We start from the raw sequence: 72089 nt of genomic DNA, 5'->3' as shown, positions 1-72089 counted from the left end.
GATGTATGGTACTTATATGCCAAAGTGTTTGTCATATAGTTAAAACCCACCTTAGGTTGTGCAATTATTCATGCATTATGTATTGTAAATGTTATAATATTGCATGAAGAAATTACTTGAAGGAATGTGCATGCATCATGAAAAATAAGATTTATATTTTGCATGCAGTGAGCATTTCGAGACATACAAAAGCCTATTGTGAAGCTTTGATCCCAACAGTAGATCTTCATTTGAGAAACCTATGGTTGTACAATATGAGGCATACGCGCACGTCGTAGAGGCTGGTACACTAGATGCGTTGGATTCTAACAATGCGTTGATGAGTGCTCTTTGTTTCCTGAGGGAGTGACAACAAGTCATCTATGTTGAACGATGGTAAATCTTTTGATTCTTCCATCATTTTCGATGAACTTAGAGGAGTATCCACTTCTTTTATCATGCTGACAGTGTGACAGGCAACAACCTTTGGTGTTTTTCTCGAACAACGGCCATAGAAGTCCTCTAGAAGGAAATCTACTAACGTCACCTGTCGCCTGGGTTAAGGGAAGTTCTTATCTTCCTCCTCGGCAAGCTTGGGCTTCCAAGCCTTCTTTTTTCCCTTTCTTTTATGAGTCTTGTTCTCTCTTCTGTAGCTCTGATAGGAGTGCGACTCTTTTTTGGGTAGGACTCGACTTTCTCTTCTTTTGACGAGTTACAAGAATTTATCCTTCGTAATCGTCACTATCAACATGTTCTTTGTTTTGAAAATCTATCATTTAGGTCACTTATTGATACCAAACGACCACAGGTTCGAGAGTCCCAAACTGGACCAAACTCTCTCTTTCACCATAACATATAGTCGATATTGGAGCATTCAGGGTTACTGCCACTGCGACATGAATTGTTTGAGAAACCTCGTCTAAATCTAGCTCAATCTTCCTCTCACGAGCCAACCTTAGGATCAGCTTCTTCAACAAAAAACATTTTTCCACTGGGTGGCTAACGACCCTGTGATAATTGCAATAGTTAGAATCGTCCACTTTTCTTGCTTGTTCCAATTATTTGCATTCTGGTAGCTGAATGAGCTACTTTTCTAGTAGTTTCTCAAGCATATCTGCAACATTGGAGTCAGGAAACGAATAAACTTTTTCCTACCTCTCCTTTAAAGTTAGACGGGGTCGTATTAACGACCACTGATTCCTTCATGGTGTTTTTCATAATCTTCTCAACACCATTTATCTCTTTCTTGTCCTTCTTCATCTCAAGGATCAGGAAATCTTTCATCCTTCTATTGGCGATGCTCAACTTCATATCATGGGTGCAAGTTGCCAATTCATCAAATGTACAAGGTTTTATTCCCTACAAAATATAAAGAAGTCACTAATGATACCTATGGTGCACATTTCTACCACAAACAGCCCGATGAGTCGGTCTTCATAGTCCAAGCTCAGAGCTCTCCATCGGTTGATATAATCGATGACCAACTCTCTTTTTTGTTGTTTGGAATTTGTCAACTCCATCATACTAATAGCGCGTCCGGTGACTGGTGATGTAGAAGTAATTCAGTAACTCTTTTTCCACTGTTCCCAACTATGCCCTTATGGAAGTCATGATCAAATCATGCAACTATTGGACTGATAGAGAGGAAATGAAGTTTGATTATTGTAGTTGAGCCTTATGCAACACGATCTTCCTTTTGTCATTTGCCCTGACGTTGAAGCTTGACTTGACTCAGCGGTTTCACGAGCCTGCACCTACTCTCTTAAGGTAGTGATCTCATGATCCCATTCCTCGACAGCTTTGATTAGAAAATTTATCTTTTTTTCCATTTTCGCCATAGATGCCTCGACCATCATGTTTTCCATTACGACAGATATCACATCCGAGTGTGATTCCCTCTTCGACTTGCTAGAGGTAGAAGTAGAGTTGTAAAACAAAGGATTTTTCTTGATGACAACCCCGCCTTTATGAGACTTTGTCATTTGCTTCAGAATGCTATGCACGATGACCGATCTCTGCTCTTGTCCCTGTAGAATCTCCTTTGAGTGACTACTGGTGATGTCCCATGTAGGAGTCTCTTGTAGCAGTTACTTTGAATGCAACTTTATTTAATGCCATTGATTTGTATGAATGTTAAGAGAGAGATGAGAGGTAGAGATGTCCCACTATACATGCCAATTTTTTCACACGAGGTTTCCGGAGAAACTTGTTTTGTGGAGTTGAACTTCAGTTGCTATTGATGTTGATTTGATGCGATGTGGTTCGATCTCTAGTACTTGATCCTCGGATTCTTTCTTAGTTGAATGCGTATGCTTGACTTGAAGAAGCGGAGCACGGATGTTCTTGAAGTCGAAGTTTTGGAAGAGTCTTTGTGATGGGAAACAAGTGACGGTTTCTGTGCAGAAATAGGGATCAATCTCATTTTTAATTTTCACAGAATTTAGAAATTACAAAATAACAAGAAGAAGATTATGCATTAATAAATCTAAATTTACAGCATGCAATTGTATAAGAAATAGGGAATAAATCTCTTACCTTTGAAGCAAATTTCTTCAAATTTCCCTCGATTAAGATCACAGTATTTTCTCCGATCAGGACACCACCACAAACAAACTTTATGTATTCTCTAAGGTTGAGAATTGACAGGAGTTGTGGGCTCTGCCCAGGATTTGAAAGAGGAAAGAGAGATTGAGAGAGTGAAGAAGAACCTTTCTTCTCTATCAAGTTTTGGGAGAGAAACCGAGAGAGTTTTATTGGAGGAAGAAGATGACTGAACTCCCAATCCACACACTGCATGTTTTTCCTACAAGAATTAAGGGGAGAGAGTTGAACTCCTTCCCATTGTGTGAGTGTGTGCGTGTGTGTATGTATGTGTGCGTGTGTGTGTGTGTGTGTGTGTGTGTGTGTGTGTGTGTGTGTGTGTGTGTGTGTGTGTGCATATGCATATGCGTGTGCGTATGCGTGTGCGTGTGTGCATGTATGTGCATGTGCGTGCATGTGTGTGTGCGTGTGCGTGTGTGTGTGTCTGTGTGTGCATGAGTGCGTGGGTGCCTGTAGGTATGTGCGTGTGTGCGCGTATGTGTATTTGTTTGTGCATGTGCGTGTGTGTGCGCGTGTGCATGTGTGTGTGCGTTTGCGTCTGCGTATGCGTACGTGCACGTGTGTGTGTGTGGGCGCGCGTGTGTGTGTTCATGTGTGTATGTGCGTGTGTGTGCACGTGCGTGTATGTGTGTGTGTGCACGCATTCGCATCTGCGTATGCGTGCGTGTGTGTGTGTGTGTGTGTGTGTGTATGCATGTGTGTGCGTGTACGTGCACGCATGTATGCGTGTACATGTGCGCCTGTGTTTGCATGTACGTGTGTGCGTATGTGCATTTGTGCATGCGTGTGTGTGTGTGTGTGTTTGCGTACACGCGTGTGTACGTGTGTGCATGTATGCGCGTGTGTATGTACGTGTGTGTGCATGTGTGCGTGTGTGTGTGTACGTGTATGTGTGTGTGTGCTTGTACACGTGTATGCGCATGTGTGCGTGTGTGCATATGTGTGTAGGGGGAGTGCGTCTGTGCGTGTGTGTGTGTGTGTGCATGTGTGTGTGTGCGTACGTACGTGCGTGTATGTGTGTGTGTGTGTGTGTGTGTGCGCACGCGCGTATATGCGTGTGTGCTTGTGTGTGCATGTGTGCATGTGTGTGCGTATGTATGCGCATGTGTTTGTGTGTGCATGTGTGTGGGTGCGTGTGTGGGTGCGTGCGTGTGTGCATGTGTGAGTGTGTATGTGTGTGTGTGCGCGTACGTGCGTGTGTGTGTGCATGTGTGTGCATGTGGGTGTGGGTGTGTGTGTAGTACGCGTGTGGGTGTTGTGTGCGTGCGTGCATACGTCCGTTCGTTCATGCGTGCGTGCGTGCGTGCGTACGTCCGTGCATCTGTACGTGCGTCCGTGCGTGCATACATCCATCCGTGCATCCGTGCGTGCATGCATGCATGCATGCGTCCGTGTGCATGCGTGCGTGCGTCTGTGCGTGTGGGTGTGTGTGTCTGGGTGCGTGCATGCGTGTGTGTGTGGGTGTGGGTGTGTGTGTGCATGCACGTGCGCGTGTGTGTGTGCGTGCACATGCGCGTGTGTGTGTGCATGCGTGCTTACGTGCGTGTGTCCGTCCGTGTGTCCGTGCGTGCGTCCGTCCATGCGTCCGCGCGTCCATGAGTGCATGCGTGCATCCATGCGTCCGTGCGTGCGTGCATGCGTGTGTGCGTGCGTCCGTGCGTGTGTGCTCTCAAAATCAAATATATTATATTAATTATATCGCATAAATTAATTTGAACAATTCAAATTAACCAAAAATTAATTCTCAATTAAATCACTGCTGAGTTATAGAAGGGACCTTATGGACCTGTAGATTGAAGCTTCAATGGTACTTGGATAATTAATTAAACTCTAACTAGATTATCCATCTTTAATTAAACAACCCAACTTCCATTAACTATTAGTCACTTCACTAAAAATCGGCAGCTGCACTCTTTACATTACAGATATATTTCTATGTCTATTGGATATAACCAATCAATAGTGTGATAACCCTTCACAAATTGCTCGTAAGTACAGTTGGGCCAAATTATCGTTTTTCCCCTGTAGTTACATCTAACTCCTTAAGTACCACTGATTTCTCTAATGAACAATAAGTCATAGTTCAACTATGACCAAGTCCCTCTTGGGCCAAGAGAGAGTGTAGTCACATTATTCAAGCCCTAGAATCAGCCCTTAAGGGAGAAATTTATCTACTTACCCTGACATTAGAGAATGAGTGAATTCCGTCTTGTATAGCTGTGTTTCTAGCTCCCCAATAAGATGAATCCAAAAAATGATAGGCTTATTGAGTTGTCAATACGGCCACTCTCACCCATACAACTCAAAGAACCGCCTTCATGAGCAGGAGTTCGCAACTCACTCAGGATTCAGGTCATGTCACCTATGGTCATCCTGGTGAAATGTAAGTCTCTATTATTAACGGTGTTATATAATGATACAACCATTTCGTGGTCCGATCTTATACAAACTTCTTGTATAAGATACCTCCACTTACGTGTCTCCACATGAATGATTGGGATCAGATCATTTGTAGCACTTTACAACATTTGTAACATCTACAAAGCGAGTTGTATCCGTAGTATTACCATAATAAGGTACCCAGCCTTATCCATCTACTATAGACCGTTTAGGTTATTATTTAAACTAGATCCACCTGTATATCTCTACATACTTGTTTAAATTACATAAAATAGTTTAGGATTGAGTGTATACTCATAAAATAATAATTATTGGATTGAGTGTATGCTCATAAAATAACAATTATTTTATTAATAACAATATGTTTATACAATGTTTAAACACTACGAAAATACAAGAGATTTAAGATACCAATCTCAACAATCTTGCATCTCATGTAAAATACAAATAAAGTACAAAATACAATAAACTAAGGCATACACTATACTCAGTAACATCTCCCACTTGCCCTAGACGATATGCTGCATATCCCATAGACCCAGACTTTCTAGATAACCCTCGAACACTTTAGTCGTGAGAGCCTTTGTAAATAGATCAGCAACTTTGTGCTCCAAAGCAATCTTCGTGACAGTCACATCAACTTGATGCACAATCTCCCGAATCAAGAGATATTTCCATTCAATGTGTTTTCCTCTTCGATGACTCCTAGATTTCTTAGAATTTTCCACAACACCACTGTTACTACAATAAAGTGTGATGGGCAAAGACATATTTAGAATAACTTCCAAATCAGTAAGGATCTTCTTAAGCCAAACAGCTTCTTTAACAACTACGTAATCGACTTCCATAGTGAACTCTATGATGCATCCTTGCTTGATGCTTCGCCAAACCATAGCTCCTTCATTCAGAGTAAACACTGATCCTGATATGGATTTCCAAGAATTCTGATCAGTCTGAAAGTCAGAATCCACGTATTCTGTAAGGATCAAATCCTTATCTCCATACAAAAGCATATAGTCTTTCATTCTCCGAAGATACTTGAGGATTGTTTTGATCGCTGACCAGTGATCTAATCTTATATTGGATTGATATCGACTGACAATCCCTATTGCATAGCAAATGTTAGGTCTGGTACATAACATTACATACATAAGGCAACCAACAGTCAATTCATAGGGAATTCGTCTCATTGCCTCAACTTTCTGAGGAGTCTTAGGACATTGTTCCTTAGACAATGCAATTCCATGCCTAAAAGGTAATAAACCCTTCTTAAAATTGTGTATCGAATATCTGACATACATCTTGTCAATATACGATGTCCGAGACAAGGTGAACTTTTTGTTCTTATGATCCTTGATAATCTAGTTCCCTAGAAAAAATTGAGCGTCTCCTAAATCTTTCATTTGGAATTGGGCGGCCAACCATTTCTTTACATCAGTAAGGAAACCTACATCATTTCCAATAAGTAGGATATCATCCACATGCAACACGAGGAAAGCTGCTGAGTTGTTTATGATTTTCTTGTAAACACAAGGCTCATTAACATTCTGATCAAATCCATCAGATCAAATCTTATATTCCAAGATTGAGATGTTTGTTTCAGTCCATAAATGGACCGATTAAGTTTGCAAACCTTTTGTTCTTGATCTTGTTCAATGAATCCTTTTGGTTGATTCATATAGATGGCCTCTTCATGATTACCATTTAAAAAGGCAGTCTTGAAGTCAATTTGTCATATTTCATAGTCATAATATGTGGCTATGGACAAGAGAATTCTGATAGACATTAACATGATAATAGGTGAGAAAGTTTCTTCATAGTCCACTCCTTTAACCTGGGTATAACCTTTTTCCATAAGTCTAGCTTTAAAAGTTTGTGCCTTTCCATCTACACCTATAGGTTTAAAACACTAGCTTTAAAAGTTTTCGCTTGTAGATCCATTTACAACCTATAGGTTTTACCCAATCAAGCTGATCTACAAGCTCCCAAACAGATTAAAGTATATGGACTCCATTTCTTGATTCATGGCTTTAATCCATTCATCCTTGTCAACATATTCCATTGCTTATTTATAAGACAATGAATCCTCAACACCATCATCAACTATGATGTCTTGGACTTCAGTTAAACCCATGTAACGTATAAGTGGGTTCACAACTTTCCCACTACATCGAGGCAATCTCAACTCTTGAGATGGATTTGTAGGACTAGATGAATCCTCATCAACAACTCTTGTTGATGTATCATCCTCTTCAACAACCCTTGTTGAAGTCTCAATAGATTCATTAGAAATTTCACTTAACATAATTTTGCTCCGTGGCTTATGATCCTCCATGTGGTCTTCTTCCAAGAAGGTAGTGTTTTTCGACACAAACACTTTATTCTCACTTGGATCAAAGAAGTATTCATTTCTCGTTTCCTTAGGGTAGCCTACAGATAGGCATACTTTTGAACGAGGTTTCAACTTTTTGGGGTTTTCCCATGGGTTGGACATTCCAAAATTCTAAAGTGATGTAGACTATCTTTACGACCTCTCCACAACTAAAACGAGTCAGGAAGTTGAGCATAGCTCATCATCGATCGAACCATGTCTAACAGGGTTCTGTTTCTCCTTTCTGATTCATCATTCTGTTGAGGTGTACCAGAGGCTGAGATTTGGGACGTAATTCCATTTTTCTATCATATATTTTTGAAATATTAAGACCATATACTCTCCACCGCGATTAGATCGTAGTGTTTTTATCTTTTTATCTAACAAGTTTTCAACTTCAATCTTGTACTACTTGAACTTTTCAAGAGCTTCAGATTTATGTTGCATTAGGTATAGATACCCAAATTTAGAATAAACATCTATGAAAGAGATGAAATATTCATACCCTGCTCGTGCTCATACATTCATCGGACCACAGAGAATTGAATGTACAAGTTCCAAGGTTTCTTTACTCTATAACCTTTTCCAGTAAAAGTTCGTCTTATCATTTTGCCTTCAAGACATGACTTACATACAGGTAAAGAGTTTTCTTCTAAACCATTTAGAAGTCCACTTTTTACCAATCTCTTAATCCTATTGAGATTGATGTGACCTAACCTTAGATGCCAAAGATGGGCATTTTCTTTAGAAGAAACCCTCGGTCTTTTAACAGTTGTTGTTTTGAACATTTCAGTATTTAGCACGGTTTTTGTAACTAACAGCCTTAGTACATATATGTTATTTTCCATTAAACCAAAGTCTAGTTCCATTCCATTCTTGAAAATAAATACTTTATTCTTAGGGAAGGATAAGGAACAATTGTGTTCAATTAAACAAGAAATTGATATTAAGTTCCTCCTAATTTGAGATACTACATATACGTCATCCAATAACATATATCGTTTCTTGTCCAAAAATAACTTAAGCCTGCCTATGGCAACAGCTGAAATGGCCTCAACAGTACCGACTGTAAGAGTCATCTCTCCAGCTACCATCTGTCTCCAGGAATTAAATCCTTGATAAGAAGAACATACATGATTAGTAGCTCCTGAATCAACTATCCAGACAGAATCATCATTCTCTACTAAGCACGTCTCCAAGACAAATAAATCAAATTTATTTTCTTTGGAGTTCTTCCTTTTCTGAAGAGTAGTGGGATCAGCTCCATAACCCATATCATAAACTCCAAGTTTCATCTTGGAGGATGATCCTCGTTGATAAACTTCATTAGATTTAGCAACAATCGCTTTCTCTTTTTGTTCCTTAACATTTAATATGGACTAGAGTTTATCTAAGGAGCTAACATTATTGGTTTCATTGTCATCAACCCCTTCTTACTTGAGTTGTGAGAACTTTTGCTAAAATAATTCTTGCATTGATTGCATGATCTCATGTGCAGTAACCATGCTCTCAAATCTTTTGGCTAATGCATCAGGTATGCTTGCCAAAATGTGAACTCCGGCTTTAGAATTAGTCATGACAATCCTCAGTCATGACAATGTTGGGGTCGTTAACCACGAAATAGTTTTGAAGTGATTCTTTCCACATCGTATAATTAAAGTCAACCAAACTAGAAAAGGCAACTAACAAAAAAGTACTATTTGATATTGTTGCTGAAAAATAAAAAAATTGATCTACATTAGATTTTAGCATAACTCTATAATATCCAATCAGTTTAACAAAATCTAAATGACCCCATTTTAACATCTAATTTTGCAATGATGCTTCAGTGATTTAGGACAAAATCCACTGAAGGGTAGTCAGTTGTCCATTCACTGAATTGACACACTCTCAATTAATCATGACACCAGAATAACTCTTATTCCTATAACAATCAGTTATCATTTATTTAGTCAAGAAATCATTAACTAACTTAACAATTTCTCATAAGTGTGTTCATTTTAGACCCTAGAGTTCCCTCCCAATGAGCCAACCGAAGGAAAAACCGATTGGGGCAAAAACTAAAGCGATCCTATCCATTTTTGGAGCTCGCCTTGATATTAACCTATTGCACAAACCATCCGAAGGGGGACGCTCCTAGGACACCTCGAGGCCGTGCAAGAAGATCTCACAATGCAAACCAATGAAGGAGACCACAGGACATATTGACATACATCCCTCTGACTATAAATACTCTCTCCATTCACCTTGATATTGACCCGTGTAAACACCATCCGAAGGGGGACGCTTCTAGGGTGCCTCAAGGCCAAGCATGAGTCTCACGGTGTGAACATTAAGGGATAAACATGAGTGGAAATATTGATGCATCATATACATCTTTTTCTTCCCACTGAGTATTTTAATAACTTTTACTTAGGAAAAATATGGATAATTATTTTTACTAAGTGATTTTTTAAGTTTGCCCAAAAGTATACTTGGAGCAAATCTATCTAATTTACCTTTCTAGGTCAGTTTCCAGGTAGAGGTGTTCCGTTTCCATCAACTTAAATACCCCCGTCTAAACAAAATTAGCCTTAAACAAAAGGTCCCTTATAGATATGTTTGTTACAAATTTAATCTTTTATTAAAACCAATTTAATCCTATTAAACTGATTAAAAAAATTAAACTAATTTCTAATCTCATTAGACATTTATGATCTTAGGTCTATGTGAATCAAATTTTAAAATTATTTTAAAAAATGATTTTACCTAAGTTTGCATGCAAATTCGAATTATTGATTTTAATTTCTAATTTCATTATGTTATAATGATTATAAACAAAAAATGAAACAAATTAAAACCAAACATTGCATCGAATGACATACTTTGTGAAATTATGACATTTATAAAATTATCTAAAGTAATGTCATGCATCATGCAATTCCCATTTCATTACTATATATATAATACTTATATACTAAAGTAATGAAATAAATAACATACATTGCATCTGTACATCCAAACTATATATTATAACTATTGTAATATAAATGATGCATGGCTATATTATTTATGCATGCAAGCATATAGTATAACACTTATATTATATGATGCATGAACATACTATAAAATTAAATCATGTAAACATATATTATAACATTTATAATATAAATGATGCATGAATAATGCATAACCTATGATGGGATTTTACTATATGACATACTTTATGACATATGTAAAACAATTAAACCATACATCATATGCATAATTTAAACAATAATTATGGACCGAGAGTGGACTCCTAAAACCATTAATTAAATCAATATAATATTTATATTAATTTAATTAATAAAAAACTACCTATTACATTAATAAATAGTTCAACCGGTTCGAAACAAGTGAACCGGGTCTTGAACTGCTCGATTCGAACCACTTAACAACAAACTCTCAGGAGCAAACGACCAAAGCTAACACCTAGCGTAGTTCCATCGATGCTATCACATAGCATCAATTGCCTAGTGCTATCATATAGCTACAATTGCCTAGTGCTATCACATAGCAACGATCTCTTAGTGCTATCGCTAGCAGCTATCGCCTTGTGATATTACATAGTAACGATCTCTTAGTGCTATTGCATAGCAACGATCGCCCAGCGCCACACCCAGCAACTATTGCCAGTGTCATGCCTAACTATCACCCAGCAATTGTTCAATGATCGCCCAACAATCGCCAAATGATCTTCCATCAAGCACCCAACGATCACCCATCAAGCACCCAACGATCACCTAGTAAACATCTGGTGATCGCCCAACAACAAGATCTTCCTCCTCGTAGTGTTGCTTTGTTTTTCTTCCGAAAGACATTGGGAAGAGCACAAGCGACTCAAAACTTCAAATTTACAGACTCGCTAACATTTAACGCCTAAAACAATGGCCCTTACAAATCAAAATTTGTAAATCAAAGCTGTAAAACTAAGAATCCAATCTGGAAACCATCCAAATTGCAAACCACATTCCATAAAACATTCATCATAAGAAATAAAATATAGAATGCACCCACCATTATTCTGCAATTAAATTTTGGAATAATAAAAAATATGGGATTGGAACTTGGCTCTGATACCAATTGATGGGAAACCAGTGACGGTTTTTGTGCGGAAACAGGGATCGATCCCATAATTTTCACATAATTCAGAAATTACAGAATATCAAGAAGAAAATTATGCATTTATAAACTAAATTTACAACATGTAATTGTATAAGAAATAGGGAAGGAATCATTTACCCTTGAAGTCAATTTCTTCACATTTCCCTTGATCTAGATCACGGTCTTTTCTCCGATTAGGACACCACCGCAAACGAACCTTCTGTACTCTCTAGGGTTGAGAATTAGCAGGAGTTGTAGGCTCTGCCCTAGATTTGGAAAAGGGAGGAGAGATTGAGAGGGAGGAGAAGAACATTTCTTCACTATTAAGTTTTAGGAGAGAAACTGAGAGAGTTTTCCAGTTCCTCAATTGGAGGAAAAAGACGATTGAACTCCCAACCCACACACTACACGTTTTTCCGGAGAGAATTAAGGGGAGGAAGTTGTAACTCCTTCTCTTTAATTAAATTAAATATAGAATTAATTTAATTAAAATAATATATATATATATATATATATATATAAAATAACCACCTTATTATATATATATACTATATGTTATATCAAATACAACATATAACTTATAGTTTTATATTGTATCAAATACAATATAACCTATAGTTTTATTATCTCTCAACAATGCAGGGTATTTAATATAAATCATATTTATATTAAATTTTTTATATGGATCTAATTCATATAATTAATATTTTAATCATATTCAAATTCCTCTCAAAATACTTTATATTAAAATGTATCAAATACATTATATTAATTATATCGCATATAATTAATTTAATTAATTATATCATATATAATTAATTTTTCTCAATTAATTTGAACAATTCAAATTAACCAAAAATTAATTTTTAATTAAATCTCTGTTGAGCTATAGAGGGGGACCTTATGGATCTGTAAATTGAAGCTTCAATGGTGCTTGGATAATGAATTAAACTCTTTAATTAAATTACCCAACTTCCATTAACTATCAGTCACTCCACTAAATACCGACAACTACACTCTTCGCACCATAGATATATTTCTGTGTCCATTGGATAAGTCAATAGTGAGATAACCCTTCACAAATTACTCGTAAGTACAGTTGGGTCAAATTACTGTTTTGCCCCTGTGGTTACATCTAACTCCTTAAGTAGCACTGATTCCTCTAATGAACAATAAGTCATAGTCCAACTATGACCAAGTTGCTCTCGGGCCAAGAGAAGGTGTGGCCATATTGTTCAAGCCTCGGAATCAACCCTTAAGGGAGTAATTTATCTACTTACTCGACATTAGAGAATAAGTGAATTCCGTCTTGTGTGGCTATGCTCCCAGCTCCCCAATTAGATGAATCCCTAAAATGGTAGGCTTATTGAGTTGGAAATATGACCACTCTCACCCATATAAATCAAAGGACCGCCTTTATTGAGTAGGAGTTCAACACTCACTCAGGATTCAGGTTAGGTCACCTATAATCTTCTTAGTGAAATGTAAGTCTCTATTATTAACGGCGTTATATAATGAGACTAACCATTTTGTGGTCCGATCTTATACAAACTCTTTGTATAGGATACCCCCGCTCACATGTTTCTATATGAATGATCAGAATCAGATCATTTGTAGTACTTTACAACACTTGTAATATCTACCAAACAGGTCGTATCCGTAGTGTCACTAGAATAAGGTACACAGCCTTATCCATCTACTACAGACCGTTTAGGTTATTATTTAAACAAGATCCACCTGTATGTCTCTACATACTTTTTAAAATTACATAAAATAACCTAGGATCCTAGTTTATTGGATTGAATGTATGCTCATAAAATAAAAATTATTTTATTAATAATAATTTGTTTACACAATGTTTACTAATTACGAGAATACAAGAGATTTAGGACACCAATCCCAACACTTTGTATCTTCAGGAGACTTGTGTTTTTAAGGAGTATGCAGGTTCAGGAGTCTAGGAGTCTTCTGATTGTTAGGAGAATTCTCTCTGGGCTCTCTGAAATGTAGAATTTATGACCCCCACAAATGAAGAGAACTTCTCTATTTATGGAGTTCTCAAGTGGATTTCGTGTGTTTTACTTGGTTGGTCCATGGACTTGGCTCTTAGGCCCAACTAATTGGATTTTGGCCTTATTTGACATTTAGGTCAAATAAAGTCTATTTTTTGGCGCAATTTGACTTTTAGCCCAAATAATAATATCAAATTGGGCTAAATTAATTTCACCTAATCCAACGTTTGTGATGTAAACACGTGCATCATCGGAATTCATTAATTTATGTCTTCAACTTTAATTTAAGGTCACATGTCAACTTCTAATTGGTCCTAAATTCAATTTTATGGAATTTCTTCATTAATTTAGTGAATGTCGTGGCAATTTGTGATTGGTCCAAACTTTCTTCTTCAACAAATGCCTCCTTTTCGAGGTTTATGCACATATATAGGTGGATGAATCTTGAAAAATATTAAGTTGGAATCAAAATTCAAATATATTTGTTCTTGAATTTGACTTCAACTGATGTGTCAGTCAAACTATGAATTTAGTACATAAGTTTAACTCGAATTTAGGATAAAATTTGGAATATGGCCAAATTTTAATTTGAAAATTTACCCCCAATTTGAATTAGATTGAGTATACAAGCTAACTTGATTTGAATTTGAGATAAAATTTGGAATATGCCCAAGTTTTTTGTGGTTTTGCATGTCACAAATGAAACTTTACATTTGTCTCAGACATTATTATTTCCTGTAGAGTATTTTTCTTTCCTAATCTAGAATTTATATGCAGAATATCTTTATTTCCTAATATGAAAATCTTAGCAGAAGTATTTTGATTGATATTTTTCTTATTTATGGTGCATCTTATTTTGACAAAAAAGAAAATATTTTCTGGATATTTTTTCCTTATTTGACCATGATTTTTAAAGGTGGATTTTGATCTTCTTTGGGGCATGCCACATTTGTTTAATGTGAGGAGTGTATTTGTTCTTGGTGGCCGATTTGTTCAACAATATGTTTCTGATCCTTTCTCACTATTTTTCGCTGTGCAACATCGTTGTGTGAATCGTTCAAAAACGTGAAGATCATTTTGTCTTAGGGAGAGCCTAAGGCATCATCAAAGAGAAGGGATTCTTGGTCTTAGGAGGAGCCTAAGACTTACAATGTCATGTGAAGGGAGTTCACTGAGTTTCGAGGAAGATAATCAAGTAGAGAGGAGTCTCTTGCACTGTCAAAAGTCGAAGTGTTCATCACTATGATTATCACACTTAGGGGTAGCTTAAATACAATTGAGAGGGAGTATCACATCACCTAGGGGAGCCTAGGTGATGTGAGAGTTGGGTTCTACGTGAGTCAATGTAGTAGTCGACATATTACAAACAAGTACTACGTTGTAATTGCTTGTCTCTTTAATATTAATGGATTATCTTTCCTGGGCACACTGCCCCTTAGACGTAGATGGTTTATCGCCGAACTGGATTACCAACTTCTTTGTACCTTTACTTGTTTTCTTCCTATTAGTATTTTTGTTATTATAGTATTGTCAACACTTTCCGTTTAATATCTTATTTCGAGTGACGTATCATCTTATCGCTTCTTAAATCAACATTCACTTGAGTTTATACATAAAGATCTATTTATGCATCTAACTTATAAAAATAAGGTAACCACCTCTCAGTGTTTAAGCCACATTAATCTTATCTCTAAGACACATACTTAAGTTAAATGAGTAAAATGTTGTCTTTAGTTCTAAAGGCACTTCTTTTCTTGTTTAATGAGTTCCATAGCCACTTACTCTCTCGAGCAGATAGCTATTTCTACTTAAATCGATTGATCAGATGGATTCAAGCAACAAATCACGCACAAACTAAACAAGATGTACTTCAACCTATGCAAAACCCATTATAATGTTAATTTAATCTTCCCACCACATTAAGAACTTAGCTACTCATTGTAGAGAAAAGAGAAGACACATATGAATAAGAGATTATGAAAGTCATGATTTATATTAAGAATAAAAGTTTGATCACAACGTCAATATCTTAATACAAATTCAACTAGAGAATGTATAAATGGATGAAAGAAGTTTGATTAAAGTATTGGGGATGTCAAACCACTAGTCACAGTCTTCTGCGTCTTTTGGCTCTCGTGGTTGGTTGCTACATTGTGTTGATGAAAAATGGATGATGGGACTCTCCCTCTAATGAAGAAGAAGACTGAGCTCTCACTCATAAACCTTCAAGAAGAATGAAGCTCAAGAGCTTGAAGATGATAGAGTCGTACAAAGGTTGGAGAATGATCAGAGTGTTGAGAGGAAGGGGAGAAGAAGAATTTAGTGTGTGAAACTTGAGCTATTTATAAGCTTTACTTGGTTTTTTTTCAGTTCTCTTTCTAATGATTGTTTGACATGCTTACATTTAATTCTATGCCCTATTCTATCATTTTCATCGCGTCGTCAGTTCATTGGCTCTACTGCATCTCCTTCAAATCAGCTCCCAACTTGCGCTTTGATTAAACATATTATTGCCCATGCGTCTGTCATGTACTTGCTTCATGGTTCTTTTCAACACAAGGTTTTGCTTTCAGCGCATGGTTGAGTTGGTCTGATCTTCTTATGCATTCAACAGTTGCAACATCAACTTCCTTTGATAATTTCTTATTCTTTTGTATTCAAATCTTGTGTTTATATAGGTTAGAATTGTAATATTTCAGCATAAATAGTTTTGCAAGTGCTAAATACAAGGAGGATCTTTTTCCATTGGTTTCTTCCTCAAGTTAATGCATTTTCAACTGAATTTTCATGATTATTCTAACTTGTATTTCTACCAGTTATCACTTATAATACAAGAAATGTTTTGAACAATTTTATAACTCATTTAGAGTACTTAAAAACCTTATAAAAAAAATACCTTTTTAGGTAAATTTATTTGATGGCTTAGCTATTTAAAGAAAAATATTTATTAATTGAGTAATTGCATTAGGTAGCACATTTAAGGATAATAATTAAATGTGTAGCAATATTTTTTTAGAGGTGTACATGCAATTAATTGAGTAATTGCATTAGGTAGCAAATTCGGGTTGGTCGGGTTGGTCAGGTTGGCTACCCAAATGATTCGAGTAGGGTCTCCAACACAACCCAACCATTAAAATTCGAGTTGGGTTGAGTGGGTTGTCAGATTATTTATTTATTTTCTTTTTTTATTAACTTAAAATACTTAAATTTGTGTACAAAACATACTAATATCTAAAATTTTATAAAATTCAAATGTTAAATATCAAAATCCAAAATATCTATTACAAACTTTATACAAAACATCATAAAATTATATATGAGTTTATAATATTTATAAGTAATATATATATATATATATATTAATAATCTTAGAAATTCGGGTTAGGTTGGGTCAATTCGAATTTTTAAAAGTGTAACTCGAACTCAACCTAACCCGAAAAAGGCATAAAAATTTCAACCAAATCCAACATGAAATCAAAACTAACCCAATCCAACTCTTACAATTTGGGATGGGTAGTCTGAGTTGTTCAGGTTGACGGGTCATATGAACACCCTAATATTTTTAAAGAATTGTAAATATAGCAAGATCTATTAGTGATAGACTCTATCAATGATAAACTCCTACCAGTGATATAGCTTATTAATGATATGGTCTATCATTGATATACTTCGAAATAAAGTCTAAATTTTGCATATCTATAAATTATTTTGTATTGTACTTAATTTTTTTTTTTTTACATTGTGATATCTACAAATATTTTTTATCTGATTGGCGTATTTGCAATTGCACCTTATTAATTGATCTTTTTCTTTTTTAAATGATCTCTTCTTTCTCTTTCTCTTTTTTCAATCTAGAAATGAAGCTGTTTCTTAAACGACCACTTCATCTAACCTTTAAACTTAATCTTATAATACTGGATATGTTTTGAACAACTTTAACTTAGTTAGAGTATTTAAAAGACTAATAGAAAAATATTTCTTTTGAATGTGTTAGCTATTTAAAAATAAAATTGGTTTATTAATTTGTCAATCATCATCTTAAAATACTCTAAAATGGCATTACTTTAAAAAGATAAAACATTTGTCAAAATTATGACAAATCTTTAATATTTCTCAGTATTTTTATCTATTTTTAATTTTAATATATATTTATTGGAATGATATATATATATATTACTAAATTTTTCTTTGTGGTGGGATTAAATTTTAGGGTACATCAATATCTCTATCAATATCTCCATTAGATTGTGATTAACAAAAAAATAATAATAATAATAAATTAACGTGAATATATGAACAACATTTTTTTTATTGTTAAGTCTTAGATTTAAATCTTTCTATATAATCGAATTGTGGTTAAAATAATAAAATAATCAAAATATTCATTTATTAAATTTGTTGAAGGTTAACCAAGGTAAAGCCATAAACCCACAGGCAAGTCTAAGCTCAAATGGCACCGAGAGGAGGCATAGGAGAACAGGCACTCCAAAAGAGAAGAAAGAGCCTCAAGGGTTTGCTGACTAGTCGAGCCCATAAATGTAAACCAATTGAGAGATATTTGAGTTGAACTTGATCTTGTTCGATTTTATGCCCTAAGCTCGTGGTTTGTAAATAAATAAAAAAAAATTATTGATTATTAATAAAATAATTTATTATTTAATTTTGTATTTTGAATTTGCATAACTAAATCCAATAAAGCAAAATCCAAGGTTACTTACATGACACATGAATAATATGTAGTTGAAATACAGACATAGAAGAACAAGCATCCCAAAAGAGAAAAGAAAGAGCCTCGAGGTGACCAGCCGAGCCGATAAATATAAATCAATTGAGAAATAACTGATTTGAACTCGATCTTATTCAGTTTTATGCCCTAAGCCCGTGGCTTTAAATAAATAAAAAATTTATTGATTATTAATAAATAATTTGTTATTTTATTTTGTGTTTTAAATTTGCCTAACTAAATCCAATAACGCAAAATCCAATGTTACTTACATGACACTTGAACAGTATATAGTTGAAATATAGGTAGGTCATGTTCAAATAATAACCTAAACGGGTCTATAGTACATAGATAAGGTCGGGTGTCTTATCCTTGTGACACTATGGATATGACTCACTTCATAATTGTTACAAATGATGTAACTCAAATTGTTCATGTGGAGACATGTGAGTGAAAATATTCTATACAATGAGTTTGTATAAGACTGAACTGTGAAATAATTAATCTCTCTTTGTCACTTCATTGACTGAAAATATTAATATTTCACAGTCATATATAACTCGATCTTAATTATAAGTGAGTTATAAACTATGCCTATGAGGGCTCATCATTTGATTTGTATGGATGAGAGTGACACGAATCGCCAACTCAATAAGCCTACTATTTTGGACTCTTGATCTCGAACGGGGAGTTGTAAACATAATTTCACAAGATGAAATTTACTCGTTCCTATAGGGTAAGTACATGAGTAGTTCCTTTAAGTAGGGACTTCGGGACTTAAACAATAGGGTCTCACTCTCTCATTAGCTAAAGAGAGACTTAGTTTATGGTTAGATCATAAATAAATTGTTCATTAGAGGATCAATGCTACTTAAGGATAGAGAGGTAATTGTAGGGATAAAACGAACATTTGACCCAACTGTAATTACAAACAACTTATGAAGGATCAACTTACATGTAATGATTATATCCATGGACGCAACATCGATCTATAGTGGTTTGCCTTATAATTAGTGAATGTTGATTAATTAATTAAAGAGTTTAATTAATTAATTAATTTCGGATCATTGAAGCTTATAATTTGTAAGTCCATTAATTTTCATTACTAGCTCACAACGGATTAACAAGAACCAAAAGTTTTGAAAGAATAATTTGAAATGTTCAAATTAATTTAGGAAAACCTATGTTAATTGTATATGATATAATTAATATAAGGAAAATTGTATTAAATAGTTAATTAAGTTTAGGAATTTGCAGGCTGATCTTTTAGGTTTCTAGAGTTTGCAAATATAGCAAAATAGACCTCACTTCTTCAGCGGAGGTTATGTACGTTGCTTGCTAGCCAGCTTCATCGTCAGTGATGTACCAGATGAAGGAGAGGCCAAAGCCACAAACAAGAAGAACACCGTGTTGCCTACGACTCCGTGCGCCATTTCCTCATTTTGAAGATTTTTTATACCACCCAATCAGGTGCTACTTTTATGGCATCTGAAATCTTATTCTCTCTTTCATATTATTATTGTTACTATTATTATTATTATTGAAAAGTAACTTATTATTAAGATAAACTTATTTACAAAAGTGCCATTGATCCTAATTTACTTAAATACTTTATGTTTAAAAACTCTTAAATATTTCATCATTTTCAGCGGTTCTTTAAATATTTTTTAAGGGTTAGTTGCAAAATGAGAAAAAAAAAGTTTATTAAAATGGAAGTTGTTGCAAATGTAGAGAGGATTCCGTCGTGGGAGATGGAGAAGAAGGTATTAAGTGTATCAAAGGATATCAAGTGTACCAAGTATATCAAACGGTAGGGATGTATGTATATGGGTTGGATTGGGTTAGGTTGAGGGCGTTTTTGGACCAACTTGAAAATTCAGGTTGGTTGGGTTGGCAACCCAAAAGACCCAAATAAAGTCTCAAACCCAACCCAACCTAACTTTTATAATTCGGGTTTCATTGGGTTGAGGGATGAGTAGTCCGAGTTGTTCAGGTTATCAGGCCATTTGAGTTGTTCAGGTTGTCGGATCATTTGAACACCCTAGCAACCAATATCAAGTGTATCAAGTGTTCAGGTGTATCAAATGTATCAGGTAGATCAAGTCTTTATCAAATGTATCGGGTGTATCCGAATATTTCTTACATTTGTTGTTTAAAATCATGGGCTAGGCTTGTTCTTTTGCTATTTTTGCAAAACTAAAAGATCTGGGCTATGGGCCTAATATTTGTAACTTGTTTTGCCGATTTTGCAACTACCCCTAAATATAATGTATGTAGATACATTATAATATTATAGTTAATTTTGAATAAGATTCAAAATTAAACTATATAATATAGGAGATTTAATGTTGAATACAATTCAAATAATAAGACTACAGGTTAAAAAGTTAATTAAATTATTTATTTATATTAATTAAATAAATATCATTCCTTTTAATAAAAGGGAATGGGAGAGTGAGGAATGGGAGTGGGGAGTTACACTCTCTTTCACTCTTTAAATGTTGCCTCTCTAGCATTTTGAAGTTGTTGCATAATTACTGAAGAATTTTCCTCTCCATTATTTTCTCTCAAATTTACACAGAGAAAGATTTTCTCACAAAAAAAAGTTTTCTCACTCTCATTTCCTTACCCTTTCAAAAGAGACTCCTACAAGTTAGTACTTACCAGAGTCATATAGAGGAAGCCCTTTTGGAGGCGGACAGAGTTCAATTCGTTGGATAAAAGAGTTTCTAAAAAGGTAATCTCTACTCCTTTCTTTTTTCATGGTTAATCATTGAAATTACAATATGTTTATTATTATGTAATTTACTGTTTTATGCTTTCCTAAATTTTATTCCTAAACAAAACTCAAAGCAAAAGGTGATCAAACAATTCTATTGGAAATTCGACATATCTATCACCCTACAAGCTTGAGTGCTGCAAATAACCCTGATTTTGTCGGCATTACACATAACTAAAGGTGAGTGTTAGATGAAAGGACTATAAATAGTGTCATTCGATAACCTTAAAGGGGAAGAGAAAGTAATCTCCAAAAGGGAGTTCTGACCTTACTTTTTGTATGTTTAGCTGAATTGTACACTCCATGTACCAACTTAGACATCAGAGTATAGTAGACTCAATACCACATACAATGCAAGCATCTCTTATGATCAGCTCATCTCAGAAAGCGAGATCAGAACGAGAAAGCTGGTCGAAGGCCAAACCCAAGTGGCACCTGTAACTACAACACCGCAGGCAAAATTTGAGTGCCAGCATTTAGTGTCTTCTGTGTGGAATGACTGTAGTCAACAATTGTTGGGTTGTTTTTTTTTAGAATAGATGATATTATTATACAACAACAAGGAGGATCCCATAGCCCGGGATCAAGGCATCAACGCAACAAAGCACAAGCAAAGACAAAGCAACAAAAAACAAACAAAGCCAAGAAGATAAAACTTGAACATAACCAAACATAAACATAACATGCTAAAAAAATGACCCCAAACACCAGGGAGAAAGCTAGAGAAGAGAGACCAAAACCTCACAACTAGGGATAACAGCAAAACAGAGAGCAACAACAAGTTCAAAAAGAAGAAAATCAACCGTAACATGCTAAATAAAACTAAGAAGATCAACCCGCCAGGAAGCAGCATGAGCACGAACCGTAGAGATCATAAAGTGAAACAAAGTAGACACCGAACTTGGACCACCTCCATGCAGCTGCCGATTATGTTCCTGCCAGATGTAGTAGATGGAAGCACACTAGAACACACGGAACAACTTACTACGCACCTCTTGACTCGACCCCACTCGGCTCAACCAACTCAACTCGACATCCCAACCAGCCACTCGATGTGATGAACCCAACTGTCGTAACACACCAAACCACACCTCTCTCCCATACCCACACTCGAAAAAAAAATGATCCCGAGACTCTATACCTCCCACACAGACAAGACACCCCCCCTCTGACAACACACCCCAACTTCTTAACCAATCTCTTATACCAAACCTGTCCCTCACAACTAACCAAGCACAAAAGGAGTGGCACGAAATACCACCCCTCGCCCACAAAATACTAGCCCAAGACACCCTAGGACGACGAAGACGCAAACTCTCCTAAGCACTACCGATAGAGAACTGACCACTAGCACCCGACTCCCAAACCTAATAATCCTCTCCCCTCATCCTAGGCCCCATTGCCTGAATAAAACCTCATATCTCAAGAAACTTCCAAGACACTATAGGCCACTTCCAACCTCTCTCACTATCTAAGAACTTCGATAACCAGGCATCCAAATTACTCCCTGCATCATAAACCACCGTAGACCCATATGAATCCAAAATTGCACCCCCTGGCAACCAAGAATCCCACCAAACAAAACAAAAACATCCATCACCGGCCATCAAACGAACCAGAGGTTTGAATCTATCTCTATAGCGCAAGATAGCACTTAAGCACCAAGACCTCCCAACCTCACTCTGAGCAGCCCACAAAGACCGCCCTCGCAAAACATACGCCTCCACCCATGCTACCCATAATGAACCCGATTTAATTAAGAGAAGCCAGAGTAACTTCATAATAGCAGCTTGATTCCATGAAGCCACATGTTTCACACCCAAACCCCCCTCTCTCAACGGCAAGCACACCTTATCCTACGCCACTTGTGCACCACCACGACTCACCACACTTCATTTCCATAAATAAATACGTAACAGACGAACAACCTCACGAGTTATACACGCAGGCAACACGAAGATGCTACACCAAAACACCTGAAAGAACTGTAAAACAGACCTAACCAGCTGCAACCTCCCAGCAAAAGAGAGGGACCGCTTCTCCCAGCTTCTAATACGAGCTGTAATCCTCTGTATTAAAGGCACACAATCTACATCCCTCAATCGACCAGCCAATAATGGTAACCCTAGATACCTAACATGCAGCAAACCAAGAGAGAACCCCATAAAGACAGATAACTCCTCCGCCTCACCAGCTTCCACACCGGCAACAAACATGGAGCTCTTCTCAACATTTGCAACTAACCCAGACAACCCTGTAAAATCCTCCAGGACCTGCCTCACAAACTCCAAAGATTCTCTCTTCGCTGCACAGAAAATCATCAAATTGCCTGCAAAAACCAAACGAGTCAGGCCGACACGCTCACACCGATCATGGAACTTAAACCACACCAGAGGTTTATTCAACAACCTAGACAAGACCTCCATCACCATCACAAATAAAAAGGGAGACAACAGATCCTTCTACCTTAACCCCTTCCTACCAGGAAAAAACCCCTCCAAGGAACCATTAATCATCACAGAGAACGTAAGTGTAACACAAGCTCTCACCCAACTAACAAACTGAAGGGGCGTACCTATAACCAGCAACACACCAAACAGAAAGTCCCAGTTAACTGAATCCTACGCCTTCTGAAGGTCTACCTTCAACACACAATGCAGATTCCTTCTGCCCACCTTGGCCCCTTACAAGCTCCTGACACAATAAAATGTTATCGAAAATAGACCTACTAGAAACAAATGCAGACTGGTTACTACTGATGAAAGAAGGCAACCACAACCTCAATCTTTCAACTAATATCCTCGAGATACATTTGTACACAATATTGCAACAAGAGATAAGACGAAACTTCTCCATACGTTCAGCTCTCCGTCTCTTTGGGATAAGAGTAATAGCAGTAGAGTTCACTCCACCAGGCAGGTAGCAAGACTAAAAAAAGTTCAGCACAACATCACAGAAATCATCCCCAACCACACTCCAAGCAGCTCGGTAAAAATCCACCGAAACCCCATCGGGCCCAGGAGCCTTCCCAAACTTCATCGAGAATAAGACCTTCTGTATCTCATCTCGACTCATTGGATGACCAAGCGCCTTCACCCCCTCCTCAGACTAGCTGAACTGCACAATATCCCTAATCTGGCCAGTAAGATCCCTATACCCCACCGGCTACGACCCCAAACTACCTAGAAAGAAATCAACCGCCACCCTTGCCACTCTATCATGCACCATCTGGCAAGTCCCCCCAACATCCACAACTGTAAATAAACTACTGCAACTGTAACGAGAATGAACACAGTGATGGAAGAAACCCGAGTTCATATCACCTAACTCTAGCCACCTCACTCTGGCCTTCTACTGTAGTGACGCCTCCTCCAATCTAGCCACTAACCAGAACACCTCAGTTGCCCGAGCCGCCTCCACACATACTAACTTTGAGTGAGGATCCCTCTCCACCTCAGCCTGAGAAGCCTCTATAATCTGCCTCGCCACCCGCACCTCCTCAGATAACACAGAGATATGCCTACCAAACGATGCACGTAACACCCTCTTCACTACTTTCAAATTTTGCACAAAGCTAACCATGGGAGATACATCCTCAAACCTTTTCCACACTGACCTGATAGTATCAATAAAACTATCAGCTTCCGCCCAATGAGAAAAATAGCGAAACGTAGGAGGCGGCCTACGTCTCGTATCCCCTATAGAAACTAGAAGAGGACTATGATCAGAAATCCCCCACTGATAGTTTATTGGATTGTTGGGTTTTATGCGCTAAAACTCGTAGATAGTAAATGTTATTAATTGACCGTCATTAATAAAGGATTATAGATGTTAATTCAATAAATGTTATTATTTGTGTTGTTTGTCTACTTTTGTTTTAATAACCCTAAATCCAATAAACTAAAATCCAAGGCTACCTTATGATTCTTGAATTGTATGTGGAGACATATAGGGATCACTGTTCAAAATACAGTATGAAGGGTCTATAGTATAGAGATAAGGCAGGATACCTTATCCTGGTAAAACTATGGATACAACTCACTTTGTATTTGATACAAATGCAATAGTCCAACGCGCTCATGTTGTTGACATGCGAATGGGGGTATCCTATGCAATGAGTTTGCATAAGACCAGACCATGAAATAGTAACAATTAGATGTAACACCATTAACTAGTTAGGTTCCTATTTAAATAGGATGACCTAGGCAACTTCGTCTTAATCCTGAGTATATTATGAACTTCTATTCACGAGAGATTGTCCTTTGATTTGTATGGATGAGGGTGGCCAGTTCGTTGACCCAATATGACTACCATTTTGGGGACAAAACCAAGTGGAGAGCAGGGAACATAATAATACAAGATGGAATTCGCTCATTTCCGCCTCAAGGGTAAGTAGATGAGTGTTCCCTTAAATGGTATCTCTAGGACTTGAACAAAGGGCCCTATCCTCTCATTGGCTCGAGAAAGGTTTTTGTTTATTGGTTGGATCATAAATAGTTTTTCTTGGAGGAGCACCGGTACTTAAAGAGTCAAAGGTAACCGAAGGATAAAATGGTATTTTGACCCAGTTGAAGTTACAAACACTCGTGAAGGACTAACTTGTTGTTATTGGTCTAATTCTGTGGACATCGAAATATATCTATGGTGAGAAGAGTGTAATTGTGGGTCTTTTGTATAATGTACCCACAGTTAATGAATATTGATTAACTTGGTTAATGAGTTTAGCCAATTAATCTCATATCGTTGGAACTTCTGATTTACAGCTCACTCGATGATATTTAAGAGAGATTATTTGAATTGTTCAAATTAATTTGAGGAAACCATATATTAGTGTGATTCATATATAATTAATTATGGATATGATCTATAATTCAAATTAAATTGGAAAGTAATATTTGAATAAGATTCAATTAATTAATTCAAGTGAATTAGATTCACGAATAATTAATTAATAGAGAAGTATTGCACACATATATATATGATGTTTATGATATATATATATACACACACACATTAAATTGGATTTAATGTATAAACAGTTATTTAATTAATGTGTAAATTAAATTAAATAAGTGTTAATTAATTAATTAATTGTGAAAAAAGAAAAATAAGAAAATGATTATAAAAATGGTTTGACCCTTCTCTATATAAAGACCTCTCTATGGCCCCTTTGGGAGACACAGAGACTAACAGTACACAACAAACAAGTATTATTGTGCAAAATTTTTCCTAAGCCACAAAGAGAATCATCCCTACTCTTCAAAACCCTTTCTCCTCCCCTCTCCTTGTAGTTGGATACCACATATCTCTTTGTTGGAATCATAGAGAATAATGAGGTTTCTCTTGTGGTAGTGTTCGAGATTGTTTAAGAAATTATTCGTAACCAAGATCGTTGGAGGAGTCGTTTGTTGGAACTTAAAGAGGATTGTTCATGAAACTTGGGAATCTACAAAGGTAAGAATGGTTCCAATCCTATATGTTTATATTATGTTTTAGTATACTGAATTTGTTTAGATAAAAATCCAATTGCGGGATGCAAGATATTCACAACGCTTCCGCTACAAGATTCGATCCCTTCCAACAATAGTCAACTCGACACTACTTAGGTCGGTCCAGTCGACCAAGCTCGAAGTATGCACTACTAGGGCAAATTAAGCACTACCAATGGCTTGACGACCAACGCTAGAACTAGAAGACATAGATGGGGAAAGAGTGACCACATGCGGTCCTGAGCCCGATGCAAAATATGTCATGTTGGGCAATGGGGAGTGAAATACTATGAGGGAAGGCGCCATGGCGGGACAGTATCACCCATCCATAACACTATTGTGAGAGGCGCGAAAGTCGTGCAAGAACCAGACAAGGGCCCACCGTGCCAATCCTTTAACATCTTCTCCAGCTTCTAGGTAGCGATTACTCAATTCGTTGCTTGAGTTGAAGCTATGACGAAGGCCGCTTCCTGACACCATGGTGAAAGGAGAGCTACTGACCCGACCCACGTATGTGATCCTAGGAAGGGAAAGACTAAGTATCAGATCACTGAGCTCACCCTTTCTCGGAGTTCATGCGAGACAATATCTCAATAGTTGCAGTTTAACCCCTCCTCTATTGTCACGAGTCAACTGGAGAGGACTGATCTTTGTGTGTTGCTGAGCAGCAAGATTGTTGCCCGCATGGTTAGAAGAAGACCACACTATTCAAATCACCAACTGGATTGGTTAACGATCAACTGACCAGACGAAGAAAGGAGTCCCCAACTATGATAGACTCATAAAAAAATTCTAAGAGAAATAGTGGCTCGAACGATAAAAAAAAATGTAATGTACAAATGGGGCACATCAAGATCGCCAAAGTGCTAATGCAAAAAGAAAACACCCACTTCACCATCGACATCATGAAGGAAAAGCTTCCCGAGCGCTTCAAGCTCTTTTCATTAAAGAGTATGACAAGAGTGCTCACTCGATTGAGCACAAGGAGACATATGACTCAACCATGAGCTTCATGGGGTGCCAGAAGCTATCTACTGCCATGCCTTCCACGTATACCTCACTGGCCCAACTTGGACTTGGTTGTTTTCTTTTTGGCCCTAAATTTTAATAGTTCATTAATTAATATTTTTAATAATAAAAAATATGATTTTATTCACTAACAATTTTTAGTGCTTTGAAGAGTCTATTATGTAAAGTTTGGAATAGCGAATCCGATGCAATTTGAATAATCAAATCAGAGCTTGAACAAAGAAGATATAATGGAGATAAGCTTAACGAAAAAATATCTATGACGATTACGTAACGACCAAATCATCAAAACGACAATTGAAAGGTGATATAGGAGTAATAGAGGAGTGATAAATGGTGCACTTTTGATTTTTGAATGTGTGGAGCAATGTTAAAGTTAAAAAAGGCAACAATAGTGGGTATGTGACGGTTGGTAGGGGTATAATTACTATTATTAAATTTCCACATTTGATTTGAGTTTACCAAGATCCAATGATCTATAGCAAATTTGGTGTTCACCACATTCTCTCTTCTTTTAAACTCATCTTCTCCAAATTTTAACAACAATTTCACATTTTTACAATCCTTCATAATTCATCTAATTCTTGAGAGAGATATTGTATGGTGAGAATTTATTTGTTGAGTGATTAGATTTACAAATCTAATATTTGAGAGATTTTTTCTCATTATGTTATTCATTTCCAAACCTATTCTAAAGGATTACTCTTGAACCCAGAACAAGAGTATTGTATTGGTTTGATCCTAATTCGTGGAAAGGACTAAGTTTGCTCTTGAATTCGCAAGAAGAGCAGTGTAATGGTTAGGCTCTAACTTGTGGAAAGAATCAGTAGAACTTCTATACATATACCTAAGAGGAGCTTGGGGAGTGGAGTAGGCTAGTTGCGATGATTCACTATAAGATTTTCGTTGTCAATTTTTTTTTTATCTCTCTCCTATTTAGTTTTGTAATTAATTTGTTATTATATTTTAGTACGTTAAATTAATTGCAATATTTATTCATGAAATTAATTGCTTACATTTGTCTATTTAGATTTATTGAATTTATCTTTGCATATTTATGTTACCAAGTTTTTATGAAAATTAAATTAGATGCTTGAATTTGTTTATGTTAGTTAATTTACTTAATTGCGATTGACACAAATACTTATTAACACTCAGGAAGCGTAACCAATGTGAAGAGAATTGATTACGACATTGCCATGGGTAAACACTTGCGTCACCATTTAAGAAGCCAACTACCCAACTCTCAGTCTTAGGACAGCTTGCCGGAGGGGCAATATCGAAGGTTGCCCAAAGCAAAATACAAAGCCCATGGGTAGACCCAAGCCCAGAGAATTTTGGGAGGAGGTATAGGGGAACATATGTTCTAAAAGGGAAAAGTCAAAGCCTCGAAGTTTGGGCCAACCAACTGAGTCGATAGATATATACTAATTGAGAAATAATCGAGTTGAACTTGTTCTGACACTAGGCAATCCCGAGAGTTAAAAACAACCCTGACATCGCTGATGTTACACATAACTAGAGGTAAGTGTCAGATGAAGAGCCTATAAATAGCTCAGTTTGACAAAATAGAAGATTAAGTAATTTCCAAATGAGAACTTTAACCTTGGGGAAGAGTAAGTAATCTCTAAAGAAGAGCTATGACCTTACTTCTTGTGTGATTAACTGAACTATACACTCCCTATTCTAACTTAAGGATCAAAGATAGGCTTGACACCACATTGGTGCGAAAATCTCTTATGTAAATCAGCTCAAAAAATTGAGATCAGACCGGAAGAAATTGGCTGAAAGTCAAGCCCATGAAGGACGCACAGTGACAACAAACGTGGATGAGATCCGATCGCCAACAAAATTAAATAATATTTGTTGCTAAAATTTATGAATAATTTTGTTAATATAGCGATCTTTCAATCCCAAATTAACAAAATAATCAAATAATGCATATTTGAACAAATATATTAACAGGATAATAAATTCTAAAATATTGTAACTAATATCATAAATCAAAGGTACATCAACAATGTATATATAGTGTCCCCCATAACAATTTAAGTATGATTGATGCATGTGTATATATGATATTCAAATATAAAAAATTATAACATCCAAAAATAGTAAATAAAAAGAAAAAAATTAGAAAATTAAAGAAAAGTGAAAATAGCAAATTATGGAAAAATAAAACTAGATGAGAAATTAAATATTTTCTTTGAAATTTCTCCTCCAAGATTCTTTGATTTCTCCAAAATTCACAAAATGACCACTATTTATAGAAATTCCGACAACTAAGATGTAACATGTTTAGACACTAAACATAGGTAAATATGGCACATGGTCAACACATGGGATAATGGAAGAAAAGACACTTAACCTTTGAAAACTAAGTATGGGCATCTATATTACACCTATTATATATATATTATAATGAAGAAGAATTTGTACTTTCAATTTTACCCTAATATATTTTTTTAATTCATATTTTTGCCCTTCAAAATGGAATCAAAGATAGATTGGCTCGTTTGGTAGGGGTGTTCAAAAAACTCAATGATCTGAAAAAATCGACCAACCAACCCAACCTGTGTAGTTTGAGTTGGATTATCAACTCATTTAGGTAGGTTGAGTTCAAATAAATGAAAATTTTATGGGTTAAGTTGGTCTATGAATTCACCTAAAATAACCAGAACTAACTCGAACTTATTGATAATGTTAAAAAAAATATCTATTTTTTAACTAAAGATACAATTAGATATGTATTCAAATAACTATTCAAGTTTTTTTTGAATAACTTATTCTCGATTAACTCCTAAAAATAGTTTTTTAACACTTTGGAAATAAATAATTCATTATATAAATTGAAGTTATGTTTAAATCTTATTCAATATATAAAAATAATTAAATCAAATTTTTTCGTATTAACATCCTACTTCTTTTTTTAACATAAATTTAAATAAATAACTCGATTAATCCAAACTAAATGTTTCATGGTTAGATTGGGTTGGGTTCATTTTTTAATCAAACTTATTTACATTGAAGAAATTAATAAGCCTAACAATTGGATTAGGTTTAAAAGTTATTAAACCCAAGCCAAAATCCTAAAAAGCTATTTTAGGAGAATCTTAACTACCTAGGGTTTTTGTAAAACAAGTTATTTATTAATCTAACCCGAACTACTTGCTTTTAAATTTTAGTTTTTTTAAAAATTTGGTATCTTCCCTTACCCATTTTAAATTTTCATTTCATTAATTTATTTTCTCACATTTATTCTAAATTTTTATAGGTTCAATTTCTTATAACAATTGTGTTTTTTTTTTAAAAGTCTTTTATAAAAAAATTACGTTAAACAAAATTATTTGCAATTCAAATAATTATATAACTAAATTACACTAATTTAGTATTAATTTGCCAAACATCTTAACTAATTATTTTAATTTAAAATTAAAATATACCAAAGACCCTTCTACTTCTATTCATAGCTGATTTTTCTAGAAGTACAACTATTAATAATTATTTTAAAAGCTATAACAATCCCAAACGGAGCGTAAAAAATATATTAATATTTGATGCCTTATATTTTTTGTGGGATAATGATTAGGTGGACCGAGGTTACACCTAATCCTATGCAACCCTTTTTATATATAATATTAGGGGTGTTCATAGGTTGGGTTGGGTTGAAGAACTTTTTAGACCCAACCTAATTGTTCGGGTTGTAAATTTTCTTCAACCCAAATAACCCTCGTAAATTTGTTAAAAAATGAATCCAACCCAACGCAACCAAACATTTGGGTTGGGTTGGTTTGGATTACTTGGGTCATTTATTTAAATTTTTTTTTTTATAAAAGGAAGTAAAATATACGTAAAAATTCGATTTAACTATTTTCATATATGAATCAAGATTAACAACTCAATTTCAATTTATATAATGTATAATCTTTTTTCAAAGTGCAAAAAAAATAATTTTTAAGAGTTGTTAAAGAATAAATTATCCAAAAAAAACTTATAAAACTAAAGAAAACTAAAATAAATATAGTATATCTAATTGTACATAAGCGGAAAAAAAAAAAATTACATTTTAAAGTTAGTAATAAGTTCGGGTTGGTTTGGGTTATTTTAGGTGACCTATGAACCAATCCAACTCATAAAATTTTCATTTATTTGAACCCAACCCAATCCAAAAAAGTTCATAACCTAACCCAAACCAAAAAAGTTCATAACCCAACCCAAATCTAACGGGTTGAGTTGGGTTGATCAGTTTTTTCGGATCATCAATTTTTTTTTAACATCCCTACCTAATATAGAAAATAATTTTTAAAAAAATCAAATACCACATGACAAACTTTCGTCGGGTGTAGTTTGGGCTAAACGTTGCACCATTTTTTTTTCCTTTTCTTGATGTTTCTATAGTTTTTTTTTTTCGAATGACTTCCCCACCCCACCCAAATATTTCTGAAAAGCAGTTTTTTTTTTAAATGCTTTTAAAAAGTATAATAAAAATATTTTAAAATAATTATTTAGGGAGATAATTTTAATGTCAAAAGTAGGTCTTTATGTTGTGATGTGATTGATTGGTTAAAAATATAATCATACATTTATATATTAGTGGTTGGATTGGAATATTTCATGGGATTTTGAAAACCAAATTTATATAAATGTTGAGCTGTCTTCATTTTATTTATTATTTCTTTAAATTATCGTTTTTTTCACTTCCAATTGTAGGTTGTCGAGCTACTGGATTGGCTATTCTAATTATTTGCTGAAAGTAGTCAAAACTAATTTTGATAATTTGAATTTCTCTAAATTTCGAAAGGATGACAATAGAAGGAGCGAAGGATATCGTCATATTCCACTTCAAGTAAGCAAGTAATAATAATAATAATAATAATAGAAATAAATAAAATTAAACTTTATTATAAAGTCATTATCATGTCTAAAAATATTTCAAAAAGCCTTAAAAGTTAACATATATTAAACTAACAACAATTTTTTGAACTAGTCTTCGCACCTATTGATTTATACTAATAATATAAACAAACCATACAAAAATTTTCAATTTAGTTAATCATGGAACTGTGCGCACGTTTAAACGATCAAATGTTTCCAAAAGTATTTTCCTTTTAATAATTTTTTTCCAAAGATAGGTTTAGAGAGTAAACAATTTGAATTGGATTGGGTCAGATAGGAATATTAGAAAAAGTCGATAATCCGACCAATTCGGACTACCCAACACAAATCGTAAAAGTTGGGATGGGTTTGATTTTATTTTAGGTTGGGTTGGATTGAAAATTTTTTAAAAATGCATTTTCAGGTTGGGTCTACATCAGTGCGTCACGATCACCCTAAATCCCTAAATCTCGCAGTCGCATAAAAAAGAAGCACCTCTGACACCGCCTCACTTGTCTCACTCGCTCGACTTCCTTCCTCAACTCGTCTAGCTTCCATTTGTCCTTGTTTATACTTATAATAGTATAATTTACTCATAACTATATATATATTGTTGGAGTTACCAAGCAATAAGCAAAAGCAAACAAAATGATTAAGCACTCTAATTCAACAATTTTAGCAATTAAGAAAACATGTTTATAACAAAAGAAATAGGGTTCGAAGATATACCTTTGAATACCTTCTTCAATCCACGAATTCAACTTCAATCTTGACCCCAAAAGCTTGTAGACCACCACTGGATCTTCCTTACTATTCTCTTGGACCTCAGATTCGATTGTAGGATCCAAAATGAGTTCTTAATTTAGGAAATTTGCAGGAGAAGTCACAGATTTTTCCACTTCAAGTTGAAGAACAATTCTTCAATAAAATCTAAGCAGAAATTTCTTTGCATGTCTTATGCATTTCAGTTCAAAAGGCCGAGTTTTATTCTCCTTCAGCATGCCATAAAACTTCACAAGAAGTTGACACCACATACTTGCAATTGGAAGTGGATTATGAGTGGAATTGTGCCAAAAATTGGAAAAATCCACTAATGGGTTTTTAAATTGATTTTCAATTGAAAAAACAAATTTTCTTTTAATTTTGAAAACTAATTTTCAAAACTAATTTAATATTTGTTCTATAATTAATATGAAGTTTTATTAATTTTTATTAAAAATTAATTCAATAATTAATTTTTTTCAATAAAATTAATTTTTAATAATTAAAATTATATTAATTTAATATCAAATAATAAATTAATTGAACATCAATTCCTCAATCCTGAATCTTAATTCATGTAATATTTAAATTCAAATTTAAATATTATCCAATTCTCCAATTTCGTTTAATTCGTCAATTAAACATATAATTATATCGTATATAACTACTGATTCCCTCAATTTGAATTTGAATGTTTCAAATTCTCTCAACACTCTATTCTAAGGTTTAATCCGTTTGTGAGCTAGTAGAGGGACCTAATGGACTTACAGATCAAGGGCTCTAACGATCCGAGATTAACTGTCTAAACTCTTAAACTCGTTTAACCAATATTTGTTAACTACCGGGTCACTCCACTAAAGTCCAGTAGTTGCATTCCCCTCACTATAGATATATTTCTGTCCGCTCAATATAACCATAGTCAGTAAGTCGACTCTTCACAGGTTGTTCGTAATAATGGTTGGGTCAAAAGTTTTTTTTACCCCCGAGATTACATCTTGTTCCTTAAGTCTTGTTGATCCTTTATTGAACGATTGGTTTGTGATCCAATCACTAAACCAAGTCCTTCTTGGGTTAATGAGAGGCTGGGGCCCTTTGTTCAAGATTCTAAGTCAGTACTTAACGAAACAACCTCTCTACTATTCCCAAAAACAGGTAAGAGTGAATTACATCTTGCACCCTATATCCTCAGCTATCTACCCAGTCTCACCCAATCTTATCCTTGAAATAGAGGCTAATTAAGCCGGCGTTGTTGAGTCAACCCTCACCCATGCAAATCTAAGGATAATCCTGGATAAACAGAAGTTCATAGTTAGCCAGGATTAAGGTCAAGTTACCTAGATCATTGCTTTGAAATAGTCAGTCTTAAACAGTAAGCAACATTATAAAGTAAGAGTGACTTTATTTATTGGTCCGATCTTATACAAACTCTTTGCGTAGGATGCCCCCACTCGCATGTCTCCACATGAACGAATTAGGATCACTTCGTTCATAGCACTTTACAACAACTGTAACATCTACAAAGTGGGTCGCATCCAATAGTGTCCCCAGAATAAAGTACCCAGCCTTATTCGTATACTATAGACCATTGTGGCTATTTACTCTTGATCCACTCTTATGTCTCCACATAAAATTCAAGTATTCATGTAATAGTCATGGATCTTAGTTTATTGGATTTAAGTTATTCTAAAACGAAATGAGCAATTCATACATTCAATAAAAACTTTATTGATTCACAGAATAAGTTTATTGTTTACAAACCACGAGTTTTAGGACATAAAACCCAACAAACTCCCACTTGGACTAAACCTCCAATGGTTATATACATTTGTACACATAATGTTGAGTTTTTGAGTTCTTAGAGAGAATTACAATAAATTAGGGCATCACGTACCCATAGTTTGTTTTTACCAGGTATCATATATCTATGGGTTTTTCTCCCACTTCCCTTAGATTATACAACCCATAGTCCTAGATTCACTAGGTGACCATCATACACATTAGTCGAAAGGACCCCTGTAAACACATAAGTATACAATATACTTCTAATTAATTAACAAATAGGGAATGTATCTTATACCACAACTTTTTTATTCTCGACGTCATCACCAGTATTGATGAGACTGAAGTTTCTACTAAACCCATGTTATGCTTAGGCTTTCGCACAACCTTCCCACTACATCGAGGCACTTTCAATCTTTGAGAAAGATGCATCTGACCAGTCTTAACAACTCTTGTTTCAGGGTCAGCTTAATCAATAACACTTGTTGATTTTTATAACTATTATGGAAACTTGATACAATAATTTATGATATTTCATGTATACTTCTTCAAGTAAAGTAACATTTTTCGATACAAATATTTGATTTTATTCTGTGTTGAAGAAGTCTACTGTCTTCGGGTAGCCTATGAATACGCATACTGTTTTAAACGATGTTCCATTTCCATAGGGTTCGACACCAACATATGTGTCGGTCTTCCCAAATTCTGAAATACGTAAACATTTTTTTACTTGTTATAAACAACCTTTATGACCTCTCCACATCTCCTATTAAGTTTTAGAAAACCTTTTAATGGAATGATGTTCAAAAAGTATATTCCCAAAACAATTTAGGCAATTTGAGCATAGCTCATCTTTCAACTGAATCATGTCTACCAGGGTTCTGTTTTTCTTCCCGAGAGAGTTGTGATTGTATTCCATATTTTATCAAATAGGCTTGGTAATCTCAGTATTTATGTACTCTAACAAGTTTTTGTACATCTTGAACTTTTCAAGTTTTTTAAACTCATGATAAAGTTAGGTAAATATAACCCTACTTTGAATCATTAATAAAATCGATGAAACATTCTTACCCTCCTAGTGCTTTGACATTCATCGGACTATATAGGTCTGAAAGTGTGAGCTCTAAGGATTCTTTGGTTCTAAGACTTTTTCTTATAAAAATATTTTGGTCATCTTATCTCCAAGACAAGACTCACATAATGGTAAAAAGTTGTCTTCTAACTGATTTAGATGACCACTTTCAACCAATCTCTCAATCCTATTAAGACTTATGTGACCAAATATTAATTGTCAAAAATAAGTACATGAAGAAACTTTGCCTTTTGTTTTTCAATTATTTTAAATATCTGAATATTTGAAATGGTTTATGATTTGTTTGATTTTAACATAGAAGTTGTTTTATAGTAGAACATAAAAATACTTCTTTTGCTAATGAACACTTCATTTATGTCAAAAGATACTTTTATACAAATGTTCTTCCAGAAGATGGCATCGAGACTTTTCATTATATTAACAAGAAGTACATTATCTAATATAATGGATCTATCTTTTGAACACAACTTCTAAGATTTTTCTGAGATAGTCTCCCATGTTCACAATCCTGAGAGTTATTTCTTCTTCTGCAAGCATTCTTCATAAACTAATTTCTTTGTTTTGCTTTCTTCACTTTCTTTTCCACAAGGTACTTTGGGCAGTTTCTCTTCCAGTGCCCGTCTTTGTTGCAGTAGAAATACTTTTCTTTATCTACAACTTTAGCCTTGCCTTTGTGGTTAGTAAGGTCTTCCTCTTCCTTTACTCTTTTTCATCTGAACATTTTTGTTCTTAGAAGAGGAAAAATAAGACTTTACTTTAGAGGACGGTTCTATTTATCTGTAGTGGCAACATTTATCTCTACTTTTTATCCTTTGGTTTTCAAGAGGGACTGATAAGTCTGTAGCTCATTGAGAAGAGTGGTTAAGTTATATTCTATTATTCATCACGTTTGTGTGGAACTGTAAAAAGCTCTTCGAAAGAGACTCTAGAATAAAACTGACCTGACTTTTCTCATCTATGACAACTCTGTTTACTTCTATCACATTGAAATAGACCATCATGTCAAGGACATGTTCTCTAACAAATACCCCTTCTTTCGTACGACAGTTATAAACGTACTTGATGGCATCATGTTTAAAGGAGAAGGATGGCTGTCCAAACATCCCCTGTAGAGATTCCATAATCTCTTTTGTGGTATGCATGCGATCGTTTTTCTTCGCCAAAACATCAGATATGCTGGCAAGAATATAGGCTCGGGCTTTTTCATTTACCCTTGTCCACTTGTCATATGCTTCTCGAACAGTTCAGTTTGCATTTGTGCGAGAATTAGGAGGACATTCTTCAGTTAAAACGAACATCGGATCATCTATAACCAGTATTGTATTCATGTTTGATTTCCATGTAGAGTAATTTTTCGTATTAAGTTTCTCGGAAGCTAATAATTGTATTAATGAACTAGTCATCTCTGAAAATATAAACAAATTCTATCAGTGAATCACTTTTAAACCCAATCATGTTTAGAAAAGTAATAATGTACCCAAATTTCATTATTTTATTTGCAACGATACTTTATTGAGTCAGAATAGATGGTATCGAAAGGCAGTCAAATACTCCTTCACTAAAGCAAGACATTATTGACTGAATACTAATTCCATAATAACTCATATTCCTATAGTCATTTAATTAACGTTTTCGATCAAGAACTTACTAACACTTAGTAATTCTCGTAGGTGTAACCCTCCATTTTCAGACCTTAGTGGTTGGCCCCAACAATGCTACCAAATTGGAAAGTCAAAGTTGGGAATCAACCTAAGAAAACCTATCTATTTCTGAAGTTTGAATTATTCCAAATCCCATGTTACAACCCTCTGAGGGGATAACCGTCGTAAAACGACTTAAAGTCGACAAGCAAGCGCAACATAGGAATCTCACGATCCAAACTAATGGAAGAGACCGCAGGACATGTTGACACACATCATTCACCCACTTACTGTGAACTACTTCCCATATTCACCTTGTTATTGACCCATGCAAACACTTTCGGAATGGAGGTCATTCCCAGGGTGACATGAAGCCGAGTATGAATCTCACGTGTGAACTCTTAAGGACGTAAGAGCTAAGAATAACATATTGTATATGTTATTAATCTTCCACTGAAGTGTTCTATTTATTTTGGATAAACATTTACTTGGGTTTATTCCGACTAATAAATAACCTAAGTCTAGGTGATCATCCAAATATAACGTTTATTTAGATTTTAACCTACGATATCTAGGTGATAAACCAGTTTTAAAACCTCATATCACTCACGCATGCTCATAAAATCGGGTTAACAATGCTCAATTATTCGGTATAATCCCTAGGTAGGAGGTGTTCCATAAACCGTCAACTTAAATACCTCCAGCCTTAGACAGGATTATAGACCTATTGAGTTTGTAACCAAATTTTCCAAGATAATGACCTATTTTAACTATTAAAATAAGTTGTTATTTCTTGACCTAGGTAAGCATGCTTTTTATCTTTGTTATAGGATTTTAAATGTCTAGTCCATTTTTTATAACAACTATAAAACAATAGACATGTTGATCATCCATAACATTCATCAAGCATTTTGGGATTTAATATAACACTTTATATTAAATACTTGAAATTTTAAACATGCATACTATATATTATAACTCTTATAACATACTTCCGATGTATGCTACATGCTTCCTATGGTGGGATTTTAAATCTACATGCCATACAATATGCACATACAAGATTTATTTAATTATAACATACATTCACAATGCATAAATAATTAAACACATACTGATATGGACCAGTTTTGGCATTCCAAACAAGCAAAAGGCCTAAACTATTACAATAATAATTTAAAAGTCCTTCATTGTGCTTCTAGTCTTCATGAACCGATTTGAATGGGACCGAGCCACCCGAACCGGATCTCTAAAGCACCAAAACGGGTTGAACTAGCCAAAATGGGGTGAAACTGAACCTCTTAGACCCGAACCGACTGAATCGGTTCACTTGAACCACCGATTGGGTCACGTGCATGCTTTCTAAGCTGGGATGAGCAGCGTTGCAATGCACACTCTGTGGGCAACGTTGCAACGTTGTCTGGCAGTAGCTTCATTTTCTAAATTCTATAGCTGACCTCTCTTGCTTCTTTCTTCAAATACAGCCTAACTGCAACTCTATTGACTCTAACAAATTTACAGACTCTTAATCAGACATTAAAGCCCATAAACAAAGAGCCAATTACAATAATTAATACTTAATTGAAGAGAAAAATTAGTGCCAAAATAGAAAACATCCATATCAGCCACTATTTTCATACAACCTATGAAAATCACCCACCATGTTAAATTTACCACGAATTAAGTGCTTAAATCATGCTCTGATACAAAATGTTGGAGTTAGCAAGCAATAAGTGGAAATAAACATAATCATTAAGCACTCCAATTTAACAATTTTAGTAATTAAGAAAGCATGTTCATAACAGAAGAAATAGGGTTTGAAGATATACCTTTGAAGACCTTCTTTAATCCACGAATTGAGCTCCAATCTTGACTCTAAAAGCATGTAGACTACCAATGGATCTTCCCTACTATTCTCCTGGGCCTTAGATTGGATTGTGGGATCCAAAATGAGTTCTTAATTTAGGAAATTTGAAGAAGTCACTGATTTTTCCACTCAAGTTGAAGAACACTTCAACAAAATCTCAGCAGAAATTTCTTTGAATGTTTCATGCATTTCAGCTCAAAGAGCCGAGTTTTATTCTCCTTCAGCATGCCATCAAACTTCACAAGAAATTGACACCACATACTTGCAATTGAAAGTGGATTATGAGTGGAATTGTGCCAAAAATTGGAAAAATCCACTAATAGGTTTTAACATTGATTTTCAATTGAAAAAACAATTTTTCTTTTAATTTCAATATTGTTCTATAATTAATATGAAATTTTATTAATTTTATTAAAAATTAATTCAATAATTAATTTTTTCAACAAAATTAATTTTTAATAATTAATTATATAAATTCAATATCAAATAATAAATTAATTAAACATCAATTCCTAAATCATGAATCTTTATTCATGTAATATTTAAATCAAATTAAAATGTTATCCAATTCTCCAATTTCATTTCATTCGTCAATTAAACGTATAATTATATCATATATAACTACTGATTCCCTCAATGAATTTGAACGTTTCAAATTCTCTCATCACTCTATTCTAAGGTTTAATCCATTTGTGAGCAAGTAAGAAGACCTAATGCACCTTCACTGTAGATATATTTTTGTCCACTCAATATAATCATAGTCAGTAAGTCGACCCTTCACGGGTTGTTAGTAATAACGTCTGGGTCAAAAGTTGTTTTACCCCCGAGATTACATCTTGTTCCTTAAGTTTCACTGATCCTCTAATGAACAATTGGTTTATGATCCAATTACTAAACCAAGTCTCTCTCGGTCCAATGAGAAGCTAGGACCCCTTGTTCAAGACCCAAAGTTAGCACTTAAGGGAAAAACCTCTCTACTATCCTTAAAAGCAAGTAGGAGTGAATTCCATTTTGCATCTTATGTCCCCAACTATTTACCCGGTCTTACCCCTGAAATGGGAGGCTTATTGAGCGGAGCTGTTGAGTCAACTCTCACCCATGCACATCTAAGGATAATCCTAGATAAACAGGAGTACATAGTTTGCTCAGGATTAAGGCCAAGTTACCTAGGTCGTCGCTTTGAAATGTCAGTCTTAAATAGTAAACAACGTTATAAAGTAAGAGTGATTTTATTTCTTGGTCTGATTTACAAAAACTCTTTGCATAGGATGCCCACTTGCATGTCTCCACATGAACGGATTAGGATAACTTCGTTTGTAGCACTTTACAACAATTGTAACATCTACAAAGTGTGTCACATCCGATAGTGTCCCCAAAATAAGGTACCCAATCTTATTCGTACACTATAGACCATTTTGGCTATTTATTCGAACTTGAGCCACTCGTAACAAAATTCAGGTACTCATGTAATAGGCATGGATCTTAGTATATTAGATTTAGGTTATTTCTAAAATGAAATGAGCAATTCATACATTCTATAACAACTTTATTGATTTACAGATTAAGTTTATTATTTACAAACCACGAGTTTTAGGACATAAAACATAACATATATATACATACGTACGTACATACATACATATATGTATATAGGCTAAACAACACAACTTCACAATGCGTATAGAATATTTAGTAGGTTAGACTTATCATGCTAGAATATGAAATGAAGAAATTTCAAGTAGAAAAGAAAAATTAAAGAAATATATAAATAATTCTTTATCATGTTTGTAGTAGTAAAAGAAGTTTACAAAATTATTTAATATTCATAATTGATTATAATTGAAGATAATTCATAAATTTTTATTTTGAAAGTTTTATAAACTAACTGTAAAAAACTTTCTATATTCTAACTTTTCTATAAAATAAAAATCCTCATTAATTATAATTATAGGTTTTCAAGGTTTCCTAGTATTTATTTTTAGAATAATTTGAGATTTTTTTTTTAATTCAAATTTATAAATGTATGTAAACGGTTGGTTTTAACTTCTTTAAGGATATTTGTTAAAAAAAAATTAACTTTTGAAATTATATATACATGCATAAGCAATATTATTTTAAATTTTATGAATCCGTTTCATGGTGTATGGTCAAACAAAGTGTATTTCAAGGTATATATATATAGTTTCTTTTACCAAAAAAAAGAGAAAAAAAAATCTATTAAAATGGATGATAGTAGGCAACTTAAAACTATTTACATACATGGCATTTTTTAATTAGATGTTATTTTAATATATTTTCATAAATTTATATGTATGTCTTTTTTTTTAATTATTGTATATTGTTTTCTTTTATTCTCTTTACTAAATTTTTCATATTCACTTTTTTCTTGAACATAAAAATAAACTTTAAAAACATAAAACTAAACAAAATAAAATAAAATTGAAAACTAAACTTTACAAAACAAATGAAATCAACCACTTCCTCATTCATCATTTTGATAAGACATTATTTACTATAAACAAAATTATCACGATTGATGGCTATTGTCCAAGCATCAACGTGCATAACACTTTTGGTATACATTTCGATAAAAAAAAAAAAAAAAAAAATTATTGTCATTATGGTTAAAAAGATACCAAAAATTATAGTACGTATTCCATTCATTTAAATAAAAAGAGAAGAAGAAATAAGAATAAAAAAAATTATATAACAATATATAGGTCTTGTGTTATGTTAGTGAGTACGAACATACACTAAATCTAGAAACTTTTTTAGAAAAGAGCACAAATGAGAGAATATATCGACAAACACAAATCTTTTTATTTTACAGAAAACAATTGAGAGGGGAGCTTTTTATAATATTAAAAGCAAAGATGGTTACAAACACTTTGAAAGTCTAAAACTTTTGACATTCCATAATAAATTATAAATTCATATATTAGAATAATAAACAACTTTTTATATAAAAAAATGTTTTAATGTTGTAATAAATTAGTGAGAAATATTTTTTAAGACATATGTTTGGGTTTTTTTTTTATTTGAAAAATGTAAAAGGTTTTTATGAATGGTGAATTTAGTGGAGTTTTAAGTAATGATGGGTGAGTATTAAATAGAGAGAGAAGAGTTGGTTAAATTTTAAAACTAAACTCATATCACCTCTAATTTCTTACTCAAAACAAAAACAAAAAAATAAAAAATAAAATGTTAAACCTAACGTGAGAAATAGAGCGGAATAGTAGAGATTAAGTTAGGTATTTTTAAAATATACGAGGTAGAATTGTCCAAAAAAATTCTTCCCACATTCGTACTTTTATATATATATCTAGATAGATAAATAGATAGATAGATATAGTTGTTTTCAAATAAAGAAAAAATGAACCAGCTTATTTATAAATATAGTCAAATATCATCATCGCGATAGACATCTATCTGTATCAGTGATAGAAGTCTATTGTGGTCTATCACAGATTGAGACAGTAACATTTTACTACACTTAAAAATATTAGTTTTACTATTTAAAATAGGGTCAATCCAAATTCTTTTTAGCTAACTCAAAATCTAACCCAGTCCTAAAATTTAATCCCTATGGTTTATAGGTAAAATTTAGTCCATATGTGGTAAAGATTATGCATGAAGATTAATCAAAATATAGAGACTATTATTTATGAGATTTTGATCAAATCGTAAAGATTAAATTATAACTCTTAAAACCTACCCAATTCTAAAATTCTTCAAATTATTTGGACTAAATTTGAAATTAAACCTTTTTTTAAAAAAAAAATTCAAACCGTCTCGAACCTGTAGATAAAAGTATGCTTTGGGTGCTAATTTGTTTAATTGATTAGATATTATGTACTTTAGCCAGAAAATCAAAAGTGTAGAACCAAAACAAATCTTCAATTTGAGGACAAAAAATAAAAAAGTAGCAGAACTCCATTAGTTCTAAAAAAAAGTGATTATTACTCATGGGTCTTTAGTGTAACTAAAGCCTCATCTATGATATGGTTTTTGAGGTAGAAGCTTTGAACACATTTTTCGCAAAACTAGACAAGGAAGAAAATTAATCAATCAAAGGAAACTAAAAGTTTTTTAGAGCAAAAATTAGTCATTAATTTAGCTGATATAGCCCTCGGTTATTATAGTTGGGTTATAATAGTATGTGTTTGAGATGTAAACTATTTTAGTTTGAGAAAAAAATAGTAAACACTATAACAAAAAATAAAAAATTAATGAATGTAAAATAGTAAAAACTATAGTAAATAGTAAATATAGTAGCAAATGTGGGTTTTGAAATAATGTTGACGGTATCTACTTGACAGTTTTGAAATAATATTTAATGTAGTAAGAGATGGTTATTATAGTCTTAGGATAGTTTTTGTCCCAAACACTCTCTTGTAGTAAATTGAGAAGAATCTATTGGTGTTTATTTTTTCGATTATAAAAATAAAAGTAAATGTAGAATATTAATTATATAAGGCTAGCAACATTTGTGTACAAACAAATTAATATAAGATATTTTACTTTATGTAGTGGGGGTAATGATTTTACATAAATTATCACTAATTCGAGTATAGGCAACTGATTTTTTTATTAGAGGGGTTAGATATCATAATTAAATTTAATATTTATGTACTAATTTATGTTTTTAGGTTTATTGATGATTTAAGATGATATCAAAATAAATAGTTTAAAAGATCTGGGATGTTAGTTGATGATTTAAGTAAACTTTTTTTTAAAAAAAAACTTAGTAGATTACTTCTGATAATTGTTTGAAGAAATCACAACTTTAGAATCTTTAAGATTATTGATATTATTAATAGGTCCTTGTTTAATAAATTCTTAACTTTAAATTTCTATCTTGAACTTTAAAATATGTCTCATAAATCAGAAATTCATTATATATATTCAACAGTAAAATTTTGAATTTCTGACCTTTTAATTTTGGTGATCATGTTTTAATTAGTTGAGTTAAACTTAGGATGATATAAAGATTGAACATTATTTAGAGAACTATTACAAATAAAATAGAAAATTAATCAAATATGGTGTCTATGATATTTTTTAAGTTTAAAGCCTTATTTGACACCTAACATTACCCATTTGAGGACTCATTAAATATTTTTAAAGTTGATAATCTATTAAATATAACTTTATTCACATTTCTACTAATTAAAACATATGACTTCGATTAAGAGGTTAGAAATTCAAAAATTTTACTCACTTGTCGTTGAACTTAGAAAAAGACATAATTTTAAAATTTCATAAATATAATTTAAAATCTGAAACACAAATTTAAGAGTAAATATTGATTACTTGAACTTAGGAACCCTTTATTCTTTGCTAACGTATCCGTTTTTAGTTTTTTGAAATTATTTAGATTTATTTTCTCTCAATTTCTCAAGATTTCCTAGTCACATTTTAAAAATCAAAACATGTTTTTTAAAATTATTTTTTTAGTTTTCAAATGTTGACTTGGTCGTTCTTGAAAACATTAATAGAAAATAGATAATGTATTTATAAATAGGAAAAAAAAACTAAAAAGAAAAAAAGAAATAGTTTTAATGATGTGAGAGAAGGCATAAGAGAGAGTTGGTGTGTTTGGTAATCAGGTGGATTAATTAATTTTGGAGCTTAGGATTCCAGAAATTAGGTACATCCAATTATTGTGAAATCTAGGCTGTCCATTCCAACCTCCTCAACCCACCACCCCCACAGACTAAACATACTAATTACTTCAACCTACATATTTCATTTCATTATAAACCAACCCCCATACCAATTATAATTATCAAAACTGCACAAACCACCACAAAAATTTCAATATCTTTCTCCATTACCTCCATTATTATTATTATTATTATTAAATAAGCAAGGATCAGACCATCGATTTTTAAAATAACGTAACTGATGTGATCTTATTTACTAATTTATGTTTGAATTGATTTTTTTTTAAGAATATCACGGCAAAAATTTGAAATTGTAAATCCATCCAATAGGATATGAATTACATTTTTTCGGAAAAAATTGTCGAAGAATTTAAATTACGAGTTGAAATATTATTTTGATCTTTGTACTTTAAAATTTGCTTAATTTTAATCGATATATTTTCAAATATCTTACTCTAGTCCTTGTATTTTCAATTAATCAATCTTAACAAAGCTAATTTATACAATAATTAACAATAATTGAGTTAAAATATCATTTTGATCCTATACTTGAAGTTTGTCTAATTTTAGTCTTTGTATTTTTACTTATCTAATTTTAGTCCATATACTTTCAATAAATTTTAAATTTAATCCCTCAAAGTTAATTTTATCGAAATTGGTTAAATAATAATAATAATTTCCATGAAAGAAAATATAATATGTGAATATTTTTTAAAATTTATAGTAAAAATGCTAATATATAACAAAAAGCTTTCTAATAAACAAACAATAAACTAGTTAGAGGAACTAAATCTACTATTTATTGAAAATACATAAACTAAAATTATATTTTAACCTAAAAATTTGTATACAAGTAAATAAAACATGTGAATATATTTTAGGGTCATTTTAAATATAAAAAATAAAAAAAAATATTTACATTTTATAGAAAAAAATTTAAAAAAATACTTTTTGTTATAAAATATAAATATTTTTCGGATTTTTCAATTTATAATTTTACAGTCCGGAAATATTTTAACAAAAAAAAGGACATAAGAAAAAAAAAAAGTCAATATTGGCAAACGTACAAAACTACAAAAACAGTTTCAAAAGGGAAGTAAATGCCGAAGACTTTGTCTATATATGCCTTAAAGTTTTGCGTATAAAAAGATAAAAGGGAAAAAAAGGGCTAAATTTCATTATTAGCTTGAAATTCTTTTTTCTTTTTTTCTTTTGCGAATAAGAGTAGTCGTCTCGCAGGGAGAGAAGTGGCGGCGCGTTGAGGAAGGTGGGTGGCGCGTGAACGAAATTGAAGAGGTTTTATGGCGGAAGATGAGATTTTTGATATAATTGGATGAAGGTATTGGCGTGTCTCAATCTGAAAGATACATGGTTGAGATTAAAAAGGATATTTTGGGAAATTAATAAATTGTCTAGCCGCCGTGTGTGTTTTCTGATTGAGCCGCGTCAATATCTCTTCTCAAATTTGATCACCTTATTACCCAAGTTTTCTTTTTGGTTTTTTTATTATATGTTTTAGAAATTAGAACTTGGAATTACCATTCAACTTATGAATATAGGTTGTTTTTTCTTTAATTTTTTTTTTTTTATAGAGTTCTGTTTTTTATGGAGTACAAAAAGTTTTGAAGAGGGGCCTAAAAAATTAGGTTTTTTTTTTTATTTATCATGATTTTCTTCATCAATAAAGAAATACTTGAATTTCTAATCAAATATTCTAAAAATAAAAAACTATTTTTTTAGTTTTTCAAAACTAATTTGATTTTTAAAAATATTATTACAAAGTGAATGACCTAACTTAGAAACTTATAGGCAGAAGTAGTTTTATAAGCTCAATTCTTAAAAACTAAAATTTAACCAAAAAAAAATAAATATTATCAAATAACATCTAAATAATTTTGTGAATTCTTCTATAAATAATGGAGCTTAATTAAAGTATCTGAGTATTATGGTTGTAATTTACTCCATAAAAGTTTCCATTGTTTTTAGTTTAAACTTTATTTTTAAAGAGATGGGGGTTTTGAAATTTGGATTAGGATTTTAAAGATGAAAAAAAAGTTGTAGAAACTAGAGAGATTCATAATATATATATATATGATGGTTTTGCAATTTGCATGCATACTATATATTATGAGGTACTATTAATGTGTAAATATAATTTTGGGCCATGGTTGATTTCCTTCCATAAGCTTCTTTTCTTAAACACCACACACATATATATCCCTATATCTTTCCCATTTCCTTGCATAGCTGTTAATGTTGTTTCTTAAAACTATGGCCAAGTTTTATACAATTGTCAGACTTTCAATATATGATTGTGATGTTGCAGAAATTAAGTTATTTTATGATTAAAAAAAAATATTATGTTTGATAGAGAATCTCATAGTAGAATTGAAAACCAGAGATTCAATGAAAACATAGTTATATTTCATATTTTTAGATGTGTGAGTAGCAGATTGAACCAGAATCTAATTTGAATTGTTTTTTGAAATGTGATTAATGTTATATTTATAAATTATAAAACTTGTTGAAGTTACCTATTAAATATTAAATTGACAATAAAAATATTATTAATTTATTTATAAACATATTTTATGTTAAATTTTTCTGTATAATTATTATTTTGTCATATTATATAATTTATAATACATTACATAGTACATATTTTATTTTTCATAAAATGAATTGAGTTTATAAGTGTTATATCTTTATTTAATATACATCTGTCATTTAAAATTCAAAATTCAAAATCTGGATCCAATATAAACATACAAATATTGTTTTCAGAATTTACATTGTTTTGATCACAGAATCCGAAAATAGTTTTCGGAAATAAAATTTAAATTGTCTATCAAATACATATTTACTGAACCGTGAATCTGAAAAAATAAAACACAATCTAAATTCTCTATCAAACAAACCTTTATATATCCAAAACTTTGGATTGTATTACTTGAAATCTGGACTAATAATTGCAACGATTAATTAAACTCTAAATTTTTATAAAAAAATATCCAAGTAAATCAATTTATATTTTAAAGTTATATATATAGCACGCACGTCTAAGACTTTTTTAAATGTATGGATTAACTTAATTCATATGATTGAATATGGTTGAAATTCAATAGATAATAACAACTTTAATTTTGATTAATATGAATGGTTTTTATCTTTTGCATCCTCTATTTTTTGACTTCTTCATGAAGGACTTTAGAAAGAATAACCAGTGTTATTGAGTTGATTTTAGATGAAATGGAGTGAAAAATAGTTATCGACCGTGACCGACGATGTAAATTGATTTACTAATAAAAATTTAGTGTTTAGATTGATATAATCATATTAGTTTAAAATTTTAATTTATACAACTTAAAATTTAGGAATATTTATTATATTAAAATTTCATATTTATTTATTTATTTTTAATACAACAATTATTGGGATTGGAGATCGAGTCTCCAACTTCTAGAGATATAGAAGTAAACTCACTTTTAGTAATTTTTTATTTTTATTTATACAAACTAAAGCTTTTTAAAAATTATAGTAATAATATATCAATTAAATTCAACGTAATTTTTGAAAACATTGCAATTTGGTAATAGGAAAAAAACACATGCATAATTATCAAAATAAGCATAACTCAATTAATATAGTGCTTGTACTATCAATTTGAAAGTTAAAAGTTCAATTTTCTTGACCCATATATTGTCAAAGGAAAACAAACACCAACATAGTCACAGGGCACATCCAAATGTATTTGCTAATAGTCTAATAAATTGTAATTAAAAAATGTTGTGTTATTTATTGGCATCCTATAATTTAATTGTCAAATGGTAGATCTCATTGGATTACTTATAAGTTAGTTTCAAATGCACTAGATCTTTTTTAATTCAAACAGTTGGGAACTCAAGTAAAATAGTTATGAGATTGGAAAATTGTTTTAAATAAAATTACTTAAAATAATTTTAAAGATAGTAAAATATATAGTGTGATAGACATCGAAAGACTATTATCAACTATCACTGATAGACAATAATATTTTGTTATATTTGTAAGTATTTTAGTTCATTTTTTTATATTGAGATTTGTATCTTACGTATATAATTCAAAACAAAAATTATAGTTTCCTATTTTTTTCAAATGTAAAATTATAGTATTGTTTTCTTAGAGTACTCTTTGTGTTGCAATTGCATTAAATGATATAATTGAAAACAGTTTCTATATAGTTCTCAATTCAGATGCAAGAGATTTAAATCTATCTAAAAATTTGTAGCGGCTTTGTTAAAAAATGAAAGAAATAATAAATAATAATAATAATGTATTGACCAGCTGTCACGTTTTAATATAAAAGATAAAAGTTTTTTCTTTTATCATACTAAAAGTTTTCAGAAATAGTAGGTGTAAGTTTTTTACCTAGCAAAACAAACATCTTTTTTAAAAACTCGTAAAAATAGTTTTTTCGGTCCATCTCGGACGAGATCGACCATGAGTTTTTAGTTAAAAAATCAACATTTTCCAACTAATCAATTGTTTGAGGCTTTCTCAATACATCCCAAATTATACACTGAGATTATGTGTATCCCGATATTAATCTCAGGCAAAATAACACTGAAATTCTATATTTTTTAGCTTTTTCGGTGAAATTCGAAGTATAATTAACACCAAAATTCATATATTTGAGCTTTCTCGGTGAAATCTTGGACATAAATAATACTGAGACTCATATATCCCAAAGCTTACCTATTTTTCAAAAAAATTGATCTTTCCCAAAAATTAAAAATGTTGAGTCAATTTGAAAAATCTATTTGGATAATTGGAAAACCCATTTGGTATTTTGGAAATTCATATAATTGTGAAAGCATAAATTATGCTAAAGATTTGAAAAATTATGTAATAATTTGATATGATATTTAGTAAACATAACAAAATTTGAAGAAAATTTGAAAATAATATAAGATTTGGTATAAATTTGGGAAGATTACATAAAAAAAAATTAGCAAATCTCAGTGTGTAATCAGGCGAGACGTACCGAGAAGACCCAAAATAATCAATAAGTTAGAAAAAGTTGATTTTTTAAACAATTTTCAATGGTCGGTCTTGCCCGAGATGAATCGAGAAAAACTATTTTTACGAAATTTTAAAAAAATGCTAATTTTGTAAGGTGAAAAACCTAAACGTGGTATTTTTTACAATTTCACAAGAGTTTTTAAGAAAAATACCTTTATTTGAAACACGAGGGAGGAGAGAGAACAAGAGAGGGGAGAGGAGAGAGAAGAGAGAAAAGAGAAGAGGAGAGAAATATTAAATATATATTTTTCCCTGTCTTGCCACATGTTATCTAGTAAATTTTTATTTAAATTTAATGAATTGATTTCTAGAGGGATGTTTTGTATATATTCATGAAAACTTAGGGGTGTTTAGGGCTCAGGTTCAGAATCAAAAGCCTGAGAACCAAATGCCTGGAGGCTTAGTTGATGGGTTCTGAAGCTTGGGAATTACAAAAGCCTGTGTTTGGGGTACAAGATTTTGAAGACTAGGATTTGGGGTGTACATGGGTTTGGGTAATCTCATTTTTTTTTCTCTATTTTTTAGTGCTTGTTTTGTGAAGTGTATAACCTCGAGTGTATCTTGCATCAACTTTTATGGTATTTTAAAAGAAAATTTTAATCTATTCATTTTAAAATGAAATTTATATTAATTTTGTCTTTTATAATCCTAAATTAATTCATTTGGGTTCATTAATTTCTATGACAATAATGTATGAATGACAATGACTTAGTTGTTTTTGTATAAAAAAAATAGTTTTTAGTAATTGGATGAATCTAGAATTTCAAATTCATTGTGTCTTTTGGGTGGTCTTGAAGCTTGAATAGTTGTATTCGGGTTGATGCCTTAAAGTCTCGTGTCCTATAGTTTATAAATACATTTTGTACGAACGCTTGTAATGTATAATATATGAAATTTACTTCACTTCTTGACTCTGCACATTTAGATGTTTTATTTACTTTACCACAAACCAATAACCTTAAAATCTCTGGTTGTCTTTATGTAACTTAAACATGTATGTGGTGACACACAAGTGGATCATGTCTTAAATATAACCAAAATGGTCTGTAGTATATGGATATAGGAGGGAAACCTTATTCTGGTAATGTTACGGATGCGACTCGCTTTGTGGAATAGTTACAAATGTTGTGACTTGTCATAGATGGTCTGATCCTAATCATTTATATAGGGACATGCGAGCGGGGACATCCTATACAAAAAGTTTGTATAAGACTTGACCACGAAGTGTTAACGTCTCGTCATATAACTCCGTTCATGACAAAGACTTCACTTCACTATAACATGACCTTAATCCTGAGTGAGTTGGGAACTCCTGCCATTGAGGGCGGTCCTTTGATTTGCATGGGTGTGAGTGGCCAGAGCGCCGACTCAAACCTACCACTTTGAGGATTCGTCTTATTTGAGAGTTGGGAACACAACTTCACAAGATGAAGTTTACTCTTTCCTCGAAACAGGGGTAAGTAGATAGATTGCTCCCTTAAGGGCAGATCCCAGGACTTGAACGATGTGGTGTCATACATCTTCTCATGACCCGAGAGGTGTTCACACATGGTAGAACTATGTTGTATTGTTCATTAGAGGGATCAGTGGTACGTAAGGAGTAAGATGTAACTACAAGGGCAAAAACGGTAAATTGGCCCAATTGTACTTACAAGCATCTATGAAAGGTCATCGTACTGATGATTGGTTATATCCAATGGATATAGAAATATATCTATGGTAAGACGAGTTCAGTTGTCGGTCTTTAATGGAATTCTGGCAGTTAACAGATGGTGGATATCGTAGCTAAAAGAGTTTAGTCAGTTATTTACCTACCATTGGAGCTTCGAGCCATAGGTCCATAAGGTCCACTTGGTAGCTTGGATAAAAGTTGAGAATCAGTTTTTGGGTCAGTTTGAAATGTTCAAATTGACAAGAGGGTGTTCGATTATATATAATCTAATTGAACTAGTTAATTATATATGATATAATTAATTTTATATATGAGATACATTAATTTGGAGGAAATTGGATATAAATATGATTTATATCTAGTGGGGGAAAAATACTATGGTTAATATATGATATTAAACCATAGGTTATGAATATAATGTGATTATATTTATTATATATTAATTGGACAGTTGTGGGATAATTGGCCAGCGTCTTTTCCGTTTTCATAATGGATGTGTAAGATGAAGAATCGCTTTGAGACGTTTAAATAGCTCACGGTGTGTTAAGCATTGGATGCGCGATATAGTGTTGAAGTGTGTCATCGCTTATTAAAATCAGAGCTTTTATGATAGTGCTGAACAATCGCTTAACGCTTACACCCGCGCGCGCTATTTACTAAACGACCACTTACCTTTTACTAAACGATCATTTAGCGTCCGAGTTTTTCTAAACGATCGTTTAGATGATCATTTAGCTTTTCCTACATGATCATATAGCTGATCGCTTACCTTTTCCTACACGATCATATAGATGATCGCTTACCTCTTTCTACACGATCGTAAATTTCACCTAAACAGTCAAGCATTTTGTCTATACGATAGACGAGTCTTTCTCCCACTTGCTTGATCGTTGTATATGATCTCCCTTCCTCCTCCCCTCTACCAAATCCGAACAAAGTCTACCCTTTGGATTCTCACTCCAAGAATATTGAAGGCTCTGAGTAGTGGTATTGTTCTCGTTTCCTTCTATTCGTATAGAGACTATTCGAGATAAACGATTGGGAGTTGCTGAATGATAGCTTGCCGTTCCAATGAAAGCGAGATTTGCTGTGAAGAAAAAGTCTTCAACTGGTATGATCTCTCAGTCTCTTATTTATTGATTCTCTAAGCATACCAGTATTTTAGCGTTGTGAATGCATATCTGTATGTTTGAATGTATATGTAGAAATTCTGTCACAATGAATTGGAAATATCCGCTTCCGCTCATAGATACTCTTGAATAAGAGTTCCTTTAGTTGCAACTCTTCACCATAGCTTGGAGACTTAACTTGAAAGTAATCATTTAATGTTTCAAGATGACTTTTAGCTTTAGCTCTTATTAATGCCAATTATTTGTTTATCAGATGGTCATAGACGATTTGTCGACAATAATTGCCGACTATCATCGTCAACCATGCATCGGTCGAAGATGATCACAATGATCAATTGACGATGAATGATGATCAATCGATTGTCAACGATTATCTCGATCAGACAGTTGTCGGGGGTCATGACATTTGGTTGTTGATCATCACTATGATCAGTTACTAATAGTCACGATCGGTCGTTGGCGATCACAATGGTCGAGTGCCGATGATTAAGACGATCACCCACCAATGGTAACGTACGTCAACGGTTGTTAATGGTTAAGACAATTGGTCGTTAATGATCACAATCATCGATTGTCGGCGATAAAGGCGATTGTCGGCCAATGGTGAAGATGGTTAACGATATCTTGTCGATGATGAAAATGGTCAACAATCACCGACGATTAAAACGATTGGTTGGTCACCGATTGTCACAATAATCGGTCACCAAGGGTAATAGTGTTTGATTGTGGACTGTCACCACAGTTGATCGTTAACAGGCATGCCGATCGATTGTTAACGATCACGATGATTGGTCACCGATGATCAAGATGTTCACCATCGATGGTAACGGTCAATGTTATTTATCGTCAATGGTTAAGGTGATCGGCCGCGATGGTCAAGACGATCGATCGTTGACGGTTAAAACAATCAATCGTTGACCATCAAGACGATTGGTCGTCAAAAGTCAAGACGATTGGTCACCAACACTCGATCATGAAGCGCCTGACATTTGTTGCCGACGGTCATCAACGACCATTGATAAGAGATAGAAGATGAAGGAAAATTTTTCTAAAACCTATGATATTAATTAAAGAACATATTCCAAACCCATGGATTTGATTTTTTGATCTTGAGAATTTTATTCCAAATGCCCAAACAAGAGTTTGGCTTCAAATACCAAACCACCCCTAATTCTAAATCCGTCGATCAAACATCTCGTTAAAGATTAAAATGGCTAATTTGAAATATGAGAGATTAAATACACCTATTTTTCAAAACTCAAGAACCAAAAAGATATTTTTCTCATGTTTTTATTGATAAAATATAAAAGGAATTCTACATTATAAAAAATAGTTTGGAAAATTTATCTTCCTTCGTTTTGGTTGAAGTTTCGAAAGATTTCAATTAATAAAAATATTATTAAAATTATTAAAAGCTGTCAAAAAATATATATATATTCGGAAAAGTTGTTGGTCTTTGCCGCCGTCAATTAAACTTAATAATTATTTTACTATATTATATTTCATTATTTCATCCTTTGTTCTTTTAAAAGAAATTAAAAAAAATCTAAATTATAAAAAAAAATATATCTTTAAACTTTGTATTTTGTGTCAAAAATATTTTTTTATTTTAAAAGAGTATATTTAAAATTTCAAAAGAGTTCAAAGATATCTCATCTGTTAGTTTTGAATCCGTTAAGTGTTTTGTTTTAAAAATACCTCTAAACTTTTCAAAATATCAAAAATACCCCTCAACTTTCTAAAATATAAAAAATATCCTTAAATTATTATTTTTTTTAAAAAAAAAAATACTCTTACAATGAGTATAACTCTAATTCTAATAAAAATTAAAAATTCTCCCACCGTTAGTATAGTGGTCGATCAAGTTTTCTTGAGTTCCAAATGAACTAATTTTAAAACAAATTATATATATACATATATCTTTATTTTATTTTTCATACAAATACCCTCACTTTTCTCCTATTTGTCTAATTTTTACACCAATTTTCTCATAAAACCAAGATAAGAACCTAAATTTTAAGTTAAAACAAAAAATCCAAGAACTCAAAACGATAAATAACCAAATAAAAATATTGTATCTGATTATTAACAAACTCTCAACATTGTTAAAACATTTAAGTTCTAAGATTTATTGGTGCTTCCATTATTCCTTTTCTTCTTGTTATTAGTTTATGACCTTAACTCTAGTGGGAAGTTTTATTTACTTGTTTATTCTTTTGAGAGAAAAAAATGCCAAATAGTTAATAAAAAGTGGATTAAGAGGGTAATGGAGAAGGAAAATGAGGAAAAAAAAAGAGAAAATAGAAAAGAAAGAGTGAGGTATTAACCGTTTCTATTCATATACTAGTAGTAATAGTATTTTTATTTTTTTTATTATTATTTTTAATGTTTAAGGGTACTTGCAAAAATTTTGAAATTTCTGGGTATTTTTACACAAAACACTAGGAGGTCATTTGTTTTTCAAGAATTTAGATAACTAAAATATTACATGCTTGGAATTATAGATGTTCGAATTGCAAATATCCTACATCCTTAGATAACATGTTTATTTTTTAAAAAATATTTTTGAAAATATCTAGGAATACTTGGATGACTGTGTTTATATATTAAATTTATATAATGTTTCAAGAATGTCCTTACAACTATTCATTAATTTATAATTATAATTTGAACTTATATAACATATTTATTTTTGTTAATTCAAATTTTTTATTAAATTAATATAGTTTTATTATTTTATTTGTTATTTTTCTCAACAAAATCATATAGATATTAATTTTATTATAAATATTATAAATTAGGTATAATGTAGATGTTCATACTTAGTGTCCAAAGACAAGTGTCATTCACTCATTACTTTATGTGTTGACCATGTGTCATTCAATAATTACTCCATGTGTTAACCATGTGTCATATAACTATTCATACTTAATGTCCAAATTGCCACATTCTAGTTGCCAAAACTCCTATAAATAATGATCATTGGATTTTGTAGTGAGGCATATTGGTGAGAATTTTAGTTAGAAATAAAGAGAAATTTCCATATTTACCTATTTTAATAATTTCCTTTCTTTTATTTATTTATTTCAATTTTAGTTATTTCTAACTTTTCAATATTTATTAACAGAACGTTACTACATGCATACATAGACCTTAGATAAAAAATTTAACTCTTTGTTTAAAGAAAAATAAAATGATTTCACATATAAAATAAAATAAATAAAATTTCACTAAAACATCTTAAAACATTCATTCAGGTCCCCCTAAAACATATGTTTAAAACTAGAAAACATTTAAGAACTTGAAAGTTTAACATAAAAAGTTATAGAATTTCAAGTACCAAAGACTCATTTCGAACATGAAAACATAAAATCATGAGCGAAAGCTTCTGTCTGGTCTTAATGCCACATTTACGAATTTTTCTTGTCATTCATTGGTCCATCTTTGCCCTTATCTGAAAAACATATCATAAGAAATGGCAGAGTATAAGAATATTCAGTAAGTGACCCACTACTGGGGCCACTAGGTGAATTAGTTAGCCTTCCCATCCGGGCACGGGTATACATGTTATAGGCAAAAACATAAGCATAGGCATAGACATAAGTAGTGAACCCGAAGGTCCACAAGTCATGGTAGTCATGGTGATCTTGAGGGAACACATATCATGACAATCCAGTGATCCGAAGGAACACATATCATAGCAATCTAGTGATCCTAAAGGAACACATATCATATCAGTCTAGTGATCCCGAAGGAACATATATCATAGCAATCTAGTGATCCCGAAGGAACACAAATCATAGCATGGGTGGTGATCCCAAAGGGATACCGAATCAGTCAAAAGTTGTGAACTCGAAGGTTTACAAACTTAAGATGTACGCAACCCAATAGAAAAGATAACAGTCGCCATCTAATCTAACATGCATCAAATGACTAATAGGCCTCATTCCATAAATCATAATCATATTATCAATAGTATCTTATCCAATATGCAAAAATGCAAACATAAGACCTCGTGTTATGATCATAACAACATAGCTCATAATTACTAGAACGCCCACACAGTTCGATCATAGTAAATCATTCCATAACATACAATAGTATTCTTTCTCAGTATATGCCCAATCTTAACCTCAACAACTTGGTTAAGACGATTGGCTAGTGGACAACCCAGTAGCAAGATACTTATCCCAATTACATCCGAATAATAAGCAATTTAATCTTACTCTTAACTTGGGTAGAATTTTAGATTAAGTCCTTGTCCCAAGACCATAATCAAATTTTATTTCAACATTTAGAACCGTTAACCATGTTGTAAATTAAATCTAAAGTGTTTCGAAGAATTTACCCAAATCAAACTCAACAAACCAAGGGTTGTGGAAACCTTATAACTTACCAAAGTCACCAAATTCAACTCTTAATAACACCAAACAGTTTGGTGTAAATTTCGAAACTCTTCCAAAACTTGAATATAACACCGAAAGCCCATAAACAACAATAAATCAAACCATAAGTCAATTGGTTTTCAACACTAAATAAAACCCAAACAAAACCAACATCTTATTTTGAGATTAAGCCCGAATGTAATATTTCAAGTAAATCCTCCTATTGGCTTGAGCAAACTTGAACCAAACCCCAATACGTAGTTTGCTTAATTTCCAACTTTGCACAAAAATCCAAATCTATATTTAAATCACAATTAAAGGTTGTAAACCCAACTCACAACAACATCAACCAATCTAAAAAAATTTAGAAACCTTAATCACTTATCGAAAGTCGCCAAAATCGATCTTTAAAACTGATGCAAAGTGGCTTACAACATTCCAAAACTTCAAGCTAATATTCCAAACATTGTGGGTAACATCAATTTAATGCCAAAATTTAATGAGCATTCAATAACATCCATGAAAATCCAAAAACCTACCAAAAATTCACCCAACTATTAATCCTTTATTCTCCTCTGAAAAATCCTCCAAACTCCAAATCTAAAATCCAAATGTCATGGGTGAATTAATTCCATGCCAAATTCCGTGGGTATTCAATAATAAATAAGAAAATCCATAGAAAACTCACAAAAACTGTCACCTGATGCGGATAAATGCCGATGGAAGTCCAACGACGGCAACGACGCACTCGACGGAGCACCGACTCATGGCAGAGGAGACAACGGTGGCCGAGGAATTCTGGCATGAAATCTAGTGAGAGAAAGAAGTAGAAAGAGAAAGAAAGAGAGGGAGATTAATAGTCGGAGGGGGGGAAAGAGCGGCTTACCGGTGGCGGACCTATGTGGCGGCGACGGAGGCGGAGCGACTTGCACGGACGGTGGCCGACTACGGCTAGTGGTGTGGGTCTGTCGCTTGCGTTATGCGAAGAAGAGAGAGAAACTAAAGGCACTGAGCCTGCGTGTTGAAGAAGAAGGGATGGCGTTTTTATGTATATTATTTTCTTTAACTCATATAATATTATATATATAAATCAAAACTTAACCTAATTTTGACTTTGGCCAAATTTTCTCATTCAACATACTTTAATAGTCATCAGTCTTATAGTAGTCAGAAGTGGTTGTCGAAATTGATTATCGAAGATGATTTTTACTGAAGTTCATAGTCGGAAGTGGTTGTCGGATCCTGAAGTTGGTTGCATGAAGGTGTATTAGAGTTGGTTGTCAAAATTTGTCATCGGAGGTGGTTTTCAAATCCCAGAGTTAGTCAGATGAAAGTGGTCGTCAAAATTGATCATCGAAAATGGTTTTACGGGAGATTGTTGTTGGAGGTGATTGTCGGATCCCAAAATTAGTCGCATGAAAATGGTATTAGAGTTGGTTGTCGGAGTTTTTTTTATCAAAGGTGGTTGTCAAAGCCCCGATTTGATCGTTGGAGTTGCTCACTCAAAGGTGATTTTCATCGGAGTTTGTAGTCGGAGTTGCTCATCGGAATTTGTTTTCGGAGCCAATTGGTCATTGGAGTTGGTAGCGCGAAGGTGGTCGTTGGAGTTGGGTCACCGGAGGTGGTTGTCGGAGGTCAGAATTGGCTGTCAGAGTTGGTCGCACAAAGGTTGTTGGAGCTCAGAGCTGGTCGCCGAAGCTGTCATTGGAGGCGGTTATCGGAGTTCGATTTTGTTGCCGAAATTGTCATCGGAGGTGGTTGTCGAAGCTCGGAGTTAGTCGTCGGAGTTGTCATCAGAGATGGTTGTCGGAGTCCAGAGTTAGTTCTCGAAGTGTGACAGTGGGTCGATGGATAGAGCCAATGAAGACATGGGAAGAAGGGAGAGTTAAGGTGAGTTGGTATAATATACCATGGGGTGAGTTGGTATAATATACCAACTCAACTCCATCAACATTTAAAGTTCGTAGGCCAAACAATGAGTTGGTATATTATACCAACTCAACTCAACTCATGTTAGTGAGCCAAACACTCCTTTGTTTGTTCCTATTTATTTTGGCTTCAACTCAATAGAAATAAAATCTAATAATCTGAGATAATTGATTTTTTTTAATTAAGGGGGTTACATTTTATATTATTTGTTGTTATATATTTTATTATTATATTATATTTTCTCCATATTCATGCTCATGTGCTCCTCAATTTTACAATATGTTATCAGCACGAGCTCCTGTCGTTTTCCTCGCTTTAAGGTAGGTCATTTTTCTCCTCTTTATTATAATTAATAAATTAATTTTTTTTTTGCATGTTTAGCGTATATTAAATTTCTATAAATATAATTGTGTACTTTACTTATTATATACTTTGTATTGTTTACCCCATTAGCTTTAGGACAAGTGAGACATTGTTGGGATTAGTGTCCTAAACCTCATGGTTCTCATAGTTTGTAAATTTGTATAAACAAAGTGTGATTAATAAAGTAAGAGTTATTTTTTAATGCATTAATTCCATCCAATAAACTAAGATCCAAATTTATTTTATGACTTAAACATGTATGTGATTGAACGTATAGATTGTTCATGTATAAGTAATAACCTAAATGGTCTGAAGTATATGGATAATGTTAGGTGCCTTATCTTGGTAACACTATGGATACAATCCACTTTATAATTGTTACAATACTTGTAAAGTGTTACAAACGATTTGATCTTAATTGTTAATGTGGAGACATATGAGTGGGGGTATTCTATGCAAAGAGTTTGTATAAGATCGCACCGCAAAATGATTAGTCTCTATTTATAATATCCTTACTTGAAGAGACTAACATTTCAATAGGATGACTATAAATAACTCGACCTTAATCCTGAGTGAGTGGATTCGGTTCCATAACCATGGGTTCCAATGTACGAGATCTTGTAGCACTTACCAATGAGGCTCTATCTATGAGGGTAATCCTTTGATCTGTATAAGTGAGAGTGGTTATATTTGCCAACTTAATATGCCTACCATTTTGAAGATTTGTCTGAGTAGGGAGATGGGAACATAGCTACACAAGATGAAATTCACTCATTCCCAGTTTTAGGGTAAGTAGATGAATGACTCCCTTAAGGGCTGATTCTGGGTCTTGAACAGTGAGACACCTCACCCTCTTACAAGTCAGAGAATGGTTTAGTTTATAGTTGGAGTATAATTAATTGTTCATTAGAGGGATTAGTGGTATTTATGGAGTTATATGTAATTATAGGAGTAAAATGGTGATTTAACCCAGCTGTAGTTATGAGCAATTTGTGAAGGGTGAATTTACTACTGATTGGTGTTCGTGCTCGAATCGATGTCATTAATTCAACTCTTACCGAAACAAAAATATTTATAAATCACTGAAACCTACATCTTATACTAACAAGTAGCATAAGCAGCAAGCACAGGGTCAATCCACAAGAAAGGCTTGTTTAATCTTTTATTAAGCTAAGTTGAACTATGAAAGCAATAAAAACGGGGTTTTGATAAAACAAGAAACAGACTTGAAAATCAAAGGATAAAAGATAATTGCAAACAAATGTTGCTCAATCTTATTTCTAGTTCAAGTTAGACATTCAATGCAATCTCTATCATCGATTTATACAAATTAGTCATGCAAACGAATTACGCACTTAACTACTTGTTGGACTCGACTAGGCTAACCTCTACAAAGGTGAATAGCTAACGAAATCTAATCAAGAAAGTATTCTAACTATCGATTAAAGTTGGAAATGCCAACTCTAATTGACCTATATGTCTCTAGTTTTATTAGGTTCGATAGTGTCCATATAGAATAGAAAACATATGCATTAAGTTCGAGAATTCAATCGTGTCGATTAATTATCAAGATAGCCATAGTCAATTAACCGAATTTGTGATTTAATCTAGAAATTTATGTATTTTAGGAATAGCTATCAAATACAAAATTAACCATTGCCACTTAGTAGATCCTAGTTAGACATTCTTATACATGAATACATCCTAGCAACATATCCAATCAAGGTTGTAACAAAACTAAGAATCTTGGCTTAACATGCTTAAAAGACAAAAATCTCTAAACATGTTTTTAGAATTTCAAACCGATTCAAGAATCCATAATTTTAGAATGCAATCGTTGAAGAAATTATAAATTAGAAATTAAAAAAATTGAAGAAATTACTTCATAAATCTATAAACAAATCTATGAAGAAATCTATTACAATGTTTACAATTAAAGAAAGAAAATGAAAATCTAACTAATTAGGGACAAAGTTACCAAGGAGTTGAATTGGTGAAGAGCGAAACTTCGAACTCCATGAAGAATTTTGCCTCCTTTTTTTTTGCCTAAAATGAAAGAAATTGTTTTATAGTCGTATGTGTAACGCCGCGATGCTGAGGCTAGCGTTGCAATGCTAAATCGTAGAAAAGCTAAAAAGCGTTGGGCTAAGGTCTTGAGGTTGCACTGACGCTCGGTTGCGCAAGGCGCACATGCGGACAGTTCTATCAAACTCCGGAGTGTTTTGACGTTGTTAGGAGCATTGCAATAGTGCCCTATTTTGCAACAGATGGGTGCTTTCTGTCTTAAGCGTTGCTCGACACTTTTGGGAGGGTCCTGATGCTGAGTCTGATGGTATTTTGGTAATTACTTTGATTCTCTTCAACTTTGTTGACTTCTTGGTGTTTTTTTTTTTTTTTTTTAATCTATTATAGCTCAATTTTCACAAAATGACTTTTAATCGCTCCCGAGATTGTTTTACCTGAAAAATGAACATTAAAAGATTGGATATATCCGTGAACACATAAATATATCAACAGTGAGAAGAGTGCAGTTGTGGGTCTTTAATAGAGTGATTTGCAGTTAATGAATATTGATTAATTAATTAAAGAGTTAATTAATCTCGTATCATTGAAGTTTCTAATTTGTAGGTCCATTAGGTCCCATTAATAACTCACTAAGGATAAAACAAGGAATAAATGATTTTGGAATAATTTGAATGGTTCAAATTATTTAAGGAAAATAATATATAGTTAACTATAAATATGATTTATAATTAATACTATATATAAGAGAAATACATATTTGAACAAGATTAAAATTAATGTATATTGATACACTATAATATATAGTGAACTATAAATGTGATTTATAATTAATACTATATAATATATGAGAGTAATATATTTGAATAAGATTCAAATATTAATTGTAGGAATGTGATTCAATAAATACTATAGGTTAAAATTAATATGAATAAGATTTATATTAAAACTATAGGTTATGTGAGAGGATTACATTTGAATATGATTCAAATGATATTAGATATATCATATTTAATTATTAATTAATATTTATTAATTTGATTATATTAAATGAGAATTTAATATATATATATATATAACTTCCTCTCAATAATTATTACTCTCACGTTAGAATAAAAAAAGATACACATTTTTTTTTTGTAATGATTACGGATTTTGATGGTGTTAATAGAAAACAAAAGAATTCTCTTTGTATTATTCCCTTCCCTCTCCCAAAGCACGAGAGATCTCACAATTCGTGTTCCTTGTCCTGAGAATAGCAAGGAAGCCCTATTGGTGGTGTCCCTTGTGTTAGGGTTGATGCCCTAAATCTCGTAGGGTCCTATAGTTTGTAAACCTTATATGAACAAACATTTCTGTGATTAATAATATTTGATATTTTAGTTTGTCTATGAAATATATGATATTTTAGTTGCATTAACCACAAACCAATAAACTGACATCCAAGGTTATCGTTGTAACTTAAACATGTATGTGGAGACATACAGGTAGATCATGTTTAAGTGATAACCTAAATGATCTGTAGTATATGGATAGAGTTGGGTGCCTTATCCTGGTGACACTACGAGTATAGCCCGTTTTGTAGGTGTTACAAATGTTGTAAAATGCTACAAATGATCTGATCCTGATCATTCGTGTATTAGACATACAAGCGGGGATATTCTATACAAAGAAGTTTGTATAAGATTGGACCATGAAATGCTTAGTCTTGTTATATAATGCCGTTCATAATAGAGACTTTCATTTCACTAGGATGACCATAGGTAACATGACCGTAATCCTGAGTGAGTTGTGAACGAGCCTATGAGGACGATCCTTTGATTTGTATAGGTGAGAGTAGCCAAATCGCTGACCCAACAAGCCTACCATTTTGGGGATTCGTCTAATTGGGGAGTTAGGAACTCAGCTACACAATATGAAATTCACTCATTCTCCAAAGCAGGGGTAAGTAGATAAATTGCTCCCTTAAGGGTTAATTCCGGGTCTTGAACAATGTGGTGTCACACCCTCTCTTGGCCAGAGAGGAGTTTAGTCATAGTGAGACTATGTCTATTGTTTATTAGAGGGATCAGTGGTACTTAAGGAGTTAGATGTAACTACAGGGGTAAAACGATAAATTGGCCCAACTGTACTTACGAGAAATTTATGAAGGGTCATTGTACTGTTGATTGGTTATATCCAATGGACATAGAAATATAGTAGTGTGAATAGTGCAACTGTCAGTCTTTAGTAGAGTGCCAAACAGTTAACAGATGGCAGATAAAGTAATTAAAGAATTTAATTATTTATTCACGTCGGTTGGAGCTTTAAGCTACAGGTCCATAAGGTCCCCTTGGTAGCTCAAAAGGATTTAGTTGAGAATCAGTTTTTGGGTTAATTTGAAATATTCAAATTAATAAGAAGAAATTTAATTATATATGATACAATTAAATAGATTCAATTATATATAATATAATTGACATAATGTATTTGATACATTATAGTTTAATTAGAGAGACAAATATTTGAATATGATTCAAATATATTTGAATATGAATAAGATTCATAGTTGTTAAATTTAATACAAATATGATTTCTATTAAATGCCATAAAATAGAGAAAAAGAACTATAGTTTATATATTGTATATGATGCAATATTAAAAATATAGGTTATAAATATAATATGATGAGTTGGTTATCATATTTATTTATAATTATTAATTATTTGATAATTAATTTCTTTCTCTCTAACCACCTTAGTAGGAAGTTAAGTAGTTTTTATGGTAAAATGAAATAAAATAAAATTTTATTTTATTGTTCCATAATCTAAGGTGCTACACGATTGAGAGACTATACGATCAACTTAGAAAGTCTATGCGATAGACTTGATCGTCTACATGATTGAAGAATTATCTATGCGATACACTTTATCATCCTTGAATCGTCTTCCTCCTCTAACTCACAAACACCCTCCTAATCAAAATAGCCAGAGCCCACCACTTTTGAGTTCTCACATCGAGAATACCAAAGTCACCAAGTGGTAATGTCCTCTCCCTGTGGTTCGAGTTTGATTGTTGTTTAGAGTGTTCGTGATTATTCGAAGTGTTCGTGACTGAACGAGGGATTCACTTGAAGAAGAGTTCTTCAAAGGTATAATCTATAAACCCTTGTTTCCTATTCAAAAGCATACTGTAATTTATGTTTTGATGCATAATCTGTATTGTTGTCTGTAAATGTTTGTTTCAATCGAAATGAGATTTGAACGATCCACTTTCGCTCAAAGGTTCTTTGTAAAACAAGTTCCTTCACCTTGTTCATGACCTATTGTGTTTGTGGGTAAGAACTTGCAGTACGTTGAGTTTGAGGGAGATCTTGTTCGAGGAAAGCAGTTGCGAGAAGAAAAGTCTTCAAGGTTAAGTTCTCTTCATCCCTTCTTTTCTCTATAGCATGTTTATATTAGTTACGTTTATTCTGTATGTTTCCTCTAGATTTTGGTTTTTCAAAGTCGATTATACATTGTTACAACAGTCACACAATTTTGCAAGGAATTCCATTCCTTCAAATGTTATCATGACAAATCTTACTAAACTAGAATTCACATCACTTGACATTAATGGTAATGATTATTTATCATGAGTGTTTGATGCTGAAATACACTTTGATGCTATGAACCTTGGGGAAACAATTAAAGAAGGGAATACAATATCCAATCAAGAAAATACAAAAGCTATGACATTCCTCTGTCATCATCTCCACGAGGTATTGAAGATGAAATATCTAACAGTAAAAGATCTCTGCATCTCATCGAAGAATTTGAATGAAAGTTGTGATTACCAGAAAACGATTATTCTTCCTAAAGCTTGTTATAAATGGATGCATTTGAGGCTCCAAGATTTCAAATCAGTAAGTGATTACGACTCCGCATTATTTGAAATCAGTTCAATCAGTTCAACATTATTTGAAAATTACTAATGCAGATATGTTAAAGAAAACATTTTCTACATTTCATGTCTCGAATATGCTCCTGCAACAGTAATACCAAGAGAAAAGTTTTAAATAGTATGCTTGTTGAGGTTATTCCCTAAATCTCGTAGGGTCCTATACTTTGTAAACACATGTATGAACAAACATGTGTGATGTAATAATATGAGATATTTTCCTCACTATTGTCTATGAAATATGAGACATTTTAGTTGCATTAACCACAAACCAATAAACTAAGATCCCTGGTTATTGTTGTAACTTAAGCATGTATGTGGAGACATACAAGTGGATCATGCCTTAAGTGATAACCTAAATGGTCTGTAGTATATGGATAAGGGAGGAAAACCTTATCTTAGTGATACTACGGATACGACCCGCTTTGTAGATGTTACAAGTGTTGTAAAGTACTAAAAATGGCCTCATCCTAATCATTCATCAGGAGACATATGAGTAGAGGTATCCTATACAAAGGTGTTTGTATAATATCAGACCACAAAATGTTTAGTCTCGTTATATAACGTCGTTCATGACAGACACTTTCATTTCACTAGGATGACCATAGGTAACATGACCTTAATCCTGAGTGAGTTAGGAACTCTTGCCTATGAGGGCGGTCCTTTGATTTGCATGGGTGTGAGTGGCCAGATCACCGACTCAAATCTATCACTTTGAAGATTCGTTTGATTGGAGAGCTGGGAACTCAGCTACACAAGACGGAATTCACTCCTTCCCTAAAGCAGAGGTAAGTAGATAGATTGCTCCCTTAAGGGCTGATTCCCAAGCTTGAACAATGTGGCGCCACACCTTCTCTGAAGGAAATCGGACATGAGGATTTCCATGAGCAGCAGAATGATCGTTCCAAATTCCATTCGTATTTGAACATACACAATTACAATAAGGAAACGGAAACTAACTGGTCATGCATAAAACGAAATTACAGCATGCTTTACATAAGATCAAGGGATAAAATTATATATACCTTTGAAGACTCATCTTCAAACACCCTCGATCACGAACGCTCGAACAATCTTTAAGACTACAACACACGAAGGCTCGAACACAGCGACCACAACACTGCACGATCACAACGACCACCACACGAATACCGCCAACTCGACGAACGGCCTCCGAAACCTCGACTTAGTTGAGTTGAGTACGACACCTCCACAATGGCTACCTTGGTATTCTCGGTGTGAGAATTCAGAAGTGTGGGCTCTGTGTGGACTTGGTTAGAGGAAGAGACCGGAGGGATAACAATCGTGTAAACGATTGAGCAAGTAAGAGATGACAAAGGTCTATTGTATAGACAATGCCCAATCGTTTAACAAATGCTTTGCGATCATTTAGCAAAAGCTCTGCGATCGTTTAGCTAATGGCCAACTGAGTGAACTATCGTGTAGTGTCACTCCACAATCGCTTAGTCTCTCTTCAGCTATCGTTTAGTGAATCCTATTCACTTGACAGCCTTTCCATGAGTAATTCGAGAATAATAAATCTCACAACCATTACTAAATTTAGGAAAACATTTTTCCTTTTATCTCACGATTACCATGAAACCACCAATAACCTCTTACTCAATTGGTAATTAGAGAAAGAGATATAATTATCCAATAATTAATATTATTATAAATATATATGATAACCAACTTACCATACTATATTTATAACCTATAGTTTTAATGTTTCATTAATATTTCATCTCATGAAACATATAAATCATAGTTCTTTTTCTATTTCATGGTACTTAATGTAAATCCCATTTATATTAATCCTCCACTTGATGTATCTCATACATCACACCGATCATATCATATATAATCGAGTTTCCTTTTGTCAATTTGAACATTTCAAATCAACACCAAGAACTGATTCTCAACTTAAATCCATTGAGTTACTAAGGGGACATTATGGACCTATAGCTTGAAGCTCCAACGGTACATGAATAACTGACTAAACTCTTTAGTCATGGGATCCACCATCTGATAACTATTAGGCAGTCCACTAAAGATCGACAGCTAAACTCTCCTTACTACAGATCTATTATGTGTCCATATAAACCAATCAATAGTGCAATAACCCTTCACAAATCACTTGTAAGTACAGTTGAGCCAATAACCGTTATTCCCTTGTAGTTACATCTAACTCCTTAATTACCACTGATCCCTCTAATGAACATAAGTCATAGTCCTACTATGACTGAGTCCTCTCTTCCAAAGAGAAGTTATGGCCACAATGTTCAAGACCCGGAATTAGCCCTTTGGTAGGAATATATCTACTTACCTCTGCTTCGGGGAAGGAGTGAATTCCATCTTGTGTAACTGAGTTCCCAGCTCCCAAATCAAACAAATCCCCAAAAAGGTAGGCATGTTGAGTTGGCAATCTAGCCACTCTCACCATACTATTCAAAGGACCGCCCTCAAAGGTAGGAGTTCCCAAAACACTAAGGATTGAGGTCATGTCACCTATGGTCGTTTAGGTGAGATGTAAGTCTCTAGTATCAACAGTGTTATATATAGAGACTAGTCATCTCGTGGTTCGGTCTTATACAAACTCTTTGTATAGGACACCTCCGTTCGCATGTCTCCACATGAATGGTCAGGATCTACCATCTGTAGTAGTTCACAACACTTGCAAACCTTACACAGCGGGTCGTATCCGTAGTGTCACCAGGATCAGGTATCCCTCCTTAATCATTATATTATAGACCTTTTTAGGTGATCACTTAAGGCATGATCCACTTGTATATCTCATATACATGCTTAGTTTACCTACAATAACCATTGAGCTTTTTTTTATTAGATATGAGTAAATGCCAAATAAAATAACTCTTATTTTATTTATAATAATGTGTATAAATTATAAACTACGAGACTCTGGGAGAATTAGGACACCAATCCCAACAATCTCCCACTTGTCCTAACGCCTCGGGAGACTAATGTACAATACATGATAAATTACAAGTACAATATACTAGAGCATACACTATACCCTAGTATCATCTCCCACTTGCCCTAGACAAGTATGTCTCGCAGACCCAGACTCTCAAGGTGACCCTCGAACACTTTAGTCGTGAGAGCCTTTGTAAATGGATCAACAATGTTGTGCTCCAACGCAATCTTCGTGACTATCACATCTCTGCGATGCACAATCTCCCTAATCAAGTGATATTTCCGTTCTATATGCTTGCCTCGATGATGACTCCGAGGTTCCTTCGAATTTCCCACAACCTCATTATTATCACAATAAATAGTGATCGGCAAATCCATATTTGGAACAACTTCCATATCTGTAAGGAATTTCCTCAGCCAAACAGCCTCCTTAGCTGCTTCGCAAGGGGCTACGTATTTGACTTCCATAGTGGAGTCTGTGATGCATCCTTGTTTGATGCTTCGCCACACTATAGCCCCTCCATTCAGAGTGAACACTGATCCCGATGTCGATTTTACGAGAATCTCTATCGGTCTAAAAGTCAGAGTCTGTGTATCCTGTACGGATCAGATTTTTATCTCCATACACGAGAATGTAGTCCCTCGTTCTGCGAAAATACTTGAGGATCGTCTTGACCGTTGTCCAATGATCAAATCCTGGATTAGACTGATAATGATTGAAAATCTCTACTGCATAGCAAATGTCGGGTCTGGTACGTAACATTGCATACATTAAGCTTCCAATAATTGAAGCATAGGGAATTCGTCTCATCTTCTCAACCTCTTGAGGTGGCTTAGGACATTGATCCTTAGACAAATTGATTTCATGCTTGAAGGGTAACAAACCCCTCTTAGAATTTTGCACCATGTACCTGATCAACATTTGATCGATGTACAATGCCTGAAACAAGGCTACCTCTTGTTCTTACGATCTCGAATGATCTGGATCCCTAGAACGTACTGTGCCCCACCCAAATCTTTCATTTGGAACTGGCAGCTAGACATTTCTTAATGTCAGTCAGAAACTCTACATCAGTCCGATTGAGTAGGATATCATCCACATACAGTACCAAGAAAGCTACTGAGTTGTTGATGATCTTCTTGTAAACACAAGGCTAATCAACGTTCTGATCAAAGCCAAACAATTTGACCGCACTATCAAATCTAATGTTCCATGATCTAGACGCTTGTTTCAGCCCATAAATGGACCTATTAAGCTTGCAAACTCTTTGCACTTGAACTGGAACTACGAACCCCTTTAGTTGAGCCATGTAGATGGTCTTCTCAAGATTACCATTAAGAAAGGTAGTCTTGACGTCCATTTTTCATATCTCATAATAAAAAAAAATGTGGGTATGGACAGGAGTATCCTGATAGACTTGAACATGACAACAGGTGAGAAAATTTCCTCATAGTCAACTCCCTCAAGCTGGGTATAACCTTTTGCCACGAGTCTAGCCTTAAAGGTTTGCACCTTTCCATCTACACCTCGCTTTCGCTTATAGATCCACTTATACCCTATGGGTCTTACCACATCAAGCTTATCTACAAGCTCCCAAGCTTGATTGAAGTACATAGACTCTATCTTCTGGTTCGTGGCTTTAATCTATTCATTCTTGTCAACATCCTCCATTGCTTGCTTAAAAGACAATGGATCCTCGACCCCATCATTAGAAATGAGATTTTGGGCTTCAGTCAAACCCATGTAGCGACTCGGTGGGTTCATAACGCTTCCACTACGTCAAGGCAGTTTCAACTCTTAAGCTGGTTGACTAGATGCACCGACCTCAACGATCGCATATAATGTGCCAATCCCACTACCTCATGCCTAAATGACCGCACGCTAGTTCCTAAACGATCAGAGAGCTTTCCTAAATGATCATATAGTGTGCCGTGTTTGCTAAACGATCGTCTACTTTTTCCTAAACGATCGTTCAGTAAAACCTACACGATCGTGTAGCTTCTTCTAAACGATAAGCACTTAGCTCTACGATAGCTTCCTATTCTCTCCCACTTGCTTATTGTTTATATGATTACTTCTTCCTCCTACCTCTACCAAACTCAGCAAAGACCACACTTTGGGTTCTCACTCCGAGAATACCAAGGGCTTCTTTTTGGTGGTGTCGTCCTCGCTGCATTCACTTGTTCGTGATTGATCGTGCTGCTACAGACGACGCGTTTGCTAGGTGATAGAGCATGAGTGGAGGTTCTTTCGCTACATTTGAGTTCCAAAGCTTGAAGAGCGTCTTCAACTGGCATGAGAACTCTTTCCCTTGTTATTTATTGTTCAAAGCATGCCGTTAATTACTGTATGTTTGCATAAATGTATGTTGGAATGTATATGGTGTATTTCAGTCACGGTGAAATTGGAAAGATCCGAATGTGCTCATGGATGCTCTTCGTTAAGAGATCTTTCAATTGGTATGAGAGCCAAGTTCTGATATTCCAATTTCATTGTTCCAACAAATTACAAATACGTTCTTGGTGGGTGCATTTCTACTCTATTTAATCGTTAAATTGTTATAGATGTGCAGATTAATGGATGTTAGCCTCAGTTTGATTTAATTCTTTTACATTTGCGGTTGTTTGTAATGGACCCTATGTTTTTGGGAATTAATAATCGTTATCGAGTCTATAATTCAAAGTCTGTTTAAGTTTTGAGTCATTCGTGAAGATCGGAGCAAGCGTTGCGGTTCTTTGAGTAAGGAGATGATCAAGGGTTAATCGCATCATGTCAACGATCGCGTATGCGATCAAAGGTTCATTGCATCGTGTTGACGATCGTGTATGCGATCGCTGAGTATCGGGTCGTGCAGATGATGGGATACTCGCGTATCGTTTAATGCATGCGCGCACTAGACGATCGTTTAGGTCAGCAAACTTCATCGCTTAGTAACTGACTAAATGATAGCTTAGTAACTTGAACGATCGCATAGACAATCAGGCTTCATAGCCTCGTTTTCGTCTACACGATCGTTTAGTTTTTGCATCTATTGTCTAGTGCGCGTTGGGCGATCGTCTACCTTCAGCATTTATTACACGATGGAGTCCTTCTGGCAATTCAAGTCCCGGTTCGCTCGATGAAAAATGTAATAGATAGGTTTATTTCATTCTGGTTTTTGTAAAGGCTCATCCCAGTCCATTAATCCTTTATTTATTACATAAGATGTATGTTTATTGTAACACCCTTGGAGTTTTTTTTTTTCAAGAATGAACTTTCGAGGACGAAAGACGAAAGTTCTTTGAGGAGGGAAGAATGTAACACCCTGCACATTTTTTAGTAATAATGTATTTTCAGTAACTTTATTATTTGCATTTTCAATAATTGTTATTAGTTGGAGGGCATTTTTGGAATTTTGGACTTCAAGTGTAAGTGCGGGAATTTAATTGTTGGCATGAAATTATTCAAATTAGAAATTAATGACAGGAATTAATTTCCTTTTGAA

The 72089-nt window shown here is 33.5% G+C and overlaps 3 long non-coding RNA genes across 4 annotated transcripts in view; 1 reads left to right on the top strand and 2 right to left on the bottom strand.

Moving 5' to 3' along the window:
- Window positions 1-32390: 32390 nt before the first annotated feature.
- LOC150033291 (uncharacterized) lies at window positions 32391-33387 on the bottom strand. The gene is made up of 2 exons (XR_016523977.1): window positions 33113-33387; window positions 32391-32982 (listed from the first exon to the last, which is right to left on the bottom strand). It is a non-coding gene; the product is annotated as an uncharacterized LOC150033291 (long non-coding RNA).
- A 22872-nt stretch (window positions 33388-56259) lies between these two features.
- On the bottom strand, window positions 56260-58467 carry LOC120088525 (uncharacterized). Its single transcript, XR_005484948.2, has 2 exons — window positions 58325-58467; window positions 56260-58236 (listed from the first exon to the last, which is right to left on the bottom strand). It is a non-coding gene; the product is annotated as an uncharacterized LOC120088525 (long non-coding RNA).
- Window positions 58468-66285: 7818 nt separating this feature from the next.
- The window catches only part of LOC150033290 (uncharacterized), a 7583-nt gene continuing 1779 nt past the window's right edge, over window positions 66286-72089 (top strand). For both annotated transcript variants that reach the window (XR_016523696.1, XR_016523695.1), the window contains exon 1: window positions 66286-72089. This exon is cut by the window's right edge. This is a non-coding gene — a long non-coding RNA (uncharacterized LOC150033290).

The sequence above is a fragment of the Benincasa hispida genome, chromosome 10 (assembly GCF_027475165.1).
Source record: "Benincasa hispida cultivar pf3 chromosome 10, pf3_genome.v1.1, whole genome shotgun sequence".
NCBI lineage: Eukaryota > Viridiplantae > Streptophyta > Magnoliopsida > Cucurbitales > Cucurbitaceae > Benincasa > Benincasa hispida.
Note: the sequence above shows the minus strand (reverse complement) of the source record. Positions and strands in the feature narration are given on the sequence as shown.